Source organism: Pleurodeles waltl, chromosome 5 (genome assembly GCF_031143425.1).
Source record: "Pleurodeles waltl isolate 20211129_DDA chromosome 5, aPleWal1.hap1.20221129, whole genome shotgun sequence".
NCBI classification, from domain to species: Eukaryota; Metazoa; Chordata; class Amphibia; order Caudata; family Salamandridae; genus Pleurodeles; species Pleurodeles waltl.
In genome coordinates this window covers 400596569-400668657 of record NC_090444.1, presented here as the reverse complement: position 1 = coordinate 400668657, position 72089 = coordinate 400596569, and positions in this window count along the sequence as shown.

The following is a 72089-nucleotide window of genomic DNA, read 5'->3' as shown; positions in this document are numbered from 1 at the left end:
CAGCCTGCTGGCCAATGATCGAACGTCATGCCACACACCAATGTCCAGTGTGGAGATCGTCATGCCACACACCAATGTCCAGTGTGGAGATCGTCATGCCACACACCAATGTCCAGTATCAGAACCGCCATGGCAAAGCACTGCTGAACAGTCCTGAACCGCCATGGCAAAGAACCGCTGAACAGGGCAAAGACCGCCATGTCAAAGCACCGCTGACCAGTCCTGAACCGCCATGGCAAAGCACCGCTGAACAGGGCAAAGACCGCCATGTCAAAGCACCGCTGACCAGTCCTGAACCACCATGGCAAAGCACTGCTGAACAGTCCTGAACTGCCATGGCAAAGCACCGCTGAACAGGGCATGCCCGTGTAGGAATGAATGGACCGCCACATCAGGCATCCTTATCCCATGTGCAGCTGGGACAGTGACAGGACAGGAGTTTTCACGGGGAGACTCATCCAGTCTGGGCACCAGTCCCCCTCCAGAACCAGTGGAGACCTGCATCTACTTGAGAGACTGTGGCTTTGCACTCCCCAGGATGGCACAGTGGGCAACCCACCCAATGTAGAGACTTGAGAGACTGTGGCTTTGCACTCCCCAGGATGGCACAGTGGGCAACCCACCCACTGTAGAGACTTGAGAGGCTGTGACTTTGCACTCCCCAGGATGGCACAGTGGGCAACCCACCCACTGTAGAGACTTGAGAGACTGTGGCTTTGCATTCCCCAGGATGGCACAGTGGGCAACCCACCCACTGTAGAGACTTGAGAGACTGTGGCTTTGCACTCCCCAGGATACATCAATGGGCATGGAGCCCCATCGTGGATGTGGCTTTGCAGTCACCCGGCTGAGGTGCCCCCCCTTCCATTCCCCCTGAGGTGCCTGTAGTGTTTCTATCTGATGCCCCGGCAGTGTTCTCTCCGATTTTGGTCAGGTATCTATTGTGGGCCTCGCCCATGCAGTTTTGGACTGTTGGTGCACGGACATTGTTGTGTACATATCTGCACTACTTCTTGTATTGTATATATAATTATGAGTGATTTAGAGATATATATCTGTATATTTTTGTATGACATGTATATTGGCACATTACAATGTTTGACCGAAATTTCCATTGTCTTTGCATTCTTCCGGGGGGATTGTGGGTTGTTAATGTGATAGTTTTGAATGCATTGGTGTGTATGTTGTAATATGCGAGGGTGGGGGTGGGGGTGTTTGGTGGGTGTCCCCCTGACTTTTGCCTCCCCCCTCCCCCGTGTCGTAGATGCAGTACTCACCGGTATCTTCTGCCCCTACGTCGCTGTTGGTCGTAAACGAGCAGAAAGACAAGGGCAGGTAGTATTTGGAGTTCTGGGTCCATGAAGTTGTCGTTCCTCGTGGGATGTGTTGAGGTGAGCGTTTTCCAATAGCAAAAGCTGTTTCCGCCGTGTTTTTATCCACGGTGAATCCGCCCCGGAAAAGGTGGCGAATTGGCCTGTTGTAATAGTGTGGGCGGTACATTGTCTCCCGCCTGTCTGTTGGCGGTAACCGCCGCGCTGCTTGTCTGTACCGCCGTGGCGGACGGTGTGTTAAAGTGGCTGTCTTTGTTGGCGGTTTCCATCAGGGTCATGATTCCCTTTTTTTGTCCGCCGGCCTGTTTGCGGTATTACCGCACCTTTTCCACCGTCCGCCAAGGTTGTAATGACCCCCATAATATTGAATGGAGTAGAGCAATGGGAATCAGCCTGCACAAAAATCGTCGGCAGAAATATGACAGTCAGGATGTTGAACTGCATGATATATCTGCTCATGTACTTCATTTGACATTACATACAGTGAGTGAGGTGGCCTCTGTAAATGGCACTACACTGGCATTATTGAAACATCATGTGGTCATGCACTAGGACAAGGGCATGACAAAAACTATATACAGAACACGCATGGGCAGGACTGTTGCAAATAAAGTAACCAAAAGGAATGACACTCTGTTTTTGTTATACATTTCAGCTGACCAAGGATATGGCATCCAGCAGTGGGTGATGAGACCATTTGGCAAACCCCAAGCTGATACAGAAAAGGCCCATAACCATACTCACCTCCGCACACGGAACATAGTTGAGAGAACCTTTGGCCTGCTCACATCCCAGTTTCGCTGCCTGGATGTTTCTGGGGTTAGACTGTTGCATTCCCCACCACTTGTTGGCATATACAATACTGCATAATATATGTGTGCAGACAAATGTCCCCTGGGATGAAGAACCACAGGACCCAAGGGAAGAGGAGGAGGATGAGCCACCACATGATGGTAAAATACAGAACACTGCTGCAAGTGCACATAGACGTGCCCACATTGTCCATAATTTTTCTACATGAGCATGTCACGGAGGTAAGAGAATGCCAACCATGTAAATAAATGAGTTCACTTAACAGATGTCTTGGATTTAATGTCACAGTCCCAGTTAATAACATACCCACATCCGGGAAACCATAGGTACCTGAAACCTGGCTGCTAGAGGGCTCTACACCTGATGTGATTATGTTTCTGCCTCCTAACTATGTTATTCTGCACATTGATAGACCACTGGGCAGAGGTGGTGGAATTGGAATTATTTATAAAAACTCAATTTATTGTTCCAATAATTCTATCTCTATCCCGGACTGTGAGAGTTTAGCATTTTCACTAACTTTAAATGCCACTTGTACCCTCTAGGGTATTTTGATATTTCGGCCCCCTGGCGCTTATGGGAAATTCCTTCAGAACTTTCCAGGGATTGGAGCAGCCTATGCCTGCAAACATTCCAATTGCACCATTCTAGGAGACTTTAACATACATGTGGATTGCCCCTACAGGGGTCCTGGTACTGTGTTGTTAGGGGATCTAGCAGCGTTAGATCTCTTACAACTTATATCGGGCCCCACACATTGTAAAGGACAGACTCTTGACTTCGTTTTTAGCAATCTTTCTAACTTTGTAGAAGACTCCCCCTTTCCCTAACTTTGACGGACCATTTTTTAATTACGCTGACTCTTCGGAGTTCAGTCCCTCTAGTCCACCAACCACATGGCTATCTTACCATTCGTCAGTGGCCGAAATTAAATAAAAAAGACTGAGTAAAAACTCTTACCAATCTGCAGTCTGCGGCATTCTAGGACCTGTATAACACTGCAGATAAATTTGCTAATTGGATCTCCTTATCTTTAGATACGATATTACCCACTAAGACCAATCGTTCAAAGAATTCTCCTTGGTTTTCCTCATATCTGTTATGTCTAAAAAAGAGATGTAAGCAAATGGAGAGAAAATGGAGGAAATCATTTTATCCTGACCTAAAAAAAAGCTTATAGAAGCCTAACGTGATCTTTCCACCTAGAAATTAAAATGACGCAGGCCTCTTATTATACTACCAAGATTGGACAGTCCCTCGGTCACCCTAAATAAATTTTCTCCATCGTTAGAGAAATTACTCAGCTTCCATCAGCCATAACTCTGACACATGGCTCTAAGGAATATAGCAACTAATTAGCCTGCTTCTTCTTGGAAAAGATATCTAATATTCAGGCCTCGTTCTTAGGTAAACAGACCAATTTAGATCAGAGGAACAATGAGGTCTCGTGCTCAGGTGATCTAGTCGCCTGTGCGTCACTCTCAGTATTTCAGCCCATCAAGGAAGAGGAGGTATCTGGATATCTCTGCTCCATTAAATCGGGCTCCCCCTAAGATCCATCCCCTCCATCTAGGTTGGCTTTGGGTTCGGAAGCCATAACACCTGTTTTAACTAAGATTCTTAATGAGTCCTTGTCCTCTGGCTGCCTCCCCCATCATTGGAAACATGCTGTGATCAAGCTTTTGCTGAAAAAAACAAACCTTGACCCCTCTCTACCTGAGAATTTCGAGCCCATTGCTCTTCTCCCTATTGCCTCTAAAATATTGGAGAAACTTGTTAACTCTCAAGTGTCTGGCTTCGTAGAAAAGTATAACTGTCTCCACAATACCCAGATGGGTTTCAGACCGTTTCACAGTACCGAGTCTGCACTCTTAGCTGTTACTGAAGATACTGACGCCGCCTAGATGCAGGCGGCTATGCAGCTATTATTCTTGTTGATCTGAGTGCAGCATTTGACACTGTTGACCATAAGATTCTGTTACGCAGAATCGCTCAAATGGGATTTGAGGGCAAATGCCTTAAATGGCTGACATAGTTTCTCTCTCAAAGAACTTTTCAAGTCTTGAATCAGTCATACCACCCAGATACTTTCTTTTTGAAATGTGGTGTTCAGCAGGGCTCCTCTTTGAGCCCTACGCTATTTAATATTTATATGGCCTCACTGGCAACGATCGTGGAACCATATGGACTAACTCTTATTTCCTATGCAGATTATACTCAATTGGTCCTTTCCTTCTGCACTAAGAGTAACTCAGAATCTGCTCCCCTTTCTTCCTGTTTGTCAGACATTGCTGGTTGGATGCTGGACAGCAAACTAAAATTAAATGATGGGAAAACAGAGGTGATGCTGGTGGGGCACTGTTTGACTCCCAGACCTCCCTACTTGCGTCAGCAGAATTAAACACTCTTCCCCCATCAAAAGACACCATTAAAAGCTTAGGTTTCTGGCTGGACACGTAACTCAAAATGGAATGCCATGCAAAAAAACTAGTCTCTTCTTGTTTCTGTATACTAAGGACCTGTAGGAAAATCTTTTCTTTCCTCCCTTTTTCAGCTAAAAATCTGATCGTCCAGGCCCTAGTTCTTTCACGTCTTGATTATGGTAATGTCCTGTTCATGAGCTCTCCGAAATATGTCTTGAGAAGGCTGCAGTTATTACAAAATGCCACTGCACGTCTCCTGTTGAGAATTCAAAGTCATATTTCTGCAAAATCCACCTTGGCCTCCGTTCATTGGTTACCTATAGAACAGCGTATACATTTCAAAGCAGCATGCGTGGTCCATCGAGCCCTTCATAATAGAGGCCCAGCTTTTCTAAAACAGATTACAACTCCCTAAAATCCCCAACAACTGTTGAGATCTTCATCTGCATCCTTGGTTAGTATTCCTCGTTTAAAAGATCAAGATGGGGTGGCAGATCTTTCGCTTTCAGGGCAGGCCAATTATGGAACTCCCTCCTGGTTGAAATTTGATCAGCAGACTCTGAACTCTCCATTCAGAAATATTTGAAAACCTTTCTCTTTCCCTCTTAGGGTCTCCCAGCTGTTATCTTTTTTTTCTGGTTCCGCATTTAGTGCTGGGAAGCTTTTTGGCAGTCATGCACTTTACAAAATTCCAAAACAGAAATAGAAATAGGTAGGCCACAACAGATGTCAATCAAGTGTAAACACTGGTAAGCTCCTCAAAGTACCAGAAACAAAGTACCAATCTCTAAAAAGTGTGGTGTGTAATGTCTGCTTTGGCTGTCCAACAAACATGTTGAACTAAAAACACTCTTAATCTAAAAATAACTTTTGGGACAAAAGAAAAGAAGTCAGATAAAAAATTACTACATGAAGCATTAGGCACATACTGCCTGCTAAAGTCTGCAAATACTAGTCGTAAATGGCAACAGTAGATCAGTATGAGATACGTGACATCTCATTGGCCAAAAGATTTATCTCACTGGTGACAACTCAACTCATCCACGTCATTTGCACTCACACATATGACCAATAGAAAGAGTATCACAGAGGACATGACAACTGTATGTGTAGCACATTGTTGGGAAAATTAGTGATCATCTTGCATGTACGTCAAACAATATCATAGCATGTCTCTCACTGTTGGAAATGTATACGAGTCAACCAGGACACAGAATAATTTGTATATGGACATGAGGCCATTAGCTGACATGACCATTCAGCCAATCCACCCCTAATCACTGTGCAGCTGACTAAGGATGTAGTATGCTGCTCTGGGTGAGCACTCCTCACAAACATGCACATACAGAAGCCCAGCAGAGTCACATTCAGGTCACAAATAGGACCTGCTACATTGTGAAGGAGACCTTCAGAGTACACAAATACTACTCCAAGAGTCAGGATTCATTTGGGAGTCCATAACTCTACTCGTCACCAATACCAACTGAACTAATCCTAGTGTGCTGCATATCGCAGGATACATGTGCAGGGCATGTTCTCCCCCAGCACAATCACAATGAGGAGTCTGAAGAATTGGACAAGAGGAAGATGAGGAGCCAGCACAAAATGTACCAACAATAGCAGAAACATCGCTGATGTACCATATACTAGTCATGTGTGTGGTACATGTGTGAATGATTCTCACATTGTCAAAAGAGTATAATCACAAGATTCATTATCCCTGTGTAAAACAGCACTTATAAGCACAACCAAATGTGTAGTCAAATTATCCGCTCAGTCACAGTGGGAGTAATTCAACCTCTTAACATGTTCACACAAATTTCTATGAATGACATTGGTTTTAAATGACCCTGGCAGTACGCAGGATTAGAGTCACTCTTCTGAATAAAAGTAATATGTTAAAGTACTAAGATCACAATTGAAAAAGACAGACTCCTATAATTCCCTAGTAGATAATAGGGCAAGGGGAAATCAAACTACCTATAAGCCACTAGATAAGTCACTAGTACTGGGCAAGGAAGTTCAGAGGCCCAGGACACTTCCTGTTCTGGAGTGTGCACTGCTGTGTTGCCTGCTATCATGTTTTGAAGTCAGCCCTTCCTTGCATACTGTCCTTCAAAATTTAAATGTGTGCCAAATTCACTTTTGAAGAAAATCTATACCAAAGGTGTCAAATCACATCAACCTTACATACAATTCACACCTAAGGTCTCCCCTTGGTGCCCCAGGGATAAGGGTGGCTGTAAGCAGGGACATTTCCAAAGATGTGTGATATGCCCCGGTGAGAGGAACACTGCACATCAAAGTTTATTCACAATCTAGAAACTTCGCTCCATAGGCCAACAGGGAAAAATATGACTTAGGCCCAATCACTGCTAGGCAGGAGATGCTTGTGTCATGACAGGACTCAAACGTTTTGCAATGAGAAATTCAAAAACCTGCAAATGTTGACATCAACATAACTAATACCAGGAAGAAGTAATAAGACCACTTGTCCTGGAAGCCAAATACAAGCTGCTAGTGGGCTCATCTAGGATGGCAAGTCATACAGAAATGAGCCTAGATACGATGGTGCTGGTGTCACCTCTCCCATGGACCATCTGATGGCACAATCCTCTCAACAATATTCATGAAACTAGGAAAGTCCCGCTGTGTCACACATCTTGGTCTCATAACTATGGAGGAAAAGAATGCACTCTAAGAAGCTAACAGGTGTCACTTAATGTCTTGGGTGTATTGGAGGGACATTGTTGGTGCATAGGGGTGCATGGATGACCAATGTAAAAATACGGATGTCCACATGTGGCTGTAAAAAGCTCACTTTTACACACAATCAGCTGTCATTTGGCATCACAGTTCATTCTAAACCTCCATACACATGTACCATCCATGGACCAGTCCAACATGGCCAATGTGAACTACAGGATTCCAGACACATTAAAGCAGATGGTCCAAGGACTGACTGACAGGTTGAGTCTGGTCCACATGAGTCCCATTATCTATCACAATGTCAAAATACATGGGGATTGTATAGGTACAGACACTGCGATGCATGAGCAACACCACCTTGATGCAGAGTGTAGTAAAGCTTGGATGTCCATTGCCTTGCTTTCCTCAGTACTTCTGAGGTCGTGCAAAGACATGCATTGTGTGGTAATCAGCATTATTCAAAATCATGTGCACCATAAATCAGGAGAAATTAACTAATCACAGCCCTATCACATGCTAGCCCATTTGGAAATGGCACCTTAAGTGCAACAGTATCCTCACCAAGTTCTGTGTGATATTAGTAGTGCAAGTGCACACTGACCCTTTGCATACACTTAGTCATCCCAGTGTCCTGGCAAATGCCTGAAAGTGCTGCCCATGAATGTAATGATACTCATAACATAGCTACAGTTTATGGACACTCATACTGACTGTGACAGCAACAAAGGATGCACCATCCTGTGCATTGGAGCATGGGAGGGGCATGATCAAATTGCACCATTCATATATCCCTAACACATGTGCCCAGTCTATCCCAACACTTGCCTGCACAGGAAACTGAAACTTCCCCATGTTGCTCGGCACAGATTGGCATATGCCTGTGCTGTCATAGATGTAGGTGTGCTGACGACATTCCAGGGCAAGTCCACTTCATCCCTGGGTGTAATCTAAGCAGTGGAATCAGGTGCCAATATATAGTTGAAACATGGGGCAACAATTCTAAGGTGTGCTGTTGACCAAACATAGGAACTGTGCCGTATGCATACTCTGATGTCAGTAATGCATGTACTGTCACATATGTACACTTACAAAACACACATTGGACACATAGAAAGACAGGAAGGTGGTGAATACAACTATTCACATGCAAAACTGTAATCCATATGACTCTTATATGCATTCCACATCAGAACATACAGTAATCCAAATATTTCAATCATTGCATTAAAAAAAAAGCATTGCCTGAAAACGTGACACATTCGCCCATGGGTCATCCATGCTGCAAACAAGCTGTAATGGGGGAAGGTCTACTTTCACATGCTGCAGATCTTTGAGGTGGACCGGATGCTTCACCAGCTCAAACATCGAAGGACAGACATCATTAGCATGAAATGTGACATACTGGACTACATTGGGTTTGAGGTTGGTGGAACTGTTGGTAAGTACACATTCGTTGTGGATGAGCCTTAGGATTGTACTTGCATTTAGATGTATGCTGGCCATAGGATTTCAGTTACTAAGTCATGACTCTGGGCAGGGCTGCAATTTGTGATGCTGCGCCAACTTGCATACATTCTAAGTGCTGCACTGCACCGTAATTATGACATAAGACACATCCCTGCCCTTGTCTGCTGTGTTGGTGCAGAATTCGTCAATGAGCACCAATGCAGGCACCCTTGTGCCATGGTACATGGATGACAGGGGCATGTGTTCATGTGCAGGAAGGGACACCTTCCTGCCCATATAAAATCATCAATGGTGTTTAATGTTCTCTATGTGGACTTGTAGAAAGCAACACACATAGGAAGGTGAAAAAAAGTTGACAAATAATTTATTGCTTGACCATTGTGCCACTTTGCCACTACCCCTGAAGTGACGCTTGAATATGATGCATTTCTAGTCTTGTGATCATGGCCTGCACACTGTACAACAGAAACTCCACAGAAATGTTGGTCTTGTGGTGCAGAGTGACACTTGGTCTTGGAAATGAGGCCCATGATGTCTGAGGTTTACATATGTCAGGGCACATACGCCATCACACCCAAAAACTGCATTTCATAGATAAAGCAGGACACAATGCTGTCCTAATACTGGGCTGTCATGTACCACACTGAGCAGTGTCCCTATTATACCTGTTGGCCACTTGCTCTGTTAGCCCCACAGTGCACATGTCAATAAATGTGCTGTGGGCAATGTGAGGAAGTGTGCATGTTTACAATACATAGCCTTCAGCCAGGGCATATGTCAACATGTGCCACCCTGGGGATGTGCTTGAGGAGGAGCTATCCCATTCGTAGACACTTCAGATGCTCATGTCTCATGTAGAAGAGGCATGATCTGTGTGACTCTTTACATGGTTCTGACATGCGGACTGACGTTCATCTGCATATGTCACACACATGTCTGTAACTGATTTCAGAATGTTGAGATTTGGGGATGGCCAAGAAATATGTTCAGTGTCTATAACTATGCAACAATGACAACTACCAATGTCTGTGAGATGAGGGGACAAGGATGTCTAACTCGTGTTGCATGTAGCATAGTCATGTACATCTGATTAAAAGTTTAAGGCAGGGGTATTGCTGAGTGTGTTCTGTGAGTCATGTAGGTGCAGAGTGCCATTACCCTCAGCTAGCATTGCTAATTCTTTGGGTAGTGAGTCATTTGCAAGTAGTCGACAATGTACGTAAGACATGTGTACAGGCCAGCCTGACCTACCAATGTATGTCATTCAAACATGGCAAATTGACTCTTTGAGTTGGTACAACCAGAAGTGTTCTATGGCCATTAGCAAGTCATGTGTCACATGCAATATGTGCCCACACTGTTCACCTTTCAATCAATCAGTCAATCATTCATTTGTAATGCACAACACTATCACCCAAGGGGTATCTGAGTGCTGAGGGTGCTGCATCTGCATTGAAAAGCCAGGTCATTAGTTGCTTTCTGAAGACTGCCAGGGAGGGTGCCATTCAGAAGTGGAGGGAGAGGTCATTCCATGCTTTGGCGGTGATGAGGGATAAAGCACAGCCCCTGCTGTGGGTGCGATGAATGTGGGGGACTTGTGTGAGGGCGAGTGAGGAAAAGCGCAGGTGTCTTGAGGGGAGATGGATGTTCAGATGTTGGTTGATGTAGGACAGTCCCAGTTTGTGGAGGGCTTTGTAGGCACACATGAGTCTCTTGAACTGGCATCTTTTCTGGACAAGGAGCCAGTGGAGTTTCCTGAGGTGAGGAGTGATGTGGGTGCACTTGGGGCGGTCCAGGATGAGTTTGACTGTCACATTCTGTATTGTCTGGAGTTTTCTGAGTCTCTGGGAGGGGATACCGATATGAAGCACACTACCGTAGTCGAAGGCAGCTGATGACGAGGGCTTGTGCATTGATCTTTCTGGTGTTTAGTGAGATCCATCCGAAGATCTTGCAGAGCATGCAGAGGGTGTAGAAACAGGAGGAGGCGACTGTGTTGACTTGTTCTTTCATGGTCAGTTTGCTGTCCAAGATTATACCGAGGTTGCAAGTGTGGTCAGTCAGTGTGGGAGTGGGTCCAAGTTCTTCCCGCCACTAGCTGTGGTCCCAAGCAGAGGTGTTATTTCCAAAGATCAGTACCTCGATTTTGTCAGAGCTCAAATTGAGGCAGCTGTTCCTTATCCAGTTGGCTACATCCGTCATGGTGTAGCAGAAGTGGGTTTTGGCGTTAGAGGTGTCCTTGGTGAGCAAGAGGACAAGCTGGGTGTTGTCAGTGTAGGAGATAATATTGAGCCTGTGAGCTCTGACAATATCCATGGGGGAGGGTCATGTAGATGTTGAACAGAGTGGGGCTCAGCGATGATCCTTTGGGCCAGCCACATATGATGTTCTTGGAGGCAGAGGTGAACGGAGGTTGGCGGATGCTCTGGGTGTGTCCTGCAAGAAAAGAGGTGATCCACTTGAGGGGGTGTTGTTGAATGCCGATGTTGTGAAGTCTGTCAAAGAAGATATGGTGGGTGACTGTGTTCAATGCTGGTGACAGGTCACGGAGAGTCAGAGTCACTGTTTGTCCTTCCTCGAGGAGGGTTCTGATGTCATCTGTTGTGGTGATGAGTATGGTCTTAGTGTTTTGGTTGGCACGCAAACCTGATTGTGATGCGTCGAGCAGGTGGTTCCGTTTTAGGTAGTTGGTGAGCTGTTGGTTGATGGACTTCTTGAGGACTTTGCCTAGGTATCTGAGAAGGGAGATTGGCCAGTAGATCTTGAGGTTGTCTGGGGTCAGCTGAGGGATTCTTTAGGAGGGGTCTAATCTCTGGGGGGGTTCCATCTGTCTGGAAAGAATGCTGTGTAGATGGAGGCGTTGAGGAGGTTGGTGAGTTCAGTGCTCATTATGTTAGTAAGGTTGAAGAGATAGTGGGTGGAGGGTTCGGTGGGTGACCAGAGTGGATGGAGGACATGATGGTAGGGGTGGTCTAGAAGTCGAGTGGAGACGAGGTGGTTAAAGCTGGGCTGGGGTTCGCCAGCTGGATGAGGTTGCCAGGTGTGGGCGAAGTGGGTTGAGGGTTACAGTTGTTGTAGATATTGGCAATCTTGATGTGGAAGTAGACGTATAGTGAGTCGCAGAGTTGTTGGAAGGGTTGTACTTTTTTTTTTCAGTGATAGTATGTTTGGAGAATTCCTTGATGATTTTAAATAGTTCCTTGGTGTGGTTCTTTGTGGCGTCAATGTGGTTGGTGAGACCTGTTTTTTTTTTGGCCTCCTTGATGCACCGGTGGTAGTCATTGAGTGCTGACTTGTGGGCGGCTGTGTCAGAGGGGTCCTTGGCCATGTGTCAACGTTTCTCGAGTTGAAGACAGTTGCACTTGGTGGTTCTGAACTCTGGGGTGTACCAAATGGCTTGTCGTGATGTTCTGTTGATTTTTGCCAGTTTACGAAGGGCGACTGTGTCAGCACATTTGATGATCCAGGCCAAAAAATTATGGACGGCCTGGTTAAGGTTGGTTGATGTGTTGGTTGGTGTGGTGCTGTGCTGTGAGCCTGCATCTATTGGCTCTCTGTTACTTTTCCACAGCTGCGGTGGTTGGCACTACAGGTGCTTGGTGATGGTGTGCTGGGTCTTAGAGATGTTGAAGTGGATGCTTGTGTGATCAGTCCAGGAGAGTTCCGTGTTGTGGGTGAATTTGATTCTGTTGCTGGAGGAGAAGATGGTGTTGAGGATAAATCCAGTTCTGTGGGTGGGTTTGGAGACTAGTTGGGTGAGACCGATGTTGCTGAGATTCTCCAGTAGGGTTGGAGAGTTGGCATCCTTAGGCCCATATTTATACTTTTTGACGCAAAACTGCACCAATGCAGTTTTGCGTCAAAAAAATTAGCGCCGGCTAACGCCATTCTGAAGCGCATGCGGGCGCCGTATTTATTGAATGACGTTAGCCGGCGTTAGCCGCCGGCGCCGTCTGGTGTGCGTTAAAAAAAACGACGTACACCAGGCAGCGCCGGCGTAGGGGGATATGGGGCTTGGGCGTCAAGAAATGGGGCAAGTCAGGTTGAGGCAATTTTTTCGCCTCAACCCGATTTGCGCCATTTTTTTTCACTCCCAACCCCCATAGAAATGACTCCTGTCTTAGCAAAGACAGGAGTCATGCCCCCTTGCCCAATGGCCATGCCCAGGGGACTTCTGTCCCCTGGGCATGGTCATTGGGCATAGTGGCATGTAGGGGGGCACAAATCAGGCCCCCCAATGCCACAAAAAAAAAAATATATACTTACCTGAACTTACCTTAATGTCCCTGGGATGGGTCCCTCCAGCCTTGGGTGTCCTCCTGGGGTGGGCAAGGGTGACAGGGGGTGTCCCTGGGGGCATGGGAGGCCACCTGTGGGTTCCTTCAGAGCCCACAGGTCCCTTAATGCCTGCCTTTTGCAGGTGCTAAAAAACGGTGCAAAAGCGGCCGTACGTCATTTTTTTTGACCCGCCCACTCCCGGGCGTGAATTTTGCACGGGAGTATAAATCTGACGTGCATGCCTCGGAGTCGATTTTTTAGACGGGAACGCCTACCTTGCATATAATTAACGCAAAGTAGGTGTCCACGCTAAAAAATTACACTAACTCCATGGACTTTGGCGCTAGACGCGTCTAACGCCAAAGTATAAATATGGAGTTAGTTTTGCGTCGAAATTGCGTAAAAAAAAATGACGCAATTCCGGCGCAAACGGAGTATAAATATGCCCCTTAGTGTCCTGGATATAGAAGTTAAGGTAGCCAAGCAGCATGTATTGGAGGGAGTTAATGGTGAAGGGGGTGATGATGCTGATGATGGCATTGGAGAAAGCTGTTCGGGGTCCTGGTGGTCTATATGCGAGGGTACCCCTTATGGTTGTCTTTGGGTCGATGTGTAGTAGGAAGTTAAGATGCTCCATAGCCATTGTTGGGTAGTCATTTGTGGTGGAGCATTGGATGGTTTCCTTGAAACTTATGGTGATTCCTCTGGTGTGCTTGTTGGGGCAGTCCTGGTGTATCAACTTGTATCCATTGGGGGAAGCATTGGCGATGTCAGGGTTGGAGTGTCCTCCCCAGACGATGAAGGTGACGTCTGGGGAGGTGATGTTGTCCCAGATTTCCATGACCTGTTTGCTGAGAGAGGGGGTATTGAGCAGGATGCAGTGTAATGGCTCTGGGTTGGTGGTGGTCCTCTGGGTATTAGAGGTGTTTGGTCCTGTGGGGGGTGGGTGGTCCTGTGAAGCAGGAGAAGTGCCAGTGGCAGTAGGTGAAGGGCCATTCAGCAGCAGGAGTATTGGCGTCAGGTGTTGATGAACAGTAGCTCGTCTGCAGCATATCAGAGGATGGTGGAGGACCAGGGGTCCTGGTCCTAGACGCGGTCATGGCGCCGATGGGCACCTATGGGTTTGCCTTTGGCATGCCAGCAGTGTGGGCACACAGAGACCACAATTAAGTAGGTCCTGGAGTGGGAGGGATGTTGAGCAGTGCAAGAAAAAGACAAAAAAGTAGGACACGTGGGACCTGAGCGGGGGCAGAAATGAGCAGGAAGAGTGCAGGGGAGGTAGGGGGCCTGAAACCACAAGGCAGGAAGAGGGCAGAAGAGTCAGGAGGCAGAAACCAGGAGGCAGAGGCAGCAGTAGGCACTATACTTCAGAGGAGCTGGAGGGGCCTGGTTAATAGGGTTGCACAGCGACTGCCATTATCTAGGTCCCAGAGTGGGAGGGGTGCAGGGGCAGGAGGGAGAGCAAAGTGGGAAAAAATGGCAGGACGCAGGGAGCATAAACGGGGGTAGAAAAGAGTGAGAAGTGGGTAGGGGAGATGGGGGGCTGAAACTACAAGCCATAAAGGGGGCAGAAGAGTCAGGAGGCAGAAACCATGAGGTAGAGGTAGCAGGAGGCACTATATGCAGCGCTATACAGCGCTTGGCAGTAAGTGCTAGGGGAGCTAAAAGAACCTTTCAATGTTCACAGTCCTATATCTCATGTTATGTCTTGCAAGTGGACCCAAGCCTGTAGGAGGCTGGACTGGCTTGTAGTGAGTACCAAGGGGTACTTACACCTTGCACCAGGCCCAGGTATCCCTTATTAGTGTAGAGGGGTGTCTAGCAGCTTAGGCTGATAGAAAAGGTAGCTTAGCAGAGCAGCTTAGGCTGAACTAGGAGACGAGTGAAGCTCCTACAGTACCACCAGTGTCACTTGCACAACATCATAAGAAAACACAATACACAGATATACTAAAAATAAAGGTACTTTATTTTTATGACAATATGCCAAAAGTATCTCAGCGAGTACCCTCAGTATGAGGATAGCAAATATACACAATATATATGTACACAATACCAAAATATGCAGTAATAGCAATAGAAAACAGTGCAAACAATGTATAGTCACAATAGAATGCAATGGGGGCACATAGGGATAGGGGCAACACAAACCATATACTCTAGAAGTGGAATGCGAAAAACGAATGGACCCCAAACCTATGTGACCTTGTAGAGGGTCGCTGGGACTGTAGGAAAACAGTGAGGGTTAGAAAAATAGCCCACCCCAAGACCCTGAAAAGTGGGTGCACAGAAGTCGTGATAGGGGAATTCTGCAAGGAAGACCAACACCAGCAATGCAACAACAATGGATTTCCTGACGAGAGTACCTGTGGAACAAGGGGACCAAGTCCAAGAGTCACGATCAAGTCGGGAGTGGGCAGATGCCCAGGAAATGCCAGCTGTGGGTGCAAAGAAGCTGCCACCAGATGGTAGAAGCTTTGGATTCTGCAAGAACGACAAGGGCTAGAAACTTCCCCTTTAGAGGACGGATGTCCCACGTCATGAAGAGTTGTGCAGAGGTGTTTCCGTGCAGAAAGACCACCAACAAGCCTTGCTAGCTGCAAATGTCGCGGTTAGGGTTTTTGGATGCTGCTGTGGCCCAGGAGGGACCAGGATGTCGCCAATTGCGTGAGGAGACAGAGGGGGCGTCCAGCAAGACAAAGAGTCCACTCAGAAGCAAGCAGCGCCTGCAGAAGTGCCGGAACAGGCACTATGAAGTGGAGTGAACCAGAGCTCACCCGAAGTCACAAATGAGAGTCCCATGACGCCGGAGGACAACTCAGGAGGTCGTGCACTGCAGGTTAGAGTGCTGGGGACCCAGGCTTGGCTTTGCACAAAGGAAAGCCTGGAAGAGTGCACATGAGCCGGAGTAGCTGCAAAACACGCGGTTCCCAGCAATGCAGTCTAGCGTGGGGAGGCAAGGACTTACCTCCACCAAACTTGGACTGAAGAGTCACTGGACTGTGGGAGTCACTTGGACAGAGTTGCTGAGTTCAAGGGACCTCGCTCATTGTGCTGAGAGGAGACCCAGAGGACTGGTGATGCAGTTCTTTGGTGCCTGCGGTTGCAGGGAGAAGATTCCGTCGACCCACAGGAGATTTCTTCGGAGCTTCTAGTGCAGAGAGGAGGCAGACTACCCCCACAGCGTGCACCACCAGGAAAACAGTCGAGAAGGTGGCAGGATCAGCGTTACAAGGTCGCAGTAGTCGTATTTGCTACTTTGTTGCAGTTTTGCAGGCTTCCAGCACGGTCAGCAGTCGATTCCTTGGCAGAAGGTGAAAAGAGAGATGCAGAGGAACTCTGATGAGCTCTTGCATTCGTTATCTAAGGAATTCCCCAAAGCAGAGACCCTAAATAGCCCGAAAAGGAGGTTTGGCTACTTAGGAGAGAGGATAGGCTAGCAACACCTGAAGAAGCCTATCAGAAGGAGTCTCTGACGTCACCTGCTGGCACTGGCCACTCAGAGCAGTCCAGTGTTCCAGCAGCACCTCTGTTTCCAAGATGGCAGAGGTCTGGAGCACACTGGAGGAGCTCTGGGCACCTCCCAGGGGAGGTGCAGGTCAGGGGAGTGGTCACTCCCCTTTCCTTTGTCCAGTTTCGCGCCAGAGCAGGCCTGAGGGATCCCTGAACCGGTGTAGACTGGCTTATGCAGAGATGGGCACCATCTGTGCCCATCAAAGCATTTCCAGAGGCTGGGGGAGGCTACTCCTTCCCAGCCCTGACACCTTTTTCCAAAGGGAGAGGGTGTAACACCCTCTCTCTGAGGAAGTCCTTTGTTCTGCCTTCCTGGGCCAAGCTTGGCTGGACCCCAGGAGGGCAGAAACCTGTCTGAGGGGTTGGCAGCAGCAGCATCTGCAGTGGAACCCCGGGAAAGGTAGTTTGGCAGTACCCGGGTCTGAGCTAGAGACTCGGGGGATCATGGAATTGTCTCCCCAATGCCAGAATGGCATTGGGGTGACAATTCCATGATCTTAGACATGTTACATGGCCATGTTCGGAGTTACCATTGTGACGCTATACATATGTCATGACATATGTATAGTGCACGCGTGTAATGGTGTCCCCGCACTCACAAAGTCTGGGGAATTTGCCCTGAACAATGTGGGAGCACCTTGGCTAGTGCCAGGGTGCCCACACACTAAGTAACTTAGCACCCAACCTTTACCAGGTAAAGGTTAGACATATAGGTGACTTATAAGTTACTTAAGTGGAGTGGTAAATGGCTGTGAAATAACGTGGACGTTATTTCACTCAGGCTGCACTGGCAGGCCTGTGTAAGAATTGTCAGATCTCCCTATGTGTGGCACAAGAAATGCTGCAGCCCATAGGGATCTCCTGGAACCCCAATACCCTGGGTACCTCAGTACCATATACTAGGGAATTATAAGGGTGTTCCAGTATGCCAATGTAAATTGGTGAAATTGGTCACTAGCCTGTTAGTGACAATTTGGAAAGAAATGAGAGAGCATAACCACTGAGGTTCTGGATAGCAGAGCCTCAGTGAGACAGTTAGTCATAACACAGGTAACACACACAGGGCACACTTATGAGCACTGGGGCCCTGACTGGCAGGGTCCCAGTGACACATACAACTAAAACAACATATATACAGTGAAATATGGGGGTAACATGCAGGGCAAGATGGTACTTTCCTACAAAGCCTTACAGCAATGGAGAAGTAGAAAGCTTCATCAACCCCGATGCTATCAGTGAATGTCCTATATATCTAATGGGTAGTGCAAGGACTGGGTGTCCATGTACAACGTGCACGTTTGAGTCCATATGCTATCCATATATATGGAGAGTAAGGTATAGTTTGCTTCCAGGATGTGCATTTGCAGCTGAGTAATTTCAAGGAGGTTGTGATTGCTATCAGTGAGGGCCCACATGTTTGCTGGTATGTCCAAAGTGCAACGTCCACAGTGCAAGGATCTGTGAACATATGTGGCTGCACATTCATAGGTTAACATGGCAGGGGACTTCCTACCTGACAAAAAGGTTGCTGTTACTCACACTGCTATCTATGTCCAATGTGTATGTGTAGCCCACACAAGGCTGATTAGTTTAAATACAGTGATGACAGTAGGAACATGTGCCAAGATTACAGGCTCCTATACATCTATGCTGGATGTCAATATGTGGTTCACAGAACATGTTCCTGCTGTGTTTGCACAGCAACATCACAGTAAACCATGTTTTCCCAGGATTGGGAAGTTTGTGAATAAGGCCCTAAGGACCTCACTTACAAGGCCCATGGTGCAGGGTGGTGCAGCTAGTGCCTCACTGAGGCACCCTGCACCACCTTGAAAAGGCAGAAATGAGCGGTATCTGTTTTACATCCCAGCATAGTTGTTTTTATTGTTGAGATTTTAGGATAGTACAGTTTAGATACGTTAGTATAGTGTAGGTTAGTTGTAGTATATTGTAGCTTTCATTGGGGGTAGGGACATTTTTAGTGCTTTGTTTGTATTAGCTATTGTTAGTGAGTGGGGGGTTGATGTTTAAGGTATGTGTTTTATTAAAAAAATGCAAATATATGTGTATATATATATATATATATATATATATGTTTAGGCCCAGATGTTTAGTTTATTTGTGTATAGCTGTAGTTACTGTTGCCCTTGTCTGCAGATGTGTTTTAAGGGGGCTTGATGTTTATCAAGTGGAGTTACATGTATAGGTTACATTTGGTTAATTTAAGATAGCCATAGGTATCAATTAGTTAAAGGTAGTGCAGGTTAGGTTAGGATAGTTTGGTTTGGTAGTTTAGGTTGTTTTTGTCACATATAGATGGTTTTAATAAATATTGTTGTTTCCTACATTAGAATCTTCCTCATGATTTACTGTCAAGGAGTTAGCATGTCACCCCAGGGTATGTAAGGCACATGCCTTTGGCTGTGCTAGCACTATTTGACATGTGTGAATGGATGATTGCCCTATGGACAAGTAACTGTCAAATTGGAAATGAATGACATCAGCTATCTACAAACATTGTTGAGCAATGTATGTGACAATCTTGATGTGAATGGATACAGATCTAAAAATATGTATTCATATGCAGTTGATTTGTGTTTTTAAGTGACGGTACATGCATTGGTGGAATGTCTTTGTTATTGCACTCACCTTAATTCTTGGATTTGCTATTCACACTTATGCCTGCCCCTCACAGAGTTACACTTGCATCAACTGGTTGACACCTCAATATTGAATTCTTGCTACAATCCATGCTTAGACTAACCACCTGCAGTGTGAGTTACATCAGCTGTCACAATGACTGCATGATACCTGTTGCACTACATGCTTGGAAGCCTCAGGAAATGCTTGATAGTCAACATACCTCTCATATTCAGCAGATATGTTTCACTGACTCTGGGTGGCTTTGTCTCTGTCTCTAATCCACACATATCCTTTTGGCAAATAGTCAGTGTATTTGCTTCACACAATGCAACATGTTCATATTGGTCCAGCTTCAGACACACATACAACATAAAGGCTGTAGTTATTGAATTTATTTACATTTGCAATTTTACGTGATGTACTGATGTAGATTTCAAGAGACAACAAACCAGACAGATGTATCAATCCATTGGATGCCAAGACGGAGTCCATGGGGGTGAAAATGTACTGGGACATGTTTTATGGAGGTTTGCTTCAGTGAGGAGGAGGACCACATTGCCATTAGGGAAGATAGGTCACAATGACACTCCACATACGTGAGAGGTCAACAGTGGGAGAGTCAAATTGAAGACAGTGCCATTTTATTTGAACACTGCTATAATCCTTAGCACGGAGCAAAGGAGAAAGTGGACATGTCCCACAGGGAAATGTTACCGGGCAGTTTTGTTGGTGAAAGATGTTCCTGCAACATCTAAAATCCTCTAATGTATGTGGTGCCTCCTATGACAGGGCTTTTGTAGGCGTTGAAGTAGAGGGAGGCACACACACATCAGGGGCTGAAGATGTGGATCCTGGGTCTACGCAGCTCTCTTCCATGGGAACACATAAGGCAGCACAGCTACAAAGAGGATCTGCAGGTTCTGCAATACAGTAGCAACGTCACAGTGGTAGGCACCCATGCTGGCAATGAGGGAGTCCTGCTTCCGCTCCATCGACTCCAAGACTTGTATTGCCACCCCCTGTTAGTAACCTTGCTGGTGCTACTTTAGCTGGGCATTTGCTTGTGCCTCTCCCTCATGACACCAGTGATGTCAGTCATGGACTGCTGGAGGCCACGAAGCGGAGAGTATGTGCCTCATGTAGCAGTCGAGTTGTCCTTATTCAGATTGAGGAACCTATGTACTGCCTCTAGGGTACCCACTATGGTGTCCAGCCCCACCCCCACCCCCACCTGATCTGCCAGCTCCTACTGGACTCCTACTACAGTTTGTTGGAATGTAAGTCCTGGGTCTTTGGAATCCTGGGATGTGGGTGGTTTAGCAGGTAGAGTCTGTTAGATGCTGGGCAGACCATCTGGAGACCCCGTAATGCTGTCTAATCTCCCTGTGACCAGAGATAGTGTCTGTATGGCACCAAAGATTTGTTGAAGGGCATCCAGTTGTATGGTTTGCAGGTGGTCAGCTGGCCAGGATGTATGCATTCATCCTCTGCAACAAAATGGAGATATGTTAATGTTGATCTCTGCTAGATATTGACATGAGTAATCAGGTTAACAATCAAGGTTTCCAAAGGAGCACTTTGAGCACCTCATTTACGAGGCCCTTGCAGCACACTGCAGAACCGAAGTGTCATATTTTTTATGCTTCAGTGACAGAATGCAGGCCCCATATTTACAAAACCACACCAAGCCACCTTGTGTAGCTTGTCATGGCCCTGTAAATATGTACCCCTTTAACTCATTATGCTGCATAAAAGGTGAGTTTCTTGTGTGCTGTGGGTGTTCCCACACTACACCCATGGAATCCAAAGGAATCTGACGTATTCCCTGATTTAGATGTCTAGAAATGCGTCAGATTACTACACCACCTCAGTGGTGGCATTGAAGTGATGCGGCGGAGAGACATAACATTTTTCTCCCTGTTTTTGCCCTCTCCTAATGTGTGCTACATTCTGCAGAACACACAGAAAGTGGAAGTCAGCATTCATGATTGTATATGTTCAGGAAAGTGTTCCATCCTGCACGTGAGCAATCATCCCTGCAACCCAGGCACCCCTACACCATGGTGCAAAGGTGCCAGTGTTGGCACAAGGTAACAGCTTGTGCACCATTGCTGAGAAAAGTACAGGGATGTGTAGCATTTTGATAATTACAATGCATCCCTGAACTTTCCAAATGATGTAGCACAGCAAGCTGGCTTGCAGCACCACATTGCATCATTTCCTCATACATAGGGCCCTAAGTTGTACGGTGATGTGTCGTACAACTGTTGTGCATGGGTATTGTTGCACAGTTTCACAATCTTTAGGTTACAAATGGATTGTTCTCACAAGCACTGTGTGCCTGCTCGGAGGGAATGGGCCCTGTCCTACTAGCAGTTTAGCTCACTTACATTCCCCCCTTTAACGTCCTGATGGGAGTTGTTTGCAGAATTTCATGTCTTGTGACTCAGGGCCACACCATTGTATGTGTACAGACCTACTTAGATTACCCACTTTTGGGTCCTGGTATACAGGTAAGTGGCACACAGTGATCCTACCAAGTTCATACATTCATTATCACATGTCTGCGACACATCAATCATGTATGAACATATCATGTGGTACTACATGTTTTTTTATTATGGACAGAAGACCAACCCTTCAGCCTGGGTTATTGCATGGGTTATCAATTGTGTTGGTTGTGTGTTGTTTGGTATCCCTTGTCAAGTCCCTGTTTGACAACCTTCAAATTGTTCACGTGGCACCTAGAGACAATGTTGCAGCATACTTCCTCCTGACATGTGCCACATGCTCCCCACAGTCCACATGACATATACATTGCAGTCCTCCAATGGGCTTTCTCTGCCATCCCTTCCCGCGTGTGCCACAAGTGTTGCATAGTTAGACCCAATGGCACATGGCCTGCTTCTCAGATGAGTTGTTTGTCCTGTGACAGCCATTCAATTCAGATGATTTACATTCTAGGTTATTGTGCATAAGCCCAAGTGAGACCGAGTAGCTACATGGTGCAAGGGTGCCTGCAGTGGAGCTAGGCAGCAGTTTGCACCCCATCACTGAGGAAAGTGCAGGGATGCATTGAATTTAAGTAAATATGATTTATTTCTGCACTTTCTAAATGACACTGCAAGGCACAGCTAGGTGGCTTGCTGCACTGCGCTGAGTCATTTCCTCATATGTGAGGCAAATTGTGGGGTAAATGTGGACTGATCATGCACTTCAAACAATGAACATAGTGAGATGATGGTTCAAGACTGGCCTTTGCAAATTGTGGAAGGTCAGTGCACATTACATCTCTTTGCTGTTCAAACACAAAGTGTGCCAGAACTACCCTTTTGCCTGCAGACAGTGTGTTTTAATGCTGGGACATAGCTGCCTCCTCTTAGTGACATTGCCTAGTTACATTGACCCCGCTGTAACTTATCCTGTGATCATCATCTTTTTATGTATTCCAGATCCTAACACCTTGATGCGCCGTTTTATAAATTCTGTGCAAGCATGGCATGAGGATATGTTGTTCCACAGCATTAACATTTCTGATGCATCACTGCAGCAGCTATGTGTTATTTCTTGTAAATGAGGTCCTAAGTGTCTAGCCATCGTTCGCCACACTGCTAAAGACTGCATACAAAACACAATAAACTCAACTCTGTAGTATTTTTTGTGCGATTTAAACACTTCTCACATAGGGTTGATGGTATGACAACATACTCCCAACCACACATACTACATAGTGTAGCATTAGACAAATAGCGACAAGCGCTTGAGCACTTTACCTAGGGAAAGTAAGTGCTATGTAAATTCTGCAATACAATAGACCTATTCCTAGCAGCTATTAATGCATGTGGAAATAGATCTGTAAATCCAAGAGTGACAGGGCCAGTTCATTAAAATTAAAAAATCAACTCATTTTAGCTTTCCACCTTCTTTTGAGAGTTATAAAAATCCTCATGAATACCAATAGAAATCTATGCAAGGCCCTGATTATAAGGTGGGCACTATAGGGTGTGATATTTATTGTAACTGAAAAATACCAATACCAATACATCATTGACTTGATATTTACCAAGTGCAGTAATAACCTACTATTTCAGGATCCCTCTGGAAAATTATGAATTACATGAGGAATACATATTTTGGCACTGCACTCCCAATGCATCAGAATTTACTGTACGTATTTTCACAAGAACATTTTGGAATGTCTACCTTCTTTTTTGCTTATGCCTACTACCCATCCTGGGGTACAGGCCATCAACCAGGACTTTCTATCTAGCTCTGTCCTCGGCTTTTCTTTCAATCTGGCTCAAGGTATAACCCATCTCCTTGTTGTCAGCATCGAGGACTCAGCACCAGGCATTTCCTGGCATTCCTCTTTTCCTTTTCCCCTAAGGACTACAGGTCACGGTTTGCCTGGTGGCTTTTTGATGCAGGCTTGCGAAGGGTGCGTCCTATCCAGCCCCAGATTCTTTTTATGACTTTTATATGAGCATGGAGTTGTAAAGTCTTGTGCCATAGGTCGTTGTTGCTGATGGTGGATTTGGAGGACTTTCCTCAGGCGCATGTTGATGAAGGTCTGGACTTTGTTGGTGGTGGTCACTGTTCTCTTCCAACTGTCTGCTCCATACAGAAGGGCCGATTGTACGTTGGTGTTAAAAAGCCTGATCTTGATTTGCAGTGGTAGGCCCTTGGAGCTCCCGATTTTCTTTAGCTGATTGAAGCAGCGCTTTCTTTGCTGATTCTTGCCTTGACATTGGCGCCTGTGCTGCCCTGCTTGTCTGTGACACTACCCAGGTAGGAGAAGCCCTTAACCTCTGCAATTGCATCACCTGTAAGAGTGACTGCAGTTGTGCTGCCTGCAATAACCTTCAGGATCTTGGTTTTCCCCTGTGAATCTTGAGGCCAAGTTGTTCTAATGTTGTTTCCACCTTGTTGGCCTTCTCTTGCATCTGTAGATGGGTATAGGGAAAGAGGAGAGTCTCCACTGGAATAGAGCTGGATAAAGCAATACATTTTCCTGAAAAAAAACATTCACCCACCAGGGTTACCTCTTGGCGGCATGCTTCATCATTGGGTTTCTTCCTGGGGCATGCTGCGACCTACAGATACGTGGGAGCACTTTGAGATATAAAGACTATGACTATGACACTATAATGGAGGAGGAGATATGAGTAGGGGGAGTCTGAAAATGGTTAAAACTACCTGTCTGCTAGAGACTTAAATACTTGAATACCTGCCCTATTGGTGGTATGTTTAAAGTTGGTCCTAAGGAAGTATGGGATATAATGTACCTGCCTTTAAGGTCTACATGTTTCAAAGCCTACCCCTAGGCTTACCATCAGGAACAAGGATGACTCCGTGGTTCCAATCCTTAAACAAAGGATAAACCCAAGCACACCCCTTGGATGCTAAAGATAGAATATACTACACCTATCTCATGTGGCGACTTCAAAGTATTATCTGTGGAGACACAAAATAAAAAATTAACCTGCCCTATTACTGGTGGTATCGTGGCTCAAGTGGGTGAGGTGCCAAAACTTTAGTAAACGACACCTCACACACGTGAAAAACTAGTGGTTTTCAGCATTCATGTGAAAACATCAAATACAAGATCGCTGACATATTGTCATGATCACATTCTTAAAGGTCTGTGGACAATACAAGACAAACGCAACATAGAACACAAATATTGCATGCATAACATACATCATGAACTACTGGCTCTGATACCATGGATACGCCGGGAGGGTGTGTGCTTATAGTCACACTCTAAAGGTATGGAAACTTAATATGATATTATAATTACCCCTTCAGGTGGTAAGCTTCAATTGCTAGAAGGAAAACATGAAGGTTCTACTCACTTTGTCAAAGTGACACTCCCACTTTCAAACCTATTTGTCACCTCCCCTGGGTCTGAAACTTAGTTGTTATTCTGTGGCTGTAGTTTTAATACTGTGTAAGAAACTGCCCTTGGTATGCTCAATCAGCGTGCTCTGAGACGGAGAAACGTAATGGAGCATTGTGCTCCATTGGCAGCAAAACTGCTAACCTTCAAAATGGAGGATGGTTTGGCAAACGTGGTGGCTTTGCAAGCCCCCACCTGTAGCAGCTAGGGTGGCCACCACCATGCCTGTAGTATGGATGTTTGGCAAATACACTGCTAATATAGCCAAAATGGTGGTCAGTCCTGGCATCTAATATTGCATTGGGACTAGTAAATATATTGAAAGTAAAAAATTGGCTTTTTGCTTGAAAAGAGACTAAAAAAAGATGAAAAAAAATAGAAAAATGAAATAAAATTGAAAGCCATCATGCTATTTTGTGGATGGGCAATCGACATTACCAAATCCCAATTATTATTCATTTATTTAATACTGTCACTACCAGGCCTTGTAAAAAGGGGGTTCGTATAGTGGACCTAATCTTATGTTCTTAAACCTCAGGGAAATAAAGTGAGGGTCATATATTTGTTCCTGAAATTGCCAAAAGGGTCTACTTTTGTGTCCAAGTCATAATCATCGAGAGAAGTGGAACTGGTTTATTGCATCAACTGCCCTCATGGGATATTCTCATTTAACCCTTTCAAATATGTTCCCAATTTGAAGACCCACCATTGTTCTTTCTTGAATAATGTGGTTTCATAGTTGCTTGAGTCCTCTAGATGTTCCAAAACGACCCACTGATAGTCCTCTACTATGTGGGCTTTGTCTATGTAGTGGGTAGACATCTTTGTGGTGGCTCGTCCACACCTCAGGTTGCTACAATGTTCACAAATTGTGATTCTGAGTTTACGAGTGGTCATACCCACATAATGCAGGGACATGTTATCAAATACATCACTCGTGTATTGCAGTTAGTAAATTCCCTGATGCCCCATGTCATGTTGTTATTGAAAGTAATTGACTTAGTGATTTTAGTACGATGAAACACACTCCACTCACCTCACGGGTAATGGCCTGCTAGTGGGGGTAAGGGATTGGTTCGGTCCCCTGCTACTCCTTGTTTTTCGGGGAGGGGTATGTATTAACATATCCCTCAAGCATTGTTCACATCTATGTGAGAACATTGGCTCTGGAATGTTGAGGGAACCACTGTTAAGGATACGCCAATGTCTTTTGACATTCATCCGCACTAGATTGGAGGCTACATTGAATGTTGTAATACATATCGGTCTGTACTCTTTTTCTTTTGTGGGGGATTTTCAATAAGCCTTCCCTATTGTTGTTGCCTGCTCGTTTCATAGATTAATTGATCATTTTTTTGTGGGTATTTTCTTGTTCAACTTAGATGCTAACCTATTCGCCTGTTCCTTACAGTCAGCAATTTCAGAGGAATTCCTTCTCAGTCTCAGGAGCTGTCCAAAAGGGAAATTCTTCCTGAGGTGATGAGGATGAAAGCTATCCTAAAGGAGTAAACTATTTTTATATGTAGGTGTTTTGTGAGTAGTTGTCTTTAATGTTCCTTGTAAGGATTTGATGTTTAAATCAAGTAAAAACAATTTGCTCTTTAATGTGTGGGTAAATTTCAAGTATTCATCTGTTTAACCATTCCAGGAACAGTCCCAGGCAGCCAGGAAGCTCCCTACCAAACCAGCACTCCCTTTCCAAATGACCATTATGTCTTCAAGTATCTTTTCATTAGCTTGATGCTATGCCTGTAACGATTAAGGGGACTCAGGATTTTGTGTGTTTATAGTGGGAAACATAGAGGCCAGCTAGGCTTTCCATGCTGGTCCTGTGTTTTTGTAAGTAAAGTTTTCCCTCAAATTCAAAGAAATTCATTGTCAGGGTCCAATAACAACATTCCATCACCATATTGTGTGGTGTTTGATACTCCAAATCTACTTAAAAAATCAGGCCCTCAATAATTCTTCATGCATCTGTGTGTAGGAGACTGGTATATAGACTTTCAATGTCCAACCCTACCAGTGTCTCAGTGGTTGGAGCAAAAGTCTTATCTTTTATAAGACATAACACGTCTTTAGTGTCTTTCAAGTAGGTATCTTTGTTCTGAACTATGGGTCTAAAAAAAACATCTGTAAAATGAGATAAGGGTTCCAAAATTGATCCTAAACCAGACACTATTGGTCTGCCTAGGGGTAACGACAGACTTTTGTGGAGTTTAGGAATGGTATAGAAATACAGGGTCACCAGGGTTTTGTTAATTAGAAAATTCCCCACTTATGGGAGAGCCAATCATGTAACAAGGCTTGTTCCACCATGCTACCGATTTTGGTTCTAAAAAAATTGGTGGGGTCTTCCTTTACTTTTTCATAGTTGCTTTCATCGCCAAATAATCTCAAACATTCATTGTAGTAAGCTTCTGTGGTTTGGATCACAGTCACCCTGCCTTTATCTGCGAGTTTGATGACCGCCGCTGTCATTCTGACAGCGGCGGTCGGCGGTCGCTGCCCGCCAAGCGTTTCCCGCCGAAAGACCGCACCGCGTTCAAAAGACCGCGGCAGTCATTCCGGCTTTCCCACTGGGCCGGCGGGCGACTGCCAGAAGACCGCCGGCCGGCCCAGCGGGACAGCCCCTTCAACAATGAAGCCGGCTCGGAATGGAGCCGGCGGAGTTGAAGGGGTGCGACGGGTGCAGTGGCACCCGTTGCGATTTTCACTGTCTGCTAAGCAGACAGTGAAAATCTTTGTGGGGACCTGTTAGGGGGCCCCTGCACTGCCCATGCCAGTGGCATGGGCAGTGCAGGGGCCCCCAGGGGCCCCACAGCACCCGTTCCCGCCATCCTGGTTCCGGCGGTGGACACCGCCAGAAACAGGCTGGCGGTAAGGGGGTCGGAATCCCCATGGCGGTGCTGCAAGCAGCGCCGCCATGGCGGGTTCCCTGGGCCAGCGGGAAACTGGCGGGAAACCGCCGGCTCCCCTTTTCCGACCGTGGCTTTACCGCCGCGGTCAGAATCACCCAGGATGCACCGCTAGCCTGTTGGCAGTGCTTCCGCTGCACTCCGCCATGGCGGTCATGGACCGCCAAGGTCAGAATGACCCCCTATATTTGGATTCTTTGCCAGTTCTTTTAAGGCCACCTTTTCTTTCTTGGTGGTGTTTTGGTACATCCTCAATGTACTTGGGTTGATCTCTCCTATATCCTTGAGAACTGCACTCTCAAAGGCCATTATCTCCACTGGAACTGATGTGCTTGGGGGAGTAAATGTAGAATTGGTTCTTAAACCTGTATCCCCCTGAGCCTCTACCTTCATTGGTTTTACATCAAAGAATGCCCTCAGCCTTATTTTCCTGATTTCTCTCATTTATCTAACAACTCAGCTTGAATTTTTCCAAAGGGGCAGTGGTAACAAAACCCAGACCCTTCTCCAAAACTTGTTGTTGATTATCCATGAGCTCTTCATCACTGAGATTCACTACTAAATTGTAAGCTTGATTGTTCTGACCCTGTGCACAAGTTGTCCACCCCCCCCGTTCCTGGACTGGAGCCCATTGGACTTGGGGTTGTCTTTTCGTCCTGCCCCTTGGGCATCTTTGTCCTGATCCTAAAAAAATGTGGCTGATATTGTGGCAAATGGTCTCCCTGGTATTCCCAGTGTTACTATTTTTTTCTGCTCAGCTTTCACATTTTGTTGTATAGTCATTAAGGAGGGTAGGCCCAGCATTCTCCCCTGCTACTCCCTGTTTTATCTTGTGATATGGGAGAAGAGGGCACAGTCATCTGCAATGTCCAGGTCATGAAGCTGCATCCAAGGTGTCCACTGGATCTCATTTATTCTTTTTGCTGTGCATGGCTTCATGATGCACTATTGGCAGCAGGAAGAGAAAGGGTGATAGCAAACAACCCTAGTGGACTCTAGTCCTCACTTGGAAGAGTTCCTGATGATTCTGACAAGTTTATCTGACACGCTGTTGTGGTGGAAGAGTTTCCAAAGAGTCTCTCTGTCCATGCTGCTGAATGCCTTCTCATAGTCGAAATAGAGGGAGGCTGTTCCATTCAATCGACTGCTCAATGATGATGTATAGTATTTCAATCTAGTCTGTACATGATCTATCTTTGTTGAAGCCAAATTGCAGTTCTCGCAACTGAGCATCTACTTGTTCCTCAATTCTGTTCAGGATGACTCTGTTAAACATTTTGCCTGGGGTTGATAAAAGAGTTCTCCATCTGTAGTTTTCTCAGTTGCTCAGGTCACCATTCCTAGGGATCTAAATGAGATTTCCCTCCTTCTAGTCCAACAGCACATTTTCCTCTTCCCAGATCCATCCAAACACGGGGTAGATCATATTTACTGATGTTTCTGTCTTAGTCGTTGTGAGTATGGTGGAGACTGTGTCATGGGATGGTTCAGCAGTTCTTTAAATTACTCCACCCATCTTCATTGTTGGCTTTCGTTACACTGATTGTCTTCCGAGCTTTGTCTTTAAGAAGCCTTTCTGGCTTGGTGTATCTGCCAGTTTCATATTTATGCTGTAGAGTTCTTACAAGTTTCCATGGCTTGCTGCTTCCAGGGCTTCTGTGGCAAAACCCTTGATAAATTTTCAGTTGTCTGCACTTAAGCTTCTCTTTGCTTCCTTGTTGATTTTGGTGTATTCTGTTCTTGTTCACTTTGGTGTTCAATACAGCTTTCTTTTTCTTTTCCTTTTGGATTTTGCAGAGAGTCTTGGTGGAGATTCATTCTTTATGCTGGCGATCATTGAAACCCAGTGCCTCCTGACAGGTTGATGTCACAGTTTCTTTGATCTTCTCCCACTGTCTTTCTACTGGCCTTCTGTCATCTTCTAGTTCTTGCAGAACTTTAAACATGTTACTGAGGGTCACTGAGTATTCACTCCATTTCTGTGCTTCTTTGAGAAAGGTGGTGTTTTATCACTGGTTCTAGAATGTTGATTCCATCCATGCTTTCTTCAGCTTTAGCTTTAGACTGGCCATAAGAATGTGATAATCTGATGCCACATCAGCTCCTTTTATACTCTCACATTCTGCAGGGACCTTAGGAATTCTTTGCAATGCATATATGGGCCATCTGATTCTCTGTTGAATGCTCTGGTGATACCCACATTGTCTTGTGTATTCCCTTGTGTGGGAACACACTGCCACCCATCACCACACTGTTCAGGGAAGAGAGATCTGGAAGCCTTTAACCATCCCTATTCATATCACCAAGGACATGGTTGCCCATGACTTCCTTGTGTCCAGAATACAGACGCATTCCTCCTGGAGCAAGTTTTTTCTGTATGGGATCTGTCCATGTCTACTGCCACTGGGGCCGTCTCACCTCCCTTCTACATGGTCCTCACGTTCCAAGCCCCGATGGTGGTAGTCTTGGTCGAAAGCAGGTGGATTAGCTTTGTGGCTTTGAAGGATCTCTTGCTTTCACAACAAGGCATCATAGCTCTTTGTGAAGAAGATTCTACTCTCCCTAAGGATTTCAATTTGTATGGAAACAGAAGTTTTCCCAGGGAATGGAATTTAATCTCTCACCTATGGAGAGGCCCTGCACCACAGATTTCCAAGAGTAGTGCTACACCTTTCTAAAGGATAAACCATCCATATAAGTTAGATATTGAAAATGTTGAGTGTTAGAAATGGGGTCTCTAGTTGGTAGTCAGTTTACACCCTGTCCAAGTAGGTACCCTCACTCTAGTCAGGGTAAGGGAGATAAACACCTCAAACAACCCCTGCTCATCCCCTTGGCAGCTTGGCACAAACAGTCAGGCTTATCTGAGAGGCAATCTGTAAAGTATTTGCACAAACACATACAGTAGTAAAGTGAAAACACTACAAAAGGAATCCGCACCAGTTTAGAATAATAGCCAATATTTATCACCAAAATGATACATATCCAACATACACAAGTAAAATAACAAATTTTAAAGCAAAAAAAGTGCTAATCCATTAGATTCAATGGATTCATTGTTTCAGCACAAAGTACCTGATATGAGTCAAAATAAAGCTGCAGGGGTGAGCATGCGTCAGAAAAGCAAGTGATGCATCGATTCCCTACTTGCAAGTGAGGCTGTGTGTCGATTCTTTCTCCACTGGGTAAGCAATGGGTTGATTCTTTCCTCACAGGGAAGGGATGCGTCGGTTTCTGAACAAGGAGCCTCGGGTCTGTGTGGTGATGTTGAAGATTTTTATGCACAGCAGCGATGAATCCGCACAGAGCTGGTGATGTTTCGATTTCATTGGTGCTGCATCAATTTTTCAGGCGCGGTGCAGGCGTTGCATGAATATTTCTGCTGCTCGGCTCTGGTATGTGGATTTTCACTCAGGTTCTGCCAGCTTCTCCTTCCAGGGGCCCAGGGACTTGATGTGGCACCACTTGGCAAGTCAGGGCGTCTCAGCAAGAGAGCCCAGGTTCTTTGATGTCCCAGAGACTTTTTAACAGGAGGAGAGCTCAGTCCATGCCCTTGGAGAATCTTTGAAAGCAGGATACACAGCAAAGCCCAGTCTTTGTCATCTCTAATGTAGAAGCAGGTACTTAATTTGTGCTTGTTGTTGCCGGTGCTGAGCACCGGCACTTATTTTGAGAGCCGGGGTGTATTCTTCTACCTCAAGCATTCGCTGTGAGTAAAAGACACATATGGAAAGACGGAGGAAGGGAAAAACAAAAAAGGCGTCATAAAGGGAGAAAGTAGAAAGCTGCTAGAGTGAGGCAGGCAGTAGCTGTAAATGGATTGAAGAGGCTAGTGATGGCTCCAGGATTATGCTGCCTCAGTATTCTGTGTTCCCACATTTAATTGCAGCAGTTGCATGTTTAAGAGGAGGGCTTTGGGCACCGGCACGTTTTTATTTATAAATTAGGCACTGGCAGAAGCAGCAGCTGCAGGTCAACCTAGCAAAGCACACACAGCAAAGGGGCAGTACTCTTCCTCATAGATCTTCAGATCTTCTCCTTGGCAGAAGTTCTTCTTGATCCAGACTTGTTCTAAAGGTCAGGGTTTTTGGGTCCACTACTTATACTCATTTCTCCCTTTGAAGTAGTCAAACCTCAAAGGAAAGTCTTTGTCGTTCACAAGACCTTGCCTTTTCCTTGCCCTGCCCCAGCCACAATCTAAGGGGTTAGATACTCTATTGTAAAGAGACAGACACAGCCCTTTCAAGTGCAGGTGACAGCTCCTCCCTCCCACTGTAGCCCAAGGAGACTCGTCAGGATATGCATGACACACCTCAGCCCCCTTTGTGTTACTGTCAAGAGTAAATTCACAAACAACCCAACTGTCAGTCTGACCCTGATGTGGATTCAGTAGCAGAGGCACAGAATGGTTACGCAAGAAAATGCCCACTTTCTAAAAGTGGCATTTTCAATCTAAAAACTTAAAACCTACTTTATCAAAACAAGAGCCCCCAAACTCCAGATCTCTATCTGCTCCCAATGGGAAACCTAAAAGTTATTTAAAGTCAATTCCCATGTTAATCTATGGGAGGGATAGGCATTGTAATAGTGAAAACTGAATTTGGCAGTATTTCACTATCAGGACATGTTAAACACACCAGTCCTACCTTTTATATAAACTGCACCCTGCACATGTGACTACCTACGGCCTATCTTAGTGGTGACTTACTTGTAGTAAAAAGGAAGGTATGGGCCTGGCAAGTGGGTACACTTGCCAGGTCGACTTTGCAGTGCAAAACTGCACATACAGACACTGAGAAATGTAAATCAAATATGCCTGATGGATAACCAATCATAATCACACTTTACACAGGGAGCACTTCAGCACCGGTCAGCAGTGGTAAAGTGCCCAGAGTACCAAAAACAAATGAAATCCATCACACAGTCAAAAATACAGGAGGCAGAGGCAAAATACAGGGAAGACACCCAAAGGATGCCAGGTCTAACACTGAGCATATGAAACTTCTTTCCACCTCTAACAAAATTCCTACATGGTAGATATATCTGTTCCTTAACCCTGCTAAAAACATAGAACATAATTGTGCACATGTAGTCCTCCCTTTCTCTCACTAAAGTGATGTGCAATATTGGAGTGTGACAAGTATTAGAAAACTTTGTGACTATCTGCAAAGTAACACATCTTTTAGCATTCCCCACTTTCATGGAATCTACAAACCTGTCTTCATACGTTCCTACCATTAACCCTACACTTAGAAGAGCAAATAATCTGGCAAAGTGGTGTTTTGTAATTGTGATTAAAGTTAGCAAAATCCTCAAAACCTAATTCTGTCAGTCACAATTTGTGACTGGAGAGTTTTTCTGCTTGTCATTTGCAGCTGTTTGTGAGGGGGGCCAATAATCATCTTCATGGTGAATGAGTTTTTTTTTTTTTTTTTTACAAATTTAAATCTGTGCCATGATTCTGATATGAGCCAGAATTTTGTGATGGCATGTTATCTGGAACTTACTCAGCAAATTTTCCTCATTCCCATTGTTTATTGGTACAGATGTTAGTCGGATGGTGTAATGCCAACCCTAGTTCCGCTCTATAAGGGTATATGTTTTTTACCATTTTTTCAGTGATGATTATTGGTGGAGTGGAAGAAATGTTGAATTAAATGTGTCAGGCTTTTTTTTCAGATAAGAGCTGCTGTAGGGGACACCGAGAAGTACCAAAAGTGGAATATAAATGCAGTTCCTCATCACCAGAATGCCAGACAGAGGTGGAAAGTTGGCCTACAGAGCCTTATTGACTAGCTATTTGGAAAGTAAAAGCATAACTCAGAGAAAGAAGTGGGAATTTTGGAACGAGTGGCCAGATTTACAAGCCCCTTGCGTCTACATGCACTGCACTAGCATCAATTGTTTTACGCTAATTTTGCATTAAGGAGGCAATTTCCTTGCGCCACATTTACAAAGTGGAGCAATGCTAGCATTGTGCCACTTTGTAACCCCTTGCACCACAGTATACCTCCAACAGTTATAATGTATGCAGGGGGGCATTCCCACACAGGGCAGCTGCTAAAAATGGTGCAGTGAAATCTCTAAGATTTCACTGCAACATTTTTTATGTAATTTTTAACGCTTACTTGGGGTAGGCATTAAAGTGATGGGCCCATAGTAACCTGTGAGCCTCCCTAGTGCTTTGCTGCACTTGCGCCATAATTTATGGTACTAATCCAGCAAACGCCACAATAGCATAATTAATTATGATGCTATAGTGGAAATGAGCGCCATGGTGTACTGTATTATAATTACGAAATAACTGTGCTGTTGTTAGGTGGGACATGGGCATGTAAGAGTACAAATATTCTTAATAAAAATTGTCTCATTAAAGCATAATGTGAAATTACATGTATTAAAAGGCCTAACTGAACCCACGTGTTAGAAAATAAAAGCGTGTAGCTGATATGATGGACACCATAAACAATGTTTAATAACATGAAAATATAGCCCCATATTTATACTTTTTTGTGCCGCATTTGTGTCATTTTCTGATGCAAAAGCAGCGCAAACGCACAGTAAGTTTGCGCTGCTTTTTATGTAAAAAAATGACACAAATGTGGCGCAAAGAAAGTATACATATGGGCCATAATGTCAAATGAAAATTTATTTTGTCTAATTAAATATACTGACAAGATGAATATTTCTATGTGCTAAAAGGATTAATAATTTAAATACAATTACATGTTTTATTCTTCATATTTTAACATTAGTTTAAAAGGCCTGACATTTAGTAATTTGCAGAGATAATGTTTAAAGAGTGTTAACTCTGCAAAATAATGTTTCTTCAAATATCCTGTGTGACTTGCATACTGTGGAAAGGTTATGTTCCTTGCTTGTTGCATTTGTTGTCTGAGATGAGATAATAACATACAAACTAAACAATAGACTTTATGCTCAATGTTGTGTTTTATGTTGCAGTAATCTGTTCCTGCTTGAGTTTTAGTTTTTGGCAAGAAGCTTATGGTATGTTTTTTTCATGCTGCTGAAATGTAATTTTTGAGAGGAAACTGAAGACCAGGAGCGAGAATAGATGAGCCAAATGTGGGTGCAGAAAATGAAGAAAGATACTTCTGAAACGTGGATTAAAGTTTATTGGTTGAGAGTAAAACACCCCATAGTCTGACCAATCAAAATTTTGCTAGTTGCTTTCTAGGGTTGTAACACAGCGAATGATGTAAGTTTAGATTCTTTGCTTCTATGCTAGAGAGATGCTGTGTTTCTGTTCCTTAACTCTTTGCATTTGATTCTGTCAGTTCAGATACATTAAGGCCAAACATTACTGAACTGTTCCCTATTATGCGATTGCCCAATGAAGAAGACCAGACGATGTTCCACTGATGAAGACGTCGCTTTTTGCTGATCCATTTAGGAGAGGTATAGCCAAATGTGCATTTGTTTTTCTTGCAGATTTTTATGTTTTCTCTCTTTAGAAAATCCAACCATTATTTTTGGTTAGCACCATAGTCAGATATTTTCCAAATTAATTTTTGTCTTATTATTTTTGCGTGAACCCCAAACATGCTTATCGAATTAGAGTAATAGTTAGGGATGCCAAATTCTAAATTAAACTGTATATATATATATATATATATATATATATACTCCAGAAAAACTCGTCGAACCAGCTGCACCATATCGTAATATTCAATCAATCCAAATTTGCAGAAAAAGGAAACAAGTCTTTCCTATAAAATCTGCTGCTTTATTTCATGCATTTGTAGATGAAAAACGCTATATCCCATAGAAAACAACATGTCAACGTGTTTCGGCAACCCGCCTTTGACCCAACATATTTTCCCCACACATATCGTCAAATATAAAGACTTCTCCCATGCACCCTCTTCTATTTCCATGATACCTCCCGGTTTCCAAATACGGCCGCCATCTTTAAAGGGATAACTCACTGAATCTCAACCATATGGTTTACCAGAACAAATAAATACATAAAATAAATACCCCTGAAAATTTTATAACAGATACACATGCAGTTCTAATTAATACAACTAAATTATTTCAAAATCTAAAACATTATAAAATTCTGCTGTTACATATTTTCATATAATATGTGATCATTTTTAAAAAATGTTTGTCATCTAAAAACGTGATATCATGAGCATTTTGCATAGAAAGACATATCATCTTTTCTAGAAAATTCTATGCAAAAATTCTATATGAAAACCAATTATGCCACTACGTAAAATGTCAATATAGATTGATCTTGAAATCATTTCATATATTCTCACATCAAAAACTGCATTGATCAAAACAGATTGATTAACAATAGAAGGAGGTAATATACTCATCCATCACAACTCAACTCTACATCAAAATTATCCGATTATCCTGGACTTAATTGGTCCCTATTTCATACGATGAGGGCCACTCTAAAATCTTAAATGGATAAACGGGCCTATACCCTAAGTGCAACATGCAATTAAAGTGCTAATGTGTGATGAATAAAGTCACTAGTGCAAAAAAGTGCAAAACAGTACAACAAAGTGCAAAGAGACAATGTATATACTCATTGAATCCTATACTGTTGTAGTTAAAACCCAATTAATGGCCTATATCATCCAAATTTCAATATTAGAACTCATATAGATGTAATAATGATTCTTTGATGGAAAGCCACAAAAATCAAAAAGGTTTTCCAGAAAATCAAGAAAAAATCATTAATGGATTTCGGGCAATCATAGGTGTACATGGAGTTCAGCATCCAAGTTATGACCCCATCGATTCTCCGAACCTAATAAAAGGCTCATCCTAGATTCTGTTTGTCTTAATTCCGATAGTCTATTACCAGATCATGGGCCCAGTTTAATCGATTTGATGCCATACACACTTGACGTGCTACAATCCCCTCCATGTACCTCCCAAAAATGTTTAGCCAACGGATATGTTCTGTCTTGATTTTTGATAGCTCTCAAATGTTGAAGGAATCTTACTTTGAGTTTATGGATGATACTGCCAACATACATCTTATTGCAACCACATTCAATGACATATATAACATATTGAGTGTCACAAGTAATTCTTTCCTTGATGTCACATTTCCTACCATCAAATGTTAGATAGTTATTTGCATTTCATGCAAAATTACAAACCTTACAATTTCCACATTTAAAGAAACCTAAACTTCTCTTCGACAACCAAGACCTATTTTAATTTGAGACAAAAAATCTTTTTGTAAAATGGTCTTTCAAAGAATTAGTTTTATGAAAAGTAATCTGAGGATGTTGACCAATCCTATTCTTTATCTTTGGGTCCTGTTGTAAAATGTGCCAGTTACGTTCTAAAATACCTCTTAAAATGTTATGTTGTTGACTACATTCTAGAAACAATCTGGGGGACGATAACTGATCTATTTCAGAATTGTGAATTTGGACTTTATTCTTAAAGAGTAACTCATCTCTACTTTTGGTTTTGACCCCATCGCAGGCATCAGTGAGTATTTTATGGGGATAACCATTCCTTAAAAATCTTTGGAACATATCCTCCATAACTATTTCAAAACCCTCCTCATCAGAACATATCCTGCGGGCCCGCAAAAATTGACTACAGGGTATGCTCCACTTGAAAGCTTTTGGATGGCCACTATTGGCATGCAATATTGAATTGCAGGCTGTCGGTTTACGATAAACCGTAGTAATCAAAGTGTCATTTTTAATAAATAGTTGAACATCCAAAAACTCAATGGACTCTCTACTCCAGACTGCCTCAAGATGAATATTAAACTGATTGTCATGGAGCAAATAAATATATTGCAGTAACAATTCTTCTTCACCATCCCAAATCAAAAACAGGTCATCAATATAACATACCCATAATATTATCTTATCCATGAACCTATTGTGTGCCTCTGACCACGCTATCTCCTTCTCCTACCATCCCGTATAGAAATTAGCGTATGTCGGAGCAAAGGAAGCACCCATTGCTGTGCCCTGTTTTTGGAGATAGAATTTGTTGTTAAATATAGAAACATTATGTGTTAGGCAAAACGATAACATGGATATCAACATCTCATTATGCTGGAAAAATTCTAAGGGACGTGTTTTGAGAAAGTATCTGCATGCCTCAAGACCAAACTCATGCTTTATCGATGTATACAACGAGGCAACGCCCATCGTGACCATCAAATAACTCTTCTGCCACAGAATATTATGAATTTTAGCTAATAAGTCATTGGTATCACATAAGTACGATGGTAATTCAGTGACATATGGACATAGAAATAGATCCAAATATCTCAAAGTGTTTTCTAGTAGAGACGAATTCATGCTGACAATAGGTCGCCCTGGGGGATGATGTGCATCTTTATGAATTTCTGGCAAAAAGTTAATACAGGGGTTTTTGGGAAAATCCATTTTCAGGTACAAATATTCATTTTGATCAATCAAATTTTCACCACGCCATTGTTCCAGCAATTCATGATATATCTTCTGATATTGCCAGTAGAATTAGCACCCAATTGTTCATAGTGACATTCATTATTTAATTGTCGTTGAGCTTCCTGCATATAATCATTCATTTCCATGATAACAATATCACCACCTTTATCGGAGGGTTTGATGATTAAAGAGTTGTTAGCTTTAAGGGAGTTCAAGTTCAATTTTTATATATATATATATATATATATATATATATATATATATATATATATATATATATATATCTTGATTGTAAATAATTCAATTAATTTTGTTTTTATATTTCATCTGGTATTGTTGTTATTCTGCATTGTGGTTCTTGGGTGTTTATTAATAAATGTTTTGAATAGATTTAGATTTTTTTGACGTTTTGGCCAGCCTGTGTTTTTTCTATACTTTTATCACTTGGTCTTGTGCATGATTTACGTGATCTTAGCATTGTTAATCTAAAGGGCAATAAATGTTTGAACTTTACTAAACTGATGTGGCCATTCATGGCCACATTGATCATGGTGCGAATAAATTACTGATTTCAAAATTTAAACTGATATTTATTGATTTGAAATTGTTAATGTTGATTGTTTGGATGTTATCACACTCCTATCTGAGTCAAAAGTTCAGTTCAGTCTCTCAGGGTAATAGATGATTAACCTATCCGTGAAACCTTCTAAATAAAATATCAAAACAAATATAAGGCTGGAGATGCCCTTAGGAGGTGCAAGAAAACTGGTGCATCCGGAGCAATGTGCCACTTTCTTGTAGATCTGGTCCTAGTTACTTTAGAGTATGGACAATCAAATTAATCTAAAAAATTATACAATGGGCTGCTAGAGTTGTTTCTTAGTCAGACAGCATTACATTAACAACACTGCAAAAATATGTTATTATCCACATACACATAACTTTGCACATGCCTTTTTGGTCTGCCTATGATTTTAGCACTGTTTGACAAATCTGCACTGAATTTACAAGTCTCTTAATATGTGACTTTGTTCCTCAAATTCATATTTCATGCATTTCCCATTAAAGCCTTATTTTTATATCTCAGCTGCAGCACAAATTCCTAAAACGTAAGCCGATCTTCCTGTGTGGTGTGAATCAGTTCAGTAGGTATTTTAGCTACTCTCATCAACAAATGTTTTGGGTGCACATTCAAGGATAAATGTTGACAGTTGATTAAGGGATTGGTTTCAAGAACAGATCTGAATTTGAAAAGAAAATCTAATCGGATGATATAACTGTTTTCAGCATCATGGTTATGGTTTTCACAATGTTATACAATAGTTTGAGAATAACCTGCAATCTCATTGGTTTTCATAGGTGTCTACATGCTCTGTCTAAAGCTTAAATGTAGTGTCTTTTAAGTGTGATCTGTCCGTCATTTAGCTCCTTTTCACAGCATCCAGAGAATGTACTCTCCTCCCGTTAATTCTTCTCTTGTTCCTTAATCAAGACTGGCATTACACAATTCAAGCAAAAAAGCTGAAACTGGGGGGCTTAGTTTGAGTTCCAATTAACAATTCACAAATGCATTTGAGAAGCATTCAAGAAAGGGGGAAAAGAACAAAAACGCCTGTACGATGTATTTACGGCATGTATGATTAACACATGGCATGGCTGGAGGTATGCCTTGGCCCAAAGCATGCTACACATGGTTGAACTAGTGTGTTGCAACCTCTGGGGGCAAGGTGGCAGTGGCTACAAACTCGTAAGCAGAAATGCGGTGTGCAGAGCAAAAGCCCATGCACAGTGGGTTGTAGTGCACAGTGGCTAGGCACAGGTTATCACAAGAGGCCACATCTTGTGCTATAAGCTAGCTCCACATGGCCAAAATATATGCAAAGTGGTATTGAGGTCCAAAAGGATGCATAACTTGCCTGAAGGTTCAAGGCCTGCAGAGGGTGGGAGTAGGACATGGTCACAGCCCATGCCTTGTACCGACATCTCAATGAGCACAGCTGCTTGCGTTGGGGTCTGTGGCTAGAGAGTCTGGGTGTACGGCACAGCCTAAGGCCACATCTTCTGTCAACAGACAAAGATAGTGCACAGCTGATTCTTAGGACATAATCTTTGTGAAGGACATGATCGAATTCCACACTCTGCACCCAGAGATGCAGCATATGCCTGAAGTCCTTGAGCAGTTATCCTTGCTTTGGTAAGGAACTAACAAATATCATTATCAAATCACAATTTACTTTAAATCACTGTAGAAAAGTAAGTTATGGTTGCTTACTCAGACAATAGATTATACGTTATAAGAATCATTAAAAATTCCTTTAAAACATTAGTTGAAGGGGATGTAGTAGTTGTGAAACAAAACCAAAAAACATTGAAATTCACAAGTTACAATGAACAAAACAACCATGATTATCCTGAGCACTGCTCATTACCTCAAAAATGGTGTGGAAAAGAACACCATAGGTGACATTGATAACATCAAAGAATCTGCTATGGTGGCTTGGTCACACAGGACAAAGACCATGCCCAGCACCCACAGCACAAAAATCATGCTCTCCGCTAGTGCAAGAGGTGCTGAGCACAGCTTGCTTGTAAAGACACTTGCGATCAAAGTGCAGGGTATGCACGAGACACCTGGTGTAATCAAAGGCCCTGCACATGCACCTTTTAGAGTAGGTGTATTAAAATACAGAAGGCAAGGTGTGGGCGTCAATAAAACCCAGCTTTTTGAAGAAATCGATTAAAGCTGCACTTCACACCAGTCACTATTCTTGAACACACATTGCTGTTTTTGCAAGGTTGTAGAGGCATGCATGATATGGGTGCAATGCATCACATTTGGCAAGGCTGGACACTTAACTATCCTACATGAAAGAGGACTGGGAATCCATTTATTAAAGTTTTTTCTCAGTATGTGTACACACTCTAGGAAGCTGGCTCTTTATATAGTGCACTAAAATGAAGTACACTGTGCAGAGAGTCCAGTGGATCTCCAATTGGTACTGCAAAGACAAACATAGATAGGACTAATGCTCTATTTGTGGTAGTGTGAGCAAACAAGTAGGCTTATCCTAGGGTACTGTTAAGCATTTGTTGCATTCACAGAGGCAATGCATGAGACACACACTCAAAGAAAAATCCAAGACCAATTTAGAAAAAAACAATTCTTCTTATATATGCTTAAAACCCTAGAACTTTGTAATCAGGGAAGTAGACTTTTAAGCATAAATACAGTGGTTTCTGGAGATGTTGGATATTCTCTCTCCACAAGATTGTGGGAGAGGGGCCCTGCTCGCAGAGGCTGCAGGGGTCTCGGGAGAGTCCAAGATAGGTGAGAGCACACTGGACTCTCTATGGGCAGCTGGGGACCGCCATCATCATCATTAGTTGGCTTCCCCTGGGGTCGTGGACGTCAGGCACAGTGGTCATTCTGGTGTTAGTTTTCCCGGGTTCCAGAAGCTACAGAGTCTTTTCTTTGGAGTTTCTTCTTGCAGGGCAAGTCCTCTGCCCACAAGAGACTTGAGTCTTAATTGAAGGCTGGACGAGTTGGTTTCTGGGGCAGAATCCAACAAGGTCAGCAGGCAGGCTGGAGGGACTGGTTCCAGATCAGCTGCTTCCTCCTTTCCACTTATGCGGATGCAACTCTTCTTTGACCAGTTCTTATAAGGTTGTCAAACTCTGAGTTTTAGGGTCCCAGGGAGCCAACTAAATACTCAATTTAGGGGTGTTACAGAAAGTGCCAGGTGGTAGTCAACGGGCTGACCACCTTTAGGGTGACTACAAGTTTCTTATGATCACTTCTGCTGCGAACTAGGCATAACCCTAACCCTAGTGGCTTAATTCCTTCCAAAAGTGGGGTAAGGGCAGGGGGTTTGGTCATCTCCACCATCTGGAGATACCTGGGTCGCATTACAAAGGCAGCAAGGCCTTTCAAGCACCCTGCCCTGGAATGCCATCCTGCCTGGGAGAGGCAGTCACACCACTGCCCGGAGCAGGCCTTTGTCTCAGGCCCTCTTGAGCACTGGCTCTCATGTTGGGGGCCAGAAACACATCTGTGGTGGCTGAACTGGTCAGGACCAGTCAGTCAGCACACTAGTAGTTGATAGGTATTCAGAGGGACCCTCTAAGGTGCCCCCTGTGTGCATTTTCTGATAAATCCATCACTGGGTCAGTGAGGGTTTATTATTCTGAGATGTCTGATACCAAACATCCCAGGATTCAGAGAAGCCATCATGTAGCTGGGGAACTTGTAGTAACCAGTGTCCAGCAAAGAGATTTAAAATGGCTTCCCGGTGCATTTACTATTTCTCAGAACAGACAAAGACAGAGCTGGGGCATATATGCTCAGGCATATATGCCCACACATGTGCCTGGATGCCCCCTGCCTTAGGGGTTACTCACACCTGGCACATGCAGTGGTAGGGGGCCTGGCACACAGGGCATGTGTGCTAGGTCGTGTTTTCAGTTTAGCCTACACCAACACATAAGGTATGCAATGGCAGCACTTGTGTGAGTTTGGTGAGTGGTCCCTGAAGGTAGCACAATTGGTGCTGCAGCCCTGTGAGACCATACTTCGTACCCCAGGACCTAGGTGCCAAGGGTACCAACTACTAGGGACTTACAGTGGTAGCTAAAGAGTTTGCCAATAGTGCAAAACAACTGTGCAGTTTTGGGGGAAGAGATCTGGCACTCGGGACCTTCTTAGCAGGTAAACATTGCAATAACAGTCAAAGCCACAGGGGGCGTGGCCGGCAGACGATGAAGCTGCACGCGTAGAGCGGCTCTTCGGGGCCGGGAACGGGACCCCGACCGAATCCTAGCCATCAACCAACCCCGAAAACCCCATCTAACTCGATCCCAACACTGGCGGTCCCCTGTACAGTATTCGGAGCAGTGGCGGCATCCTCGAACAACTAAGAAAGAAGAAAATACGATCGAACCCTGGAGCTTCAGAAAAACCAAAATGGCGGCCGCATGGGGAACTGGGCCCCGCTCTGCAGAAATAACTAAGCTCTTCGACCCTAAGGCGCGATCTCGACAATCCGACACCCCAAACTGATGCAGGGAGGAAGGGGCGACCCATAAGGCCACATTAGGAGTAAGGAGAGGAACAGCAGCGTGATCGAATCAGTGCGGGGCCCGGAGGCCCGAAAACCCAAGGCGGAATTTGCACCGCGTTGAGGGGGCACACTGAGACGCCAGGCTCCCGAGGGCAGCGGCGCCCACTAGGAGCTCCCGGCCCGATGCGGCTGGGGGCATACAGCATCGACTAAGACCCTGGGTGAGCGGACGGGGCCCGTCCGCGGCCGTGAATGGGATGGCAACCCAGATCCCGCAAACATGAGCAACTAACCACCTGGAGGCCGGAGAGACGACAATGGAAACGGGGGAGCAAACTAAGCACTCAACCAACTCAAGCGCAGTGAGTAACCAACGATCCTAGCACCTCCTAGAGGCATAAACACCCCCCTTCTCCAAAGGGCCCCCGAGAGTCTACTCCAGAATCCCCACAGTAGCGACCGGACCCCAACATCAGAACTAGTAACATTACCGTAAACCAACCCATTGGGGGCCCCCATCCTGACACGGCCGCAAACTTGCAGCACCGACTAGGACCCTGAGCGATCAGAAGAAGCCCACCCGTGGCCTAGAACGGGATTGCTGCCCAGATCCCGTAAACCCGAGTGACCAACCTTCCAGAGATCGGAGAGACGGCAATGGAAACGGGGGAACAAACTGAGTACTCAACCAATCACAGTGAGTAATCAATGACCCAACCACCTCCCAGAAGTACAAAACCCCCCCGAAGAGCCCCCGAGAGACCTCCCCAGAGTCTCGCCGGTAGCGGCCGGGTCACGTCATCGTCGTCAGAACTAATAACACTAGCGCTGGCCTACCCGGCCGCGCACTGGCCAAAGCAGACCTGTCGAATTAAGAGAACGGCACGCCAACTGCAACTTATCTTGCCCACCAGCGTCCCGGTGGGTGGCGCCGCCGCGTTGCGGACCGCACTAAACGCTTACCCCCTCGCTTAAAATCCTAATCATCTGACTAAAGTAACGACCTTTCGAAGGTCCGCCCTCGGAAGACCATAATCGGACGCCCATATCCTAACCTGCCGCAAATAGACGTCCTCACCTCTACCAATACAGGACAAAGCTAACAAAATGGGCAAGCCCAAAAAACGAGATGGTCAAGACCAAGAAGAACCAACAGCAGACAAGACGCCCGGACAACCTCTCCACTCAGCTTCCCTGAGCACAACAACTCAAAAAGAAACAACCCTGGATACAATCCTACAAGCCATAAGGGAATCTCGCGAAGCACTCGAACAAAAAATAGATAATCTAACGGTGGACTTGTCACTGCTGAGAGACGATCATCGAAAACTCACAGAAAGAGTGGGGGCCACGGAAAAAACATTAAACGCGGTGACGTCTACCCAAAAGACATTGACTCTGGAGATATCCAATTTAATATCCAGGACAAAAACCCTAGAATCCAGAGCCAAGGACGCCGAGAATCGTTCCCGGAGGAGCAACCTGAGAATAATTGGAATGCCGGAAGGTATGGAACTCTCTGCATCGAACACAGAGACATTCCTAGAAAACTGGCACAAAGACACAGTCCCGCCAGAGGGCTTTTCGGCATTCTTTGCGATCGAAAGAGCACACCGAGTCCCCGGCAGACCACCTCCACCGGGATCCAGACCCCACCTGAGAGTAGCAAAATTACTGCACTTTAAGGACAGGGACTATATCCTCTCGCAAACTCGTATTAAAGGGGAAATCATTCTAGACAACCAGCGTATTATGGTATTCCCTGACTTCACCAAAGAAACTCAAACCCAGAGAGCTTCATACAATAACCATAAACGAGCCCTACGCGAGAAAGGCATCAAATATGCAATGCTCTTCCCGGCTAAACTGAGGGTTGAACACGAGGGCAAGACCCACTTTTTCTCAACCCCACAGCTGGTAGGAGATTGGCTAGAAACCCTAAATATTACGTCTTTGAGCGAGCCGAGTGGATCATCCCGCGCCCTGGGCAGGAAACGCGGTAGATCTTCCAAAAGAGTACTAGAAACTGCACCCTCCAGACACCAATCACTACAAGGAATGCGCGAAGCAGTAGATGCAGTAGTGGCCTTGAACAGAGGAGCCCCACAACGCTCGCAAACCTCAGGTGATGCCTCGGACCATGACTCGAGCTGCGGGAGTCTTTCAATATCATCCCAAGACACTTGCACCAATCTACCAAAAGTGATCCCCAGAACGCCGGAAGCACTCATCTAACCCTTGCAAGAACCAGTCAGTGATCACCCAATTTACCAAGCGATCACCTCCTATATACAACCCCTGCAGAGGCGAACCTTCTAGGCAACCTCCAGTGTACAGTAAACCTCGAATACTCACTCACGGGCAGCAAATATACCTCTGCCGGGTCCCCGGAACGTCCCGGGGAGTAAGCTCTCGGCCCTGACGTGCTTCCCACCTCCAATAGGAAATAGGATAGTTTATATGGTTTGGACGGGGAAAGTTTTGCCATCCGGTCCTGGGGAGAGGGAGTTGGGTAAAGTTAGAATTAGAGTTGGGAATGGGACAAGTCATGCAAACACAATCACCTTAGAAGGCAGATCTCAAACTATATATAAGATATACAAAATATAGGTTGACTCGCCGCAGAGCCCGTGTGTAACTCTGCCAACACAACCAAGATTAACCAAGATAATGACTACTCACTATAAGATTATAACCTGGAATGTAAGAGCCCTAAATAACATGTCCAAATGATACAAAATTCACAACTACCTCAAGCGAAGGGGGATACACATAGCCCTACTACAAGAAACTCACCTGACAGAGCAGGAAGTTAAAGCCCTTAGCAAAAGATGGAGAGGTCAAATAATTGCCACTAACTACTCAGCCTATGCTAGGGGAGTTCTTATGTGGATCCGTCCCGGGGTCCCTTTCCAAATACTCCACAAGGTTATCGATAAAGAGGGAAGATACGTATTAGCAAGTGGAAGATTACGTGGCAGAGAAGTGACAATAGGAGGAGTATACGCCCCCAACCACGACCAAGGTAAATTTCTCGACAGGTTATCGCTAGAATTAGGTCCTCTTCTGGCTGGCACAAATATAATCGGAGGGGACTTTAACTGCATCACCAGTAACTCCCTGGACAGATCGCACCCCCCATTATCACAATCCCAATCACTGAAAACGGCGAAGCAACTCATAGAATGGCAGCAACACTGGCAATTAATAGACAGTTGGAGAACACTTAACCCACACTCTAGGGACCACTCATACTACTCACCTGTACATGATCTACATGTTAGACTCAATACCATCCTGGTATCCCCTGAAATACAGAGCGACGTGGTATCCGCGGAATATCTTATGCTCGAAGACGAAGCGTTTAAACATACTTTACATACAGCTATCGGAGAGTTTTTCAAACATAACGAGGGTACGGCGTGTACTAGATCCATTGAATGGGAAACTTTTAAAATAGTTATCCGGGGAAAATGCATTGCTGAAAACATAGGGGCCCGAAAGTCAATCGAAGCAGAACTTCTTCAACTGGAAGACTCTCTTAGAGACCTGGAAAAAAAGTGCCCCACACAACCTGACTTACACCCTGCAATAGCGGCTACTAGGGATGAAAATTCACGTAGCTGCTAATACACTTGCCCGCTTCAATTATAAACAACATGTAACCAGACTACACTCAGAGGGGGACAAAGCTAGCGCTTTACTTGCCTGGCTGATGCAACCCCCAAAAAAACTAACTGTAATAGTCGAAATCGAAAACTCACAGGGCACACACGTTCACACTCAAAAAGACATTAACTCTGTCTTCCAAGAGTACTATGCACTCCTATATGCCCCCCCACTATAAGACTGACCCCTACCCAGTTACGTGAATTAGAGTCCCTCACCACCCCCAACCTGTCAACAGCAGACAATTCGGCTCTAGTGACGCCTATATCGATCGCGGAAATAAAAACAGCAATCCAAAGCATGGCCAGGGGTAAAGTACCAGGAGCAGATGGGCTTCCACTAGAATTCTACCACCAGTATCAAGACCTACTAGCCCCCCATCTCTGCGCATTGTATTCAGAAGCATGGAACAGTAACTCCCTCCCACAATCCACCAACACTGCTATTATGATCCCCCTGCTAAAACCAGATAGACCTGCCACAGACGTCCGCTCTTATCGCCCCCTATCAATGCTCAACATAGATTAAAAAATGTTAAGCCGGATTTTAGCTGATAGATTACTCCCCCATATGCCATCATTGATTCACCAAGACCAATTGGGTTTCATACCCAATCGTAGCTCATTCCAAAACATTAGACGCCTCATATCAATACTCCACTCTTTGCCCCCGAACTTACCACAAGTGGCGATCATCTCGGTAGATATTGAGAAGGCATTTGACAGCTTAAGATGGGACTATCTGGAACAAGCTATGCTAAAGTTGGGGCTGGGCAGAGGATTTGTAAGGTGGACCAAACTATTATATACTAACCCTACTGCAAGAGTAAAAACAGGCAACTACATTTCCCCTTCTTTTCAGATTTGCAGGGGTACAAGACAAGGATGTCCATTATCCCCCCTTCTTTTCGCAATCGCCATAGAGCCCCTAGCGTATATGGCAAGAACAGGCCTACATTATAGGGGAATCCCAATAAATAATTGGACCCACCACATCGCATTATACGCAGATGACATGTTTCTCTTCCTACAAAACTTAGAATCAGATTTACCTGGGGCCATGAGAATGATGGACAGCTACGGTACTGCCTCCGGACTGCGGATTAATTGGAGAAAGTCTGCCATTTTCCCACTACACAAAGAGACCCCGGAGCCAAATGACACAAGAGGCCTCCCCTGGTTACCTAAGACATTCAAATACTTAGGAGTAAAAATTTACCACTCAGTAAATGACCTACTAGAAGGAAACATACAAGGAGCACTCAGAGGGATCAGAGCCAGTATGCGCTTTTGGGAAACATTACCACTAACAGTCACAGGCAGAGTAGCTCTTCTCAAAATGATAGTGCTGCCCAGACTGCTGTACTATTTCTCAACTTTCCCACTCATAATCCCGAAAGCAGTTCTCAAAGAGATAGAGTTCATGTCTACAAACTTCATCTGGGGTCCGAGTAGACATAGAATGGCACTAAGAACACTCCAGAGACCTACAGCTGAGGGTGGCCTTGCCGCCCCAGATATGGAGTTATACTACTGGGCAGGACAACTTCAATCTCCGCACACCTGAGACACCTGCATTGGCTCCCAGTCAGCAAAAGGATCACCTTCCGACTTCTCACCCACGCACACAAAGCCCTCCACGACAAGGGACTGGAATATCTCAACAGACGCCTCAGCTTCTACGTCCCCACCCGCCTCCTCCGCTCCTCTGGCCTCGCACTCGCTGCTGTCCCTCGCATCCGCCGCTCCACGGCGGGTGGGAGATCTTTCTCCTTCCTGGCGGCCAAGACCTGGAACTCCCTCCCCACCAGCCTCAGGACCACCCAGGACCACTCCGCTTTCCGGAGACTCCTAAAGACCTGGCTGTTCGAGCAGCGATAACCCCCCCTTTTTCCCATAGCGCCTTGAGACCCGCACGGGTGAGTAGCGCGCTTTATAAATGTTAATGATTTGATTTGATTTGAATGGGTCGCAAAATTATTATGCAGCCCTCCAATTGAGGCTGATCTACGCCTTCCCTTAAACTGTCCCATAGACAGGATACAGGGCATACTACTGAACCCCCGGAAAACCAAACAGCTGCTCCCGATAGAGTGGGAGTCTGCTAGACACTGTTGGTCTCAACATCTGAAACGCTCCCGCATTAATTCCCCTTACACCCCGGAGGCCCCACTGTCCTGCATGATCCATATCTCAGGGAAGCAAAGTATATCAGGCCTCAATCAATTAATTTCGCATAATATTACTAAACTAGGAGACCTATACGGCGGAGGGAAACTCCTCACATACACTGAGCTACAAACACAATATAACCTCTCCCCCGGTTTATTCATTACCCACAACGCCATCATTAAAATCGCTCCAAAAACCTGGAGAACTGGAATCCTTGAGCCCCCCACTCATAATAGCAGCAATACCATTTGCTCAATTGGGGATCTAAAAGGGGTAGTATCCAGAATCTACAAAGCGCTACAAGCCAGCACATGCCTACCCCTAGAAAAACTCAAAGACAAATGGCAATCAGACTTAAATATCACTTGGGATGAAAAGCAATGGAGTCAGATCGTCTCTCGTATCGATCCAGTTTCCAGAAATGCCAGGTTCAAATTAATAAACCTATACATTTTTCACAGAGCTTACATGACCCCACACATGATCTCCAAAATCTATAGAACAAACTCATCAAGCTGTCCTAGATGCACGGAACCAGCAGCCAACCTTATACATATGCTCTGGAGCTGCCCCCAACTTAACACATTCTGGGAAGAGGCCTTTGCTAAAACATCAGTGTAAAGAAATGGCTCCCTGTTGCAGTTACCCCCCACTTTTTGCCTGATACTGATGCTGACTTGACTGAGAAGCGTGCTGGGACCCTGCTAACCAGGCCCCAGCACCAGTGTTCTTTCACCTAAAATGTACCATTGTTTCCACAATTGGCACAACCCTGGCACCTAGGTAAGTCCCTTGTAACTGGTACCCCTGGTACCAAGGGCCCTGATGCCAGGGAAGGTCCCTAAGGGCTGCAGCATGTCTTATGCCACCCTAGGGACCCCTCACTCAGCACAGACACACTGCTTGCCAGCTTGTGTGTGCTGATGGGGAGAAAATGACTAAGTCGACATGGCACTCCCCTCAGGGTGCCATGCCAACCTCCCACTGCCTGTGGCATAGGTAAGTCACCCCTCTAGTAGGCCTTACAGCCCTAAGGCAGGGTGCACTATACCACAGGTGAGGGCATATGTGCATGAGCACTATGCCCCTACAGTGTCTAAGCAAAACCTTAGACATTGTAAGTGCAGGGTAGCCATAAGAGTATATGGGCTGGGAGTCTGTCAAAAACGAACTCCACAGCTCCATAATGGCTACACTGAATACTGGGAAGTTTAGTATCAAACTTCTCAGAATAATAAACCCACACTGATGCCAGTGTTGGATTTATTAAAAAATGCACACAGAGGGCATCTTAGAGATACCCCCTGTATTTTACCCAATTGTTCAGTGCAGGACTGACTGGTCTGTGCCAGCCTGCTGCTGAGACGAGTTGCTGACCTCATGCGGTGAGAGCCTTTGTGCTCTCTGAGGACAGAAACAAAGCCTGCTCTGGGTGGAGGTGCTTCACACCTCCCCCCTGCAGGAACTGTAACACCTAGCAGTGAGCTTCAAAGGCTCAAGCTTCGTGTTACAATGCCCCAGGGCACTCCAGCTAGTGGAGATGCCCGCCCCCTGGACCCAGCCCCCACTTTTGGCGGCAAGTCCAGGAGAGATAATGAGAAAAACAAGGAGGAGTCACTGGCCAGTCAGGACAGCCCCTAAGGTGTCCTGAGCTGAGGTGCCTCTGACTTTTAGAAATCCTCCATCTTGAAGAAGGAGGATTCCCCCAATAGGGATAGGAATGTGACCTCCTCCCCTTGGGAGGAGGCACAAAGAGGGTGTACCCACCCTCAGGGCTAGTAGCCATTGGCTACTAACCCCCCAGACCTAAACACGCCCTTAAATTTAGTATTTAAGGGCTTCCCTGAACCTAAAGATTTAGATTCCTGCAACAACAAGAAGAAGGACTGCCTAGCTGAAAACCCCTGCAGAGGAAGACCAGAAGACAACAACTGCCTTGGCTCCAGAAACTCACCGGCCTGTCTCCTGCCTTCCAAAGAACTCTGCTCCAGCGACGCCTTCCAAAGGGACCAGCGACCTCTGAATCCTCTGAGGACTGCCCTGCTTCGACGACGACAAGAAACTCCCGAGGACAGCGGACCTGCTCCAAAAAGACTGCAACTTTACCCAAAGGAGCAGCTTTAAAGAACCCTGCAATCTCCCCGCAAGAAGCGTGAGACTTGCAACACTGCACCTGGCGACCCCGACTCGGCTGGTGGAGAACCAACACCTCAGGGAGGACCCCCGGACTACTCTACGACTGTGAGTACCAAAACCTGTCCCCCCTGAGCCCCCACAGCGCCGCCTGCAGAGGGAATCCCGAGGCTTCCCCTGACCGCGACTCTCTGAAACCTAAGTCCCGACGCCTGGAAAAGACACTGCACCCGCAGCCCCCAGGGCCTGAAGGACCGGACTTTCACTGCAGAAGTGACCCCCAGGAGTCCCTCTCCCTTGCCCAAGTGGAGGTTTCCCAGAGGAAGCCCCCCCTTGCCTGCCTGCAGCGCTGAAGAGATCCCTTGATCTCTCATTGACTTCCATTGCGAACCCGACGCTTGTTCTAACACTGCATCCGGCCGCCCCCGCGCCGCTGTGGGTGAAATTTCTGTGTGGGCTTGTGTCCCCCCCGGTGCCCTACAAAACCCCCCTGCTCTGCCCTCCGAAGACGCGGGTACTTACCTGCTGGCAGACTGGAACCGGGGCACCCCCTTCTCTCCATTGAAGCCTATGCGTTTTGGGCACCACTTTGAACTCTGCACCTGACCGGCCCTGAGCTGCTGGTGTGGTAACTTTGGGGTTGCTCTGAACCCCCAACGGTGGGCTACCTTGGACCAAGAACTGAACCCTGTAAGTGTCTTACTTACCTGGTAAAACTAACAAAAACTTACCTCCCCCAGGAACTGTGAAAATTGCACTGTGTCCACTTTTAAAATAGCTATTTGTGAATAACTTGAAAAGTATACATGTAATTGAAATGATTCAAAGTTCCTAATGTACTTACCTGCAATACCTTTCAAACAAGATATTACATGTTAAATTTGAACCTGTGGTTCTTAAAATAAACTAAGAAAATATATTTTTCTATACAAAACCTATTGGCTGGATTTGTCTCTGAGTGTGTGTACCTCATTTATTGTCTATGTGTATGTCCAACAAATGCTTAACACTACTCCTTGGATAAGCCTACTGCTCGACCACACTACCACAAAATAGAGCATTAGTATTATCTCTTTTTATCACTATTTTACCTCTAAGGGGAACCCTTGGACTCTGTGCATGCTATTCCTTACTTTGAAATAGCACATACAGAGCCAACTTCCTACATTGGTGGATCAGCGGTGGGGTACAAGACTTTGCATTTGCTGGACTACTCAGCCAATACCTGATCACACGACAAATTCCAAAATTGTCATTAGAAATTGATTTTTTGCAATTTGAAAAGTTTTCTAAATTCTTTAAAGTTCTGCTAGGGCCTTGTGTTAGTCCCTGTTAGCATTTCTTTTAGAGTTTAAAAGTTTGGTAAAAGTTTGAATTAGAACCTAGAACTAGTTTTAGATTCTTAAAAAGTATTCCAACTTTTAGAAGCATAATGTCTAGTGCAGAGATGAATGTGGTGGAACTCGACACCACACCTTACCTCCATCTTAAGATGAGGGAGCTAAGGTCACTCTGTAAAATAAAGAAAATAGTAATGGGCCCCAGACCTTCCAAACTACAGCTCCAGGAGCTGTTGGCAGAGTTTGAAAAGGCCAACCCCTCTGAGGATGGCAACACAGAGGATGAAGATAGTGACTTGGAGGAAAATTCCCCCCTACCAGTCCTATTTAGGGAGAACAGGGCCTCTCAAGCCCTGACTCCACAAATAATAGTCAGAGATGCTGGTTCCCTCACAGGAGGGGCCAACAACTCTGAAATCACTGAGGATAACTCCAGTGAAGAGGACATCCAGCTAGCCAGGATGGCCAAAAGATTGGCTTTGGAAAGACAGATCCTAGCCATAGAAAGGGAAAGGCAAGAGATGGGCCTAGGACCCATCAATGGTGGCAGCAACATAAATAGGGTCAGAGATTCTCCTGACATGTTGAAAATCCCTAAAGGGATTGTAACTAAATATGAAGATGGTGATGACATCACCAAATGGTTCACAGCTTTTGAGTGGGCTTGTGAAACCAGAAAAGTGAACAAATCTCACTGGGGTGCTCTCCTTTGGGAAATGTTCACAGGAAAGTGTAGGGATAGACTCCTCACACTCTCTAAAAAAGATGCAGAATCTTATGACCTCATGAAGGGTACCCTGATTGAGGGCTTTGGATTCTCCACTGAGGAGTATAGAATTAGATTCAGGGGGGCTCAAAAATCCTCGAGCCAGACCTGGGTTGATTATGTTGACTACTCAGTGAAAACACTGGATGGTTGGGTAACTGGAAATGAAGTGTATGACTATGTTGGGCTTTATAATTTGTTTATGAAAGAACACATTTTAAGTAACTGCTTCAATGAAAAGTTGCATCAGTATCTGGTAGACCTAGGTCCAATTTCTCCCCAAGAATTGGGAAAGAAGGCAGACCACTGGGTCAAGACTAGGGTAACCAAAACTTCCACTGGGGGTGACCAAAAGAAAGGGGTTACAAAGCCTCCCCAGGAGAAAGTGGGTGACACTAGAAACAAAGAAAAAGAGTCCCCTGTAGGCCCCCAAAAACCAGACCAGGTGGGTGGGCCCAGAGACACAACCCAAAACAAAGGTGGGTACCAGGGTAAGAGCTGGGATGCCACTAAGGCATGGTGCCATAACTGTAAACAGACAGGGCACCACACCAAGGACACTTCTTGTCCAAAAAACAAACCCCCTAGCAAAATCCCAGGGGTGACCAGTGTAGCCATTGGGGATGACTCCTCAGATGAGGAGGTCTTCATAGCCTTCAACTGGAAAAAGGGCCCAACAGGTGAGTTGGAGATTCCAGAGGGAAGTAGACACTTTCACCACCTACTGGTGAATGGAATCCCAGCCACTGCCCTGAGAGACACTTGTGCCAGTCACACTATTGTGCATGACAGGCTGGTGTTCTCAAACCAGTACATCCCAGGTGAGATGGCCAGAGTAAGAGTTAGCCCAGACAGGGTCACTGATAGGCCTGTGGCTTTTGTGCCCATAGAAGTGGGTGGGACTTTTAGCTGGAGAAGGGTGGTAGTCAGTACAGACCTCCCCCTTGATTGTCTCCTTGGAAATGACTACCCAGAGGTTAGTCAGAGCCCAAGAGAGGAACTGGTCCAGTGCCAGTCCTCTCCCAAGGATTCTGGAGTGCCTGCCTCTGCAGTAAATGCAAGTAGGCCCCAGAAGAAAAAGAAAAGGAAACAGAGTAGGAAAGGTGGACAACCTTTAGCCAAGGTTCCAGCAAGCCAAGGAGATTCTGCTCCAGTAGGGGAGAACTCCAAAAGTGGCTCTGATAAAGTCCAACCTGACCCACAAGAAGTCCTGGCTAGTCAGGCAACTGTTAAGCCTGAGTGGGTGGCTCCTCAGCTAACAGAAGAAAGAGTGGAAGAAGGGTGTTTACTACAAGATGTGGTAACCCCCCACTCTAATACAGCAGACAGGCACCCTGAACCCAAAGAAGCCTGTAACTTAGCCCCTTTCCTTGTAGGTGAAGAGCTAAAGGTGTGGTTCTGGGCACTGACAGCTGTCAGTGGCCTCTGCTGGGTGTTAGCCTTTATGGCTGCACTATCCTTGGCATGGTGGTCTGACCCCATGCCAAATAGCAAGTTAGGCCCCCTGACCCTGTTGGTCATGGTGGGGTTACTCCAGCTCTGGGTAACCTCTTTGGGTAAGCTAGGGGTGACCCTGGCTAAAATAAGATTAGCAGAGGTGGATACCTCTAACCCCAAAATAGAGAGAATGGGTGGAGACATAAAAAGTACAGACAAGAGGCAATTCAGACTAGGTCCTATCACTGTGGAAGTGGGTCAGTTCCCCAGAGGGAATGACCTGAACAGGAGGATGTAAGGCAGAGTAGGCCCTGCAACAAACCAGCCTATTTCCTCTACTCTTCCTCGCCTGACAGACTAGGAAGACTCTCCCAGCTTTGGCTGAGTCTCCTGGCCTGTGGGCTGGGGGGGGCTCGTGTAAAGAAATGGCTCCCTGTTGCAGTTACCCCCCACTTTTTGCCTGATACTGATGCTGACTTGACTGAGAAGTGTGCTGGGACCCTGCTAACCAGGCCCCAGCACCAGTGTTCTTTCACCTAAAATGTACCATTGTTTCCACAATTGGCACAACCCTGGCACCTAGGTAAGTCCCTTGTAACTGGTACCCCTGGTACCAAGGGCCCTGATGCCAGGGAAGGTCCCTAAGGGCTGCAGCATGTCTTATGCCACCCTAGGGACCCCTCACTCAGCACAGACACACTGCTTGCCAGCTTGTGTGTGCTGATGGGGAGAAAATGACTAAGTCGACATGGCACTCCCCTCAGGGTGCCATGCCAACCTCCCACTGCCTGTGGCATAGGTAAGTCACCCCTCTAGTAGGCCTTACAGCCCTAAGGCAGGGTGCACTATACCACAGGTGAGGGCATATGTGCATGAGCACTATGCCCCTACAGTGTCTAAGCAAAACCTTAGACATTGTAAGTGCAGGGTAGCCATAAGAGTATATGGGCTGGGAGTCTGTCAAAAACGAACTCCACAGCTCAATAATGGCTACACTGAATACTGGGAAGTTTAGTATCAAACGTCTCAGAATAATAAACCCACACTGATGCCAGTGTTGGATTTATTAAAAAATGCACACAGAGGGCATCTTAGAGATACCCCCTGTATTTTACCCAATTGTTCAGTGCAGGACTGACTGGTCTGTGCCAGCCTGCTGCTGAGACGAGTTGCTGACCTCATGCGGTGAGAGCCTTTGTGCTCTCTGAGGACAGAAACAAAGCCTGCTCTGGGTGGAGGTGCTTCACACCTCCCCCCTGCAGGAACTGTAACACCTAGCAGTGAGCTTCAAAGGCTCAAGCTTCGTGTTACAATGCCCCAGGGCACTCCAGCTAGTGGAGATGCCCGCCCCCTGGACCCAGCCCCCACTTTTGGCGGCAAGTCCAGGAGAGATAATGAGAAAAACAAGGAGGAGTCACTGGCCAGTCAGGACAGCCCCTAAGGTGTCCTGAGCTGAGGTGCCTCTGACTTTTAGAAATCCTCCATCTTGAAGAAGGAGGATTCCCCCAATAGGGATAGGAATGTGACCCCCTCCCCTTGGGAGGAGGCACAAAGAGGGTGTACCCACCCTCAGGGCTAGTAGCCATTGGCTATTAACCCCCCAGACCTAAACACGCCCTTAAATTTAGTATTTAAGGGCTTCCCTGAACCTAAAGATTTAGATTCCTGCAACAACAAGAAGAAGGACTGCCTAGCTGAAAACCCCTGCAGAGGAAGACCAGAAGACAACAACTGCCTTGGCTCCAGAAACTCACCGGCCTGTCTCCTGCCTTCCAAAGAACTCTGCTCCAGCGACGCCTTCCAAAGGGACCAGCGACCTCTGAATCCTCTGAGGACTGCCCTGCTTCGACGACGACAAGAAACTCCCGAGGACAGCGGACCTGCTCCAAAAAGACTGCAACTTTATCCAAAGGAGCAGCTTTAAAGAACCCTGCAATCTCCCCGCAAGAAGCGTGAGACTTGCAACACTGCACCCGGCGACCCCGACTCGGCTGGTGGAGAACCAACACCTCAGGGAGGACCCCCGGACTACTCTACGACTGTGAGTACCAAAACCTGTCCCCCCTGAGCCCCCACAGCGCCGCCTGCAGAGGGAATCCCGAGGCTTCCCCTGACCGCGACTCTCTGAAACCTAAGTCCCGACGCCTGGAAAAGACACTGCACCCGCAGCCCCCAGGGCCTGAAGGACCGGACTTTCACTGCAGAAGTGACCCCCAGGAGTCCCTCTCCCTTGCCCAAGTGGAGGTTTCCCCGAGGAAGCCCCCCCTTGCCTGCCTGCAGCGCTGAAGAGATCCCTTGATCTCTCATTGACTTCCATTGCGAACCCGACGCTTGTTCTAACACTGCACCCGGCCGCCCCCGCGCCGCTGAGGGTGAAATTTCTGTGTGGGCTTGTGTCCCCCCCGGTGCCCTACAAAACCCCCCTGGTCTGCCCTCCGAAGACGCGGGTACTTACCTGCTGGCAGACTGGAACTGGGGCACCCCCTTCTCTCCATTGAAGCCTATGCGTTTTGGGCACCACTTTGAACTCTGCACCTGACCGGCCCTGAGCTGCTGGTGTGGTAACTTTGGGGTTGCTCTGAACCCCCAACGGTGGGCTACCTTGGACCAAGAACTGAACCCTGTAAGTGTCTTACTTACCTGGTAAAACTAACAAAAACTTACCTCCCCCAGGAACTGTGAAAATTGCACTGTGTCCACTTTTAAAATAGCTATTTGTGAATAACTTGAAAAGTATACATGCAATTGAAATGATTCAAAGTTCCTAATGTACTTACCTGCAATACCTTTCAAACAAGATATTACATGTTAAATTTGAACCTGTGGTTCTTAAAATAAACTAAGAAAAGATATTTTTCTATACAAAACCTATTGGCTGGATTTGTCTCTGAGTGTGTGTACCTCATTTATTGTCTATGTGTATGTCCAACAAATGCTTAACACTACTCCTTGGATAAGCCTACTGCTCGACCACACTACCACAAAATAGAGCATTAGTATTATCTCTTTTTACCACTATTTTACCTCTAAGGGGAACCCTTGGACTCTGTGCATGCTATTCCTTACTTTGAAATAGCACATACAGAGCCAACTTCCTACAATCAGCCTGCTAGATTATTGATTAAATCCCCGACAGTGGCGCTGCTGGGGGACTTTCCACGCCCGCTAGCTCTTAAAATTTCCAACAAATTTATAGACCTTGCCCTAATCCTAGCAAGAAGGGAAATAACCACAAACTGGAAATCATCAACGGGCCCACAAATATCCAGATGGCAAAACTCTTTAGTGAAGTGGGCAGAAGCAGAAGGAACGTCACTACTTCGCGAGGCAATACGCGAACTCCGACCAAGGGAGGATGCATCCCAATGGGAATTAATCCTGGAAAAACTAAAATCACCAAATGCATTCTCCAAAGAAGCAAACAGAACCACTACGGACTCAGATACAGACTCCAATGCAACACTGGAAACCTAGTGGCTCTGCGAGTGAGGACAGAAACAACTAACAATTGAGACCTGCCAAATGTGAATAATTTTTATATAATTTGTAGCATGAGGGGAGGGTGGGGGGAATGGTTACTCTGAGCACCGTTACAATAATGTTGTTGTTATTGTTATATTCAAAAATTGGAATAAAATCTTTTTTTTTTTTAAAACAGTCAAAGCCACATCAGAAACCATGCAAAAAGTGAGGGCTAACCATGTCAAAAAGAATGCTTTCTTACACACATACACTGTAAAATATGAATCACAATAGGCACACAGAATTGCCATATATAATTTCAGGATAATTAAGTGAGATTTAGTAACTACTCTGGTTGATATAACAGTGCTGTTCCCAATCAGATGTTACAAAGATCAATTTTGTCCTGTGAGGGATATAACTACTGGTGCACCCATCAACATTATAGCTCCTACTGTGTTATTCACAATCATTTATTTTCCAGACAGAATAGAAAAATATACAAATATGGGTCAGATAGAACATATTGCTGGATACTTTTTTCCTCATAAAAAATCCCTTTTGCCTCTGTTAGGGACCAGGAAGATTAGAACCACCAAATGTTTTGCCTTAATTTTCAGAAAAAAGATATACATATGGTATTTCACATGCAGTCACCAGAAATTTGAATTTCTTGATAACCAATGAGGGACTAAATCACAGTATATATTTCCCCTTACACACCTTTACTTTCAGCTGGTGGTCATCTAATTACCAGCTGAACTGTTTTAGAGCCAGGGTAATATGTTCAAACCAACCAATTGTGAGTAATAATCAAGCTAGAGTATCCTGAAGTGTTAGCATATGCAGTTTGTAGGCACATAAGATGCCTGAGAAACATCCAGATAGGAAGGGATCAGAACAGTGATCACTTAAACATAATGAGTGATTGAGAGAAAGGGGAACATGAGCTTAAAGTTCTCTGTAGGAAAAATACTTTCGTAACACCAATTTATTCCATGGCTTTATGAAGAGGGAGAGGGAGGAGACAAATCTGCTATAATTTTCACCACTACAGCAAGATAGGGATAGTTACCCCAAGTGGCCTGCTGCAGAGACGTTGTCAGAACAGCTAACAGAGCTTTGATTGCTGAAACTCACCAACTGGTTCTAATCTTTTTAGTGAACTTACAATCAACACAATATATTTTTTATTTATTTGTGACAGCCCAAAGCCATCCAAATAATACAAATCTAAACACAAAATTAAAGAAGGAATCTTTAAAAATGTTTGGCATCTTCAAATTCAAAAGATAAATGTAAAAACCTAAAAGCATTTTGTCCACTACTACGAGTTTGGGCCGTTCAGGTAGGTATTCTGGGTCTCAGATAATGTCCATAGTAAGTGATGTTGACTCAGTCTAGTCAATTTTAATGCCTGAAAGATGTAGAGGGTCAATTTCTTGTACAAAAGTTCTAAGTCTGCTCGAAGGCATAGGAACAATACCTTTTTGCATCTTCTGATCTGGTCAGCTAGAAATAATGGACAGAGGATTTCCCCTTGCAGTCCAATGTAATGTGAGAATAAAGGCATGACATGCAAAGCTGAATCCTGGCCTCCCAGATTACACATGTATTGGTCACTACTTTTTATGGATTTTGACCATTATAAGACAGTACTGGGAGGATTGTAAGTCTGAATTTCAATTTAAGCATTTTGTTGAGTGGATATGACTGGAGGGATCAGCTTACTGACAGAGGCCACTATATTTGTAAATAGACCAAGTGGACACTATTGATGGTCTTTGAGCTCTCACTGGACATTCAGGGGCATATTTAAGAGCCTCTAGCACCACCAAGGCATCTTCGTGATGCTCTAGTGGTGCTATGCACTGCACCATATTTACAAGGCGGCATTAGCCCACATTTTGTGGCTTAATGCCACCTTGTACATAAGGCCCCTTAACACACAGCACTTTGCGTGGAAGGGGCGTGCAATGGGTGTTGCTGTGGGCATTCCACAGCAACACCCATTGCATTTTGATGCTGCCCCAGATTTATGTGTTTTCATAAACATGAGGCAGCGCCAAAATCTAACTCCACCCCAGGGGTCTGTGTTAGAGTGGCACAATGTGGAGAAATGCTTTCATTTTCCTCGTGTTTTGCTCTTTCTATGTGTCCTGCATTTTGCAGCACACAGAGAAGTAGCAAATCACCATTGAAGAATGTTTTTGTGGAGGAAGGCGTCACTTCCTGCACAAAACAATCTCCCTCTCAACGCAGCCATCCTTGCACTATTGTGCAAGGGTGGTTGCATTGGCGCACAACAGCAAATTATGCTCCGGCACAGGGGGAAACACAGGTGCGCTCAGTATTCTTTTAAATAAGGCGCATCCCTGCATTTTGAAAATGACGGTGTGCGACGCTGCCACATTTGGCACAGAGATACAAGCCATCATTCTCAATTAAACCTGCCCGCATGTTTTGGGTTGCCCCAGAACTCTATGCATCCGGTGTTTTCTAAGGCCATGCAACATGAACCATGGGTTTAATGAAAATTGACAACATAATACACAGAAGACCCACATCGCACTTAAAGCCCACTATTGGGGAACCTTGTCCTAGGTGCAGCAGTAGGACAGGTAATTTGTTCTCCATTGCTTGTAGTTTGACAGTCCTATATCCCCATATGTGTGCCATATTTACATCACCTATCTCTCAATATGAGCCTGTTAGAGTTATAAACTTTAATCTATTCAGATGAGGGAGATGCATTAAAAATTAATTAAATGCTAACATAACTGAAGAACCTGCCTCTGAGATAATAAAGCGTGAGGGTCACTTCTTTATTAAATAAGCTATGAAAAACAAAAGTGATAATGCTAGTTCCAGAAGTGGTTTGCAAATTGTTTGAACTGGCTGGGACTGATAATGAGGTGGTTGTTTAAAAATGAATCTTAACCAGATAAAGGCAATATGACTAGTTCTAATCTCCAGTGAATACACAAACGGATGCTGCTGTTCACAGTGTTGAAATATGCTGACAGTGTGAGGAAAGTCACTGCCCCAAGACATTCTACTTATTTTATTTGAGTAGGCATCTACCCCTGATTCTGATGCACTATCAGGACGAAAGCTAGCTTGGGTGTAGTCTAGTTGGACATTGCCCTTCACAGAGTTTTACAGTTTGTTTCTAATAATCCACTCAGTCAAGTTTGTTTATAAGTGGGGGGTAGATATTGTGAAACAATTGCCATATCAGTGGGATCTTCCTGGGAGTATTTAATCAGTGGGACCACTGAAGCAGTATTGAGATCTATGATTATAATGAGACAGCAGTTGGTGACATTTCTCAATACAGCTCCAAATGAGGGCAGACAGCAATTATTTAAACACAGATGCTGTTAGAATGTCATATGAAGAGCAAGAATTCTTGCTGATCGCAGCCAAAATTCAATAAGAAATATTGTTGCTTATTTAGAAGTACTAAGACCCTGATTTATTCAAAGGTGGCTCAGCCGGGTGCTACGCCAAAAATAGCAGCGGCGCGCTGCGCGACTTTTGAAATGTAGGGATGCACCATGTTCACAGGAATACGGTGCACCCATGCATTTCCCCCGCGCCGGCACTGAACTCAGCTACCTGTGCCAAATCAGGCATCCTTGCACCATTGTGCAAGAGTGCCTGCATTGAGGGGATAGATTGTTTGTATGCACGAAGGTATCCATTCCTGACACATAAACAATCTATGATGGCGATTTGGCACTTTATGCAGCACACATAGGAGTGCCAAAGCATTATTTTGGAATGATTGTGTATGTGCAGGAAGGGACACCTTCCTGCAAATAAACAGTCACCCATGGCATTTTGCTATTTCTATGTGTGTTGCGGGAGGCAGCAAACATGGAAAAAGCAAAAAGCGAGGAGGAATAAAAGCATTTCTCCTCGTCTGCCATGCTAACGCCACACCTGGGGTGGTGTTAGTTTTTGGTGCTGCCACAGGTTTGCGATTACTCTTAAATCTGGGGCAGCGTCAAAATCAATGGGTGTTGCAGTGGAACGCCCACTGCAACACCCATTGCACTTCCCTCTGAAGCAGAAAACTGTGTCGGAGGGGCCCATATTTACAAGGTGGCATAACACCACAAAAAATGGCATTACACCTCATTGTAAATATGGAGCAGTGGTAAGCACCACCAGAGTGTCATAAAAAGTGACAGTCCCGGGGGTGCTAGGGGCTCCTAAATCTGCTCCTAAATTTGTCAAGTGAAGGAATAAGGAATCACCTTGCACTGACACATCACCAAAAACAGCAGGGAAGCTGACTGACTGTCCACACTTCACTTTTACAAACATAGTTTAAATTTTCAAATTAACACTATATTTTATGGAAAGAATTCAACATTATAGTCATAAAATTCCTGGGCTGGTGCAATTTCTGGGCTTTTTGCTAACAAAAAAAACTAGTTTTAACTATTACCATGAACAATTCCCTCCATATGATTAAGAGAGTCAAACTGTTTTGTTTTTCAAACAAAGGCTTTAACCTGTGTGTCAGATTTGAAAAGGACATTTTACCTGCAGAAGAAGTGGTCACTATTTGCTCTGGAGTACTCTTCTTTGAGTCAAAACAATAATGACTAAATGTTTATATGTCAGGAGGTGCACTCATTGTGACCAGAAAAACCACATGGATGGATACCTATTTGCAAGTAATACTGAAGATAGGTCCAGCGGCTGCTCCTTCATTATGGCGGAGGGGCATCACACGCCCCCCTTCCCCACCAGCAGCGGCAGCTGCAAAACCTTCACAAGATAATGATAATAAACTGTGTTTATTTTCATTTTCTTGTAAAGGGGCGGGGCACTGGGAGGTGATGAGCACTGAGGGGAGTACACAGAGCACTCCCCTCAGTACGCATGTATGTTTGGCCGGCCAACTCGGGTCAGCCAAACACACATGCACAGTGTGCTATCTCCAGCCCGGCACTGTGTTGCCGGGCTGGAGAGAGCAGGCACAGGTTCTCCATTTCTGCCTGGGAGCTCCCTGGCTGGGCACTCCCAGCAAATCCTAACACTGCTTTGAGCAGCATCAGGATTGGCCGCAGGGCAGGCTGGGAGCCTGTGCCTGCAGCCTGGAATGATGACAAGAGAAAGAGGAGCGGCGCAGCAGCAATGGATTATGTAAGTTTTTTCATTTATTTTTATTAAATGTTATCCCCACCCCCCCACGTGCCACACCCGCCTGCGACTGGATAGGTCTACTTCATTCTGTTTGATTGGGTCGGCATATGTACATTTCAAAAAATGTTTTCCAAGTCTACGACTGTATAGCTTTTTAACCCTGTTGTATTCAAAGTTTTTCTTAGAGCATGATGCCTCAAAATTAATTGTGGGGTGACCAAACTAAATCAACTGCAATTGAGAGTATGGGTAAATCTAGGTAGTTGAAGTGGAAATTACATGGAGGGTGTGCCAAGCATTGTCAGTGGAGAGAGCTCCATTTGAGCCAGAATTGTTTTTCCCGTACTGAAGAGAAGATGATCCTGCATAGATGAACCAGCTTCATTTGTCATAGTTATCCCTTTTTTCAGCAGATTCAAAACCTCCAGTTAACCCAGGTGATTGGGAAGCAGGGGGAGATAACACAGTAGCAAGAATCTCTCAATTATTGAGAAATTACATTGGGTCAGGAGGGGTTCATAGTTAGAAACTGATAACTGTTTCACTCTAAGCATTTAATTATCAAACAGAGTGACTCCTCCTTCTGTAACAGAAGAACAGTAGCTTTGAAATTTGTTTTAATTCAGAGGATTAATGCCCTTATTTAGAGTTTGCTGAGTGGAATACTCCATCAAATTTGCAGGATATCCCATACAGTGTATTTTACAAGTACAATAAAATAACATGAGCTTGTAATGTAATGGGCGGAAAATCCAACACCTTTGTGAAGTGGTATCCTGTCCAATAAACTGTCAAGAAGAAATAAAGATTATTGGTAGATGATCATCTGTCAGTCAAGATACTATGAACATGTAAGAGATTAGATTATTGATTGAGAGGGGTAGAAGACACACTTAGGCAATGACCACAATTTTTGTCAAGATGAACCACAAAAGTCAGTAAATTAACCTCTGCATAACCCTCCAGTAACTTGCACAAATCAGTCAGCCTTAACTTAGAAGAAATTTGTTAAGTATTTTTGCAGCACACAAATACTAATAAGAAATTATCACAAGAAAAACCCCAAACCAATCTGGAAAAACTGAGTACTTTTAATAAATAAAATGAAACCAAAACAAAGAAAATCCAATCAGTAGAATCAGAGATATTGACTTCTAAACTTGTTATTAAAAATAGCTCCAAATTCTCAAAGTGCCAACTGTTGTTAGCTGGTTGCACTGGACAGGAGTAAAGTCACAAGTTCAGGTTGACTGCGATAGGCTCAGCCCGGGTACAGATTCCAGGTAGGCCCTGCTGAGGAGCTACCTTATAAAGTCTGGAGTTAAGAGTGACGTGAAGAGTTCCATATGTGTTAGAAGAGGCTTTTGGAGAGAAGGGCAGATTGAGAGTTGGAGACGGTCATTGTTGTCGTGTGAAGAGCCAGCCGTTACTGGAGCCTTGTGATAGCTGATCAACGCTGATGGTAGCTGTCGGGTTACTGGTCATCCTGGGCCATCTTTGCTGATGTGAAGAGCAGGTCTCACTGGAGCTTTGCATTGGAAGTCATCGCGGGCAGCAGAGTTTTGGCACAAAGGGGCCCATTCATAGTTGTGAAGAGCCAAATATTCAGAGGTTTCACTTTTTTCTTGTGAAAGAGCTCTTACTGATGCCAACTGTGGGTTCAATACCATGGGGGCACCTCTTAGAATCAGAACTCACTCCACCAGAGGTCAGCAGCAGGGCACAGGCAGGTCCAGTTGAGGATGGTCAGCTGAGAAGTTGCTGGAAGGCCCGGAAGCTTGTTGTGTTCCTGTAGCTTACACATGTCAATCAACTAACTCTTGGAGTTACTCTGGGTAGTCTGGGAACTCGCCAAGCAGGTCCAGTCTTTCTTCTTCAGACAGCAAGGCAGTCCTTTTGGCAGCAGGACTGTCCCAGCATCAGGGCAGTCTTTCTTGTGAATCTTCCACAGGCCCAAAAGTAATATGATGAGTGGTTCTTAAAGTTATCTTTCTATAGCTGATTCTAGCCATTGTGTAGGAAAGCCCTGGACCTATCCCCCCAAACTGTCTCTGGTCAGTTCTTTCCCATCCCCTGGTCCTCGCTTCAAACTGTCTGGGGTGGCAAAGTCAATGGCAGGCTATCATGTAGGGTGGGATAAAGACTCTCCATACCATATAACACCAATCAGAGCCCAACCACAACCTCTGCCTCAATGCCATATAAATCAACAAGCTAAAGCACCCTTGAGGGAAATTGTCAGACAGCTAGAGTACCAGGGCAAAATTGAGCCCTGCATCTCACCAATGAACAACCCGTTGTTTCCCGTAGCTAAACCGGACTATTCATATAGAAAAGTCTTAAACTCCAGACATTTCGATAATCATAAATGCACATTTGACATTCACAGCACTGCACTTCTTAACAATATAGTTCGCAAAAAATACAAAAAACCCTGGATATTTCCAATGGTTTCTTCTGCCAAAATATAGAAAGTCGGAATTTAACAAGATTTAGCACTTTAGGCTCCCACAAAATTTGCTGACTCCCACAAGGGTATAAAAACAGTCCAAGATTGTTTTTAGCTCATGTTACTTCAATTTTACACTGAGGCATTGTCCTACGTAGATGATATCTACCTTACGGATGATGCTATTGTTCAACATGTAAGATGGGTAAACCACATTGTTGTGGGATTTACCAAAAAAAGATACACATTTGTTTTCAAAAGAACCAAAATAGCCTTCATAAGTGTCCTATCCTTGGGATACGATCAGATGAAGGCAAAAGCCTAGCACCAATATTTTTGGAAAAATATGCACAATTGCAACTATTAAACGCTATCAAAAAGCTCCAGTCATTGTTGGGCTTTTTAAACTTTGTCAGTACTTGTGTTCCAGATTATGAACAATGCATTAAACCATTATGGGGCATATTTATACTCCGTTTGCGCTGAATTTGCGTCGTTTTTTTCGACGCTAATTCAACGCAAAACTAACTCCATATTTATACTTTGGCGTTAGACGCGTCTAGCGCCAAAGTTCCTGGAATTAGCGTCATTTTTTTGAGTGAACACCTTCCTTGCGTTAATGATATGCAAGGTAGGCGTTCCCGTCTTAAAAAATGACTCCGATGCTATTGCGTCGGATTTATACTCCCGGGCAAAAATGACGCCCGGGAGTGGGCGGGTCTAAAAAACCTGCATTTGCGCCGGATTTTAGCGCCTGGGTCAGGGCAGGCGTTAAGGGACCTGTGGGCTCAGAATGAGCCCAGAGGTGCCCTCCCCTGCCCCCAGGGACACCCCCTGCCACCCTTGCCCACCCCAGGAGGACACCCAAGGATGGAGGGACCCACCCCAGGGACATTAAGGTAAGTCCAGGTAAGTATTTTTTGTTAAAAAAAAATTGTGGCATAGGGGGGCCTGATTTGTGCCCCCCTACATGCCACTATGCCCAATGACCATGCCCAGGGGACAGAAGTCCCCTGGGCATGGCCATTGGGCAAGGGGGCATGACTCCTGTCTTTGCTAAAACAGGAGTCATTTCAATGGGGGATGGGCGTCGTAAAAAAATGGCGCAAATCGGGTTAAGACGATTTTTTTGCCTCAGCCTGACTTGCCACATTTTTGGACGCCCAAACGCCATTTTTCCGTACGCCGTCGCTGCCTGGTGTACGTGTTTTTTTTTCACGCACACCAGGCAGCGCCGGTCGGCTAACGCTGGCTAACGCCATTCAATAAATACGGCGCCCGCATGGTGCTTCAGAATGGCGTTAGCCGGCGCTAATTTTTTTGGCACAAAACTGCTTTAGCGCAGTTTTGCATCAAAAAGTATAAATATGGGCCTATATGACTTAATACGTTCTGACTTTGTAAGTAAATATTGGACAGTTGAACACACAGGCATTCTTGCAGCTAAACACTTACATACAGGTGACAATTGCTAATGCCAATGGTTTCACCTTTGTAACGTTCAATGAGGGTGATTCCGCCCTATTGCATATGTTTGTAAAACTGTTTGCTGTTCAGATGGCTGTCATTTCTCCGATCTCAGCCCTAGAGGCTGTCAGAGCTCCCAATGCTAAGGCACTACATCCATGTTAGATTCAATTCTATTGAACAATATCAAATAATTATGTACATTAATGGCGCAGCCCAACCAGCAGTGGGCACCAAACATCAATCCTTTGCCGCCTATGCAGTAGTGAGTGGTTATATGACGGATGATGAATTCCATCCACAACACACTTACATGCAGACCTTAGGGGACTGCATTGGACAATTAGCAGAGAACAAAGCTCTGTTGATAGCACTGGAATACACAGATCCAGGACACTTCACACTAATCGTTTGTGATTCGTTTTACTGTGTCCAGTCCTTCAATGAATACCTGCGTTACTGGCTCCAGAATAGGTTCAGAGATTCGAAAGGCAACACCATTAAACACAGACTTCTGTGGGCGAAAGTAGCATATCTGAAAGAAACGCTACCCAATGTCCATGTAGTTCATACATTGGGACTTCAACGTGTTGGAATACACGTTACCAGCAAAATCCTTGGCTGATGAAGTGGCCAAGTCAGCAGTAGCTACAGCTTCTGTTGCTGCAATAACTCATTCATGGACAAGATTGGATGATGAAATATTGGCTGCTGTGACAGCTTCGGCTGAAAGCAAGCCCATGCTGAAGACATACCCTGCTAAATATTCCTACTGCATATCTAGTAACAATGCTAGGTGTGGGTGATCATGTGAACCCTAACCAAGATCAAAGATCTGAATTCATTAAAGCAGCACATGAGGGAGTTAATTTTGCCCATGCTGTGTTCACGGCTGCTATTTCACTGTTACAAGCACACTACAATTGGCCAGGTCTATACAAACAGACCAAGCAGTATGTCCTTTGCTGTGACATCTGTCAGTAAATAAAAGGGTCCACCGCCAAACACTCACCGCAGACACCCCTCTTAATTTCCAACAAACCCTTACAATGTGTGTACCTGGACCACTGAGGTCCCCTGACACCTGTTGGTGCATACAAATACATCTTAGTCACCTTTGACTCATGCTCCAGATTTGAATGGGTATGGCCAAAATAATCAGCTGGCCCTTGAACTGTTATTAAAGATTTGCAAGTCTTTATCAGCACATATGCAGTTGGGGCTTTCCACTCGGACCAGGGCCCTACCTTTGCCTTAAGGGCATTCAGGAACACCAAGGCTTTGTTATACAACAGTTCTGTGATGACAACGCATCTGCCAGTGCCACCTCCTTGGTAATAAGGGCTGCACCAATAACACCTACCTGCTGGAATCCAAAAGTTGGGAATGTAGTATGTGAAAATATTGCTGTGAAAAAGGAGTTTGTCTTTCCTATCATGCACCGGTTCCAGTCCTGGAAATACAAGGTACAAGTACTCTTATTCTACCACCATTTCCTAGTCCGAAAGAAAGACCCTTTGTCTCCAACAACAATGTCAAGTTACTCCGTATGGCCGATCCTGCACAGCAGACCTAGAGGACTCCTGGGTAGTACCCGACTCCATCTCACTACAGACCAGGATGTTCCTCTACAGGTTTTCTGCAGCAACACTGACACCTCTCTGAGCTGGGGAGTGTGGAAAATATTCTTTCATGAGTCCCACTAACTTCTTCTGTGACAAACAATGTCAACAATATTGAGCGATTTTACTCAAATTCAACTCAAACAGATGTTATAGTCTACTATGAACCACCAAGAAAGACTTTTGCCAGCTCTCCTCTACCAAACACAGCTCCAGTTTTTGCACAAACTGCTTCTTGATATTTAGCTGATGTCAATGGCACTTTTTCTGACTCATCTGCCTCTTCTGCAACAAGATTGTCAAGAGCACGTAAGTGGATACATTGGCTCAAAATGAACTATTTAATTCTTCCACTGAACTATCTGTGGCTCTTATTAACTGTACCTACCTTCATTCTTTGGATCTGGTTTGTCATCATCTTTTTTTCCATCAATACATGGTCATTACATTCCTGAGTACTCTACAGTTGAACTGGTGGATGAGGTTCTAAAACCACATTTTTCCTCACATAAAGTCTGCAGAGGCTTGTCCCTAGTGAACATTTTAGCTATACCAATTCCTGATGGGATTGTTTGGGATATTTATTGATACATATGGCCCGACGGAGGTTCTTCAAATTCCATAAGTATTTAAACTTTCAATGAGTGATGTAATCACACCTGGAGTAGTTTCTGATGATTGGGATGTAAAGACAGTTAATTCTATGCAATCTGAATTAGAATATTTTACTATGTTTGAAAGTGAAGACGTTTATCAATCGAAATAAAATTATGGAGATATGTTCTATTATTATTACCTTCTCAGAGCAAGTACCCCGAAGACTTTTTTAATAATACACGATGAGAACAATGTCCAACTCTGCAAATGGGGAGTTTGAAAACATACTCTGAAAAGTTTGCATATTTTTCTGGGCACGATTTTGAAAATGCTGAGTCGTATTATTTTAAATTGTCAGTGATGGAAATGCAACATATCTTATTAATTAATACAAAACTGATTTATTCTGATTCCTTTGTTTCCCGGTTGGCTATAGAAGGCTATAAAGATTGGCTAAAGGTGATTAATTTGAAAAATGTATTGGGAACTAAAAATTGGCAGATAAGGGGAAATATAGCTTTATTTAGAGATGCCTGATACCTGTTCAAATTATATATTTAAATGAAACTGCACAATAGACAAGTTGTTTAGGCTTAACAAAACTTAAGGATTTGAATGCATCCAGTATCCCTGCCCCTGCTAAATTTTACAAATGGCAAAAATACATTAAAGCAACTGAAGATCAGCTTGATGGGTGGGTCCAAAATGGAACATTAAACACATCACCTACACTTCCTGGCGGGTGGTTACTGTGGCCAGTGGACACAAATGGTTGTCATACTCTTTATGTAAACTCCACAGGGTTTTTTAGAACAAATAGACCAGACCCTCGCTGTGTGTAATCAGAACATTTGGGTGTGGTGACGACATAAAGTGTAGGGAAAGTATCCCAGCAACGGTTAAAAAGTTCCTCACTAGATGCTTTTAAAGAACACCGTATCTCCTGTCTAAAACACAGACTTTCTGAACAAGAAACTGCTGCCCGGTTAAGGCAAATAGATCAGGAAAACTTACAGAAAGCTTTGGCCGTTATAGATAAAGAGATTAATACCTTATCCGACCACATAGACACTTTAAACAACATTGTTTCATCTGCAATAGACATGGTACAAAGTGAATTATCATAACAACATGGACAGAGTCAGCTAATATCCATTAAGCATCTTGGTTGGACACTGCAAACACTGAGCTCTGGTTGTATTCCCTGTCAACATGTCAGCACAAGGTATATATTTTCAGCATATAATTTGACATGACAGCAAAAAATAATGACTAAGAAGGAAGCAATTTATGTTATGTTAAACATTGAGAACATAGAAAAGTGGCTGAAATACCATCTGCTGAATGGTCAGTAAACTGGGTTATTAATCTGCCTATTTCAACACTGAAATTCACATCCTGCTTGAAACACATTCTAATAGGCAGATATGAAAGGCTAGGAGACAGTTACATTCATGAGGTGTGGGAGCTTCACTTTTCACACAAATGTCTTAATGGCATGAAAGAGGTCTTTCTTAGCAGCAATAAATGAAAGACATCTGTGAGATATTCAATGGTCTGTAGGCAGCTGTTCTTGCTTGGGATGTGTAACACTTTGGCAGCAAATTACGCTTGTTATCTGGAGTTCCAGTCCCCTTTATTAGACCTGCATATAAAGGAAGTTATTTGCTTCATAACAGTGAGACCTGTTGTGAAATGTGAGCTGGAATTGCTTACGTAGTTTTGGTCTCCCAAATTGTTACCTGTTGCAGGAATGTTTCCCCTCCCCTATACAACAGACAAAAGTAGCAGATATTTGGCCTCACATTGCTACTTCAAATGTGAATTTTGACAAGTTGTGCAGACTGAAGGCTTTATTGTTTCAAAAACATGTGGCACTGACATCTGCACACGAGACCTATGCCCTTCAACTGGTGAGGTCATCTGCAGAAATACAGTCCCTTTTAAATACAAACTTTCAGAGACACTTTGGTGAACCCGTGGGATGAATTTTTAACACGTCTAGTACTACTGGGATTGCACATTTCTTTAAGGCTGTTGGTTCTGGTTTCGTTAACACCTTCTCCTCTATATTTGGCTTAGTACCTTCAGCCATACACTCTATAATTTTGAGCATTTTCGAGGGATTTATGATTACTTTGGTTATAATAGGTGTCATCTTGCTGTTGTGTTTTTTATTTGCAATGGCTGTCCCATCGCAACAAGGAGGACTGAAAGCGCTTCCACCAGCACAACTGTGTCATGAACACATGATGCTGTAGTTCAGAACACCACTCCTTGAAGAATTGAAGAGCAACTAGTCCCTGTCATACAGACCAGTTTTGGATTGTGT